This window comes from Ischnura elegans, chromosome 7 (genome assembly GCF_921293095.1).
Source record: "Ischnura elegans chromosome 7, ioIscEleg1.1, whole genome shotgun sequence".
NCBI lineage: Eukaryota > Metazoa > Arthropoda > Insecta > Odonata > Coenagrionidae > Ischnura > Ischnura elegans.
Window position 1 is genome coordinate 104,289,742 of NC_060252.1, and position 72,089 is coordinate 104,361,830.

Consider the following 72,089-nt stretch of genomic DNA (forward strand, 5'->3'; position numbering starts at 1 on the left):
TTTTAGCATCCTTACAATCTCCCTAAGGACATAAAGGCATGAGCTCTTGGCAACACCAATCTGTCATCTACTACCAAAAAACTCTCCTGTTTAGCCAAGATCCACACTGTCACCATAACTTTCTTCGGCAATTCAATTAGCATATTTCTGTTTCCGTTCATGACATTGCCGATTACATTCACCAATTCCTTAAATATAATATTTCAAATCATTCTCATAATACTGATATGAAACACGACTGTTGTATAAAGCAGGCTTCTTATTGAGATTTAATAACCCGAAAAATCATCCATGAATTATAAAAGAGCATTAAAATCATTATAATTTAAAAAACATTTACTAATTTACCTGAAAACTTGCCCTAGACATACGGAAATGCTCTTGTAACAGATCGTCCTGAAAACGAGGGACCATCCTTTCATAGTAATTTTCATTCCGCGGCCTATTTCTTCTGAGGCCTAGGGCTAAGGTATTTCTCCTTAAGAATCCCGCCTCACGTTGAATTAAGCCGAACAAATTGTTCATAATATCATCGTCTCCTGCAATTATAATCGCCAGCGCTTCTACTGGAATCGCATTACCGCCCATTTTGAATTGTTTCTGCTATTTGGTCACGTGACTGACCACTGCTCAGCAACCGTTCAGCAGATCGCAACGACCGGTCGCTCACCGGTGAGTGCGGTCCGTGGAACGCTACCAATGCTTCGTAGCGCCACAGACGAGCTCCCAGGCGGTCCGTTATTCGCTACGGAGCGCTACAGGTTAAGGTGTGACGTCACGGAAAACGTCACACACCCGTTTCCCGCCTCGCTCCGGACGCTCCCCTGAAAATTTGGGTCGCGGAGGAGCGAGTCATTTTTTGGCGGAAATTCGAAGGGAATTCACTGAGGCAATGGAGAGCTTACTAACGCTGCAGCTGTTGGACGCTGAATGTGGACGCCTTCTTTCTGTAAAGGTGACTACGAAGTAACGGAGTAGGCTCTCATAGTAAATAGATGTAAATTTAATAGTGATTTAAATAAATATATAGCAAGCACTGTATCTCCGTAGACATTCTCGTATCTCCCCCAAAATGAACTCAAATGTCTCTGGAAGCAACCTTTACATTCAAAAGGCAACAAAAAATTATTAAAAGGACATGTACTATAAGAAAGGATTGTAAGAACATATATCGACACATCAACTCATGCCATAAATTAAAATCTGAAGAGAAATGGGATAAAAATGGAATGGATTAATGTTTTATAATAGTTGTTATCCATAATAAGTTAATGTTTCAAGTGACAAAACTGTAGAGTACCTAATTTTTCCTTTACTGGGGTAATGAGTTTCAATTAGAAGGGGTAGGCGAGGTTAGGTGTGAGAAATACGGTCCAAAGTTTCTTGCTTTACTTTGTGGAACCTCGATACTGGAAAATAAAATTCATTTAAATGATATTCGAACATATTTATTAATATACAATGACCATAATCGCCTCAATTCGCATTTAAAACCATCTCTTCGATTTCATAATCCCAGTTTGCCCACCCTCGTTCATTTCCGCCATTTTGACTTCGCTCCTGACCGGTCCGAAAAGAAATTCTCGTAGCGAACGTAGCGCCTATGGACCGGAGCACTTCCGTCAGTAGCGTCTGGTAGCGAAAGTAGCATTCATTGGACCGCACCCTTAATCCCGGTGTGTGTCTGCTGAACGCGACCAATAACTCATTTTTCATAAATCTCATCCGTTGCCAAGATACAGAGGACCAAATACAACCAAAGGGTCTAGCAGGTTAAGATGGTGAAAAGTGCCCCCCGAGATATCGAAAAATAAAAAAATATGGGCTTAAAGGACATTAGAAATAATGTGTTTTCCCAAAGTTTTAGGCCTCAACAATTTAAATTAACGCCAAAAAAAATGAAGTACGATTTTTCGTTTTTTAGCCATATCTCCAGTTTATATACGAGGGCCATCCAGAAAGTAAGTTACGTTTTTCTTTTTTAAATCGAGTTTTTATTTTAAAAAATTCAAACTTGCAGGAAATGTTTTTGACAATATGTATTATTTTTCCACATAATCTTCAGAGACCTCAATACACTTCGTATACCGAGAAATCAGCTTTGAAATCCCCTCCTCATAGAAGCTTCCCGCCACCACCTTGGTCCAGTTGGTGATTGCTTCTTTCACTTCCTCGTCACTTGTGAAACGTTCTCCAGCTAATCCCTCCTTCATTTTGGTGAACAGATGAAAGTCTGAAGGGGCCAAGTCGGGACTGTAAGGTGGATGGGTCAGAACATCACAACCGAACTGATCCAAAAGTTCCGTAGTGGATCGAGCGACGTGAGGCCTTGCGTTGTCGTGGAGAAGTCACACGCCAGAGGTCAGCATTCCTCTTCTCTTGTTTTGGATTGCCCGACGAAGCTTCTTCAGAGTCTCACAATACCGGGAGGCGTTAATGGTTTCTCCTTGAGGCAAGAAATCAATCAGGAGGATCCCTTTTTGGTCCCAGAAAACAGAGGCCATGATCTTCCTGGTGGACTTGACAACTTTGAATTTTTTCGCACTTGGGGAGGTGGTGTGTTTCCACTGCATGGATTGTCTTTTTTTCTCTGGGGTATAGTGCGACACCCAGGTTTCATCTCCAGTGACTATGGACTTGAGAAAAGGATCCCCTTCCATTCTGTAGCGGCCCAAAAATTCACGAGCTACAGCCACTCGTTGTGACTTGTGTTCGGGCGTCAGCTCTCTCGGAACCCGTCGGGCGCAAACTTTTCGAAAATAGAGTTTTTCCGAGACAATCTCATGAATGATGGATCGTGAAATCTCAGGGAAACAGTCATGGAGTTCGTCCACAGTGGAACGGCGATATTCGCGTACAGCACTGTCAACTTTTGCCACAAGTTCGTCCGTGACTACTGAGGGTCTGCCTCTTCCACTTTCGGCCTCAAGTGAATGTCTTCCCGCCTTAAATTCACGAACCCATCTCCTCACCATTGATCCACTCATTACACCATCTCCATACACAGAAACAAGCTGTTGATGAATTTCAACCGATTTGAAACCACGGGCATGAAGAAATTGAATCACTCCGCGCACAACAACTCGAGACGGAACAGGCACCGAGGTGGCGGGACGCGACGTCGAGGACTCCATTTCAACGAGTTACTGTGACTCTGTTTTCAAGGCTACTGAGCCTATCTCCCTCTCATTCTATTCAGAAGATTCCCTTCTTTTGTACAATGTTGCCACATTTGTCAAAAAGTGCCTCTAGCGATCTACACACCAAAACGTAACTTACTTTCTGGATGGCCCTCGTATATGTATAAACGTTTTCTTTTTTTAATGTTTATTCTACTACGTTCTACTATTCTAATTTTTATGGAAATCTAAAATTTTACTAAAATTTGAACATTTCAAAGTTAAATAAAAAATTTTAGGAGACAATAGGCATGCCGAAAAAAATATATGTTGTTGCCCTTACATCATAGTATATTCATAATTTTTTTCAGATTTTTAAAATTGATGGAACACAGTCAAAAACACGAAAAACTGCATTACGCCATTTTCACCTGGGTATTCCACAAGGATATTTGATTTGATTGTTGAGTGCTACGATTACTGATCATTTTGTAATATTATTAATTGAGAATGAATATTAACAAAAACAACGCCTATCGCACTGAGAATAATCCTTAATTAATGCTTATAATCATACTGTTAATTTCTTCAAGCTTTGAGCAATATAACACCTCCCGAAAATGATTTTTTCATTCCTGCTGACTCTAATTAACCATGAGGTTTTCCCCAGCGTTTGAGTTAAATTCCTAATTTGCGCGAGAATATGACAGGATATACTGATTGTGAGAACAGTTTTCGACGAAGCGATGACAATTCATCGTTGTTGATGCCAACAATAAGCTTTCTCTGATTCTTAATTTCTCAATCGGTGCATGTTCAACAATACAGACGAGCCGCGTGTGGCACAGAGAGAGATAATGAATTCCTTGAACATGAGTATATTTAAAAATGAAAGAATAGGAATCAGGAAAAGTTTCCTTCGCCTTTATTTCTCATTTATAATAATAAATTATAAAATTTTCGTCAAAGCAAATAATACATATCTAACCATTAAATGGTTTATACACCTTTGGAGTATGAGATTGCAAATAAAAGTTTCAATTTAGATAAACATTAATTTTTTCAAAACATTATATCAATAAAACTAAAGAATGATTTAGTCTTCATCACTGTCTTCATTTATCACAGCCTGAATTTGTTTTCTTTCAAATATGCGGGTTAATGATTCAGCAGGATTTACAATTTTCAACAAATATCTTTAATGTGAAAGATAATATATTATTGCTGCAACATGAGAGCAGCAGCCAATGGTTAGCATGCCATTTGCGCATTCGCAAAAATGTCGTTAAATACCGTTATATCCCTTGAAATTGGATCTGTAGTCTATGTAACAGTTGTACGTTTTACTAGAAATATGGCGAGATCTGACCTGAATTTTTACAATATTAGCGTTTAGCTTCAAATATTGAATCTCAAAATTGTCTTCTACCATTATTTCAGCTAAATAAGAAATAGCTTGTTGCTTTTGATATGTGCCAGTGAAAAATACTTTCAAATCATATTCTGTAAATTCAGGAAAATCCAGAACTTCGTTGGCTGTTAATTCAGTAAACAATGATCTCTTTCGTGCCCATCTCCCCAGTTCAGCCTCAGCAGCCAAGCTTTTCTCTTTAATATTTTGGGAAATAATCCGTTTCAACACTTCTTCTGATGTTGGTGCGAAGGACTTCTTCTGATGCTGAAGTTTTTGACACTAGCCTTTTTCCGAAGTGGTTTATCATAAAGCAAACAATTTTACAAAAAATTGCAGCATTAGGGAATAACCGATTATCAAGCTGATGGTGTAATAGCTTATATCGCTGCCCGATAATTCCATGCACTGCTTCGACACCCCAACGAATCAGAGTAACGCAGCGGGATGCGTTAGACTCGGCAGCTGTTAGTTGCTTGCGTTTTCCTTTCAATGCAGGCATTAACACACGATAACCATCCTTTTTCAGCTGTTGAACGACGTCTCGGAACCCTCTATCTAAAACAAAGACATCATTTTTCTTCAGTAATCTACAAATGTCTGAGTTATTATCTAAAATATCTTTTAAAATTTTTGCATCATTGTCAGAAGCGTAATAAGGACCCATGACATCGACACATGAGGACACTCATTCTCCTAAAAACCTGTTTACGCGCTTCAAACGGAACATTGATAATATTAGAAGTCTTTCTACAAATAAATCAACACTTGTGAGTAGATACGGGTCTTCTGAAGGGAAGTTCAACTAATTCAATTTCCGACTCAGAATATGAATGTAATTTAAAGGACACGTCACTTCCAGAAGACTGTGACGAAGACAGTTCTTGAGATTGGGAAGATGAAGATACGTCTTCTTGAACTGAAGTGGTGACAATTGGTGTATCCTCTTCTCTTCGTCTTTTTGACCATATATAAGTCATACCGGTATAGCATTTACGGCACAAAATGTCATTGACGAAGACTACGTCACTAATTTCCTTAGAAATTCTCTCTCAGGTGTGTCAATCAACTTCTTGTGCCCGGTTATTTTCTTGCAGTGAATGCTACAGCTAACACATTTTTTAAATCTATTTTCTGTTCCTTTGTAGACATTATTGAACCTAAGAACAGAAATATTAGCTTTAACGTAATGATCTAGCGATGAAGTTCAAGACAGAGCATATTGGAGAAACAAAGAAATTGAAAGAGCAAGCATTTAAAATTAATTCAGAAGTTAATGGATTCCCCTTTCACTCACCTACGAGTGGGGTAGGGCAGCTGCCTGGTTTCTTTTGAACACCAGTATTCCTTATTTCTCAATCCCCAATTCCAGCAACGCTCCTCCTGAATGTGGTGTCCTTGGTACCTTCTCTGTCTCAGCGAATACGAGATGTCAACATGCGAGATCTTTCGGCAGCACACTTATTTCCACTCAATTGGACTAACCATTTCTATTATACGCATGTCGATTCATATATATAGAGCGCTACATTCATGGAGATCAGCCCCTCATTAAGCAGTTAATGGGAGTTAATTATCTCTCTCTGTATTTCATGTTGTTTGGAACTTAAATAGTTAATAATCAATATTGCAATCAACTTAATGAATATCATCAGCTGCATTCAATTGAAATAATATATGAATTAATGAATCTATAAGGAGGTGAAATTATAACCGGAGACAAAAGAGCATTTATTTAGAGAGACAATTTATTTTTTTATCACATATTTTCTTAATATGTTACATTTTGCTGGATGTGGTATTATCAGTCGTGCAAGGTGGTAAACCACACTCTGACCTCCTTTTTTCCCGGATAGCCTGAGAGGAAACATTCATAACAAAAGGCGATTTCCTTGTGTCTGTCAAATGTTTCCGCTTCTAATTAATTTTAACTAGGTATCCCACCTGATTTAGAGCATACTCCTCCATTTTATCTCTTAATTCAATTTCCTGTACTTTTTCCTGGTGATTCAATTTTTTATTTGCTTTTTCAAGTTCTATTTTCCTAATTTTTATTTCCAGTAGGGCTGCCTCTTTTCTTATCTTCAATATTTCCTCTTCACCTTCACATATAATTTTGCATCTTTTTGTCCTGGCATCATATTCAGCATTAACTATGGCTCTTTTTGTGGGTGGTGTTCAGAGTTTATAGCATTGGCTTGTGACTGAGGTGAAGTACAGGGTGGCAGCGGTGCTGGTGAGGGTATGGATGTGTTATTGTGTCGGTATTTTTGCAAGAACTGGATGATGTTGATGGATGGATGGATGGTGGTGGTGGCATTTGAGAGGGATGGAGCTCCATCTTCGTTGATTCCAGCCATTGTATAGAAGACGAGAAATAAGTGAAGGTAATGCAAAATATTAATTAAATTTTAAAAATGTAATAGAAATAAAAAAAATTCTGAGAAAAGAACTTAAAGACTAAAAATATAGAAATGCAATTTGTATATTGTATCTCACCAGCTGCCTGGCCTCACCTGGCCTAAATTTCGTGCATGTTCTCCATTGTGTCACACATGCACATGGACACCCCCTGACTCATTATTCGCACCGAGTTTCAAATCAAGGAGAGAAATATCACCTGAAATATCATGTAGTTGAAAAATTATGTCGCATAACCTTTTTGGAGAATTGTGCGAAAAAAAATGTTATTAATAATTCAAACTTCGTCAGCTATTTGATCGCAGATCCGAGTAGTAATTCTATGCAGTAGTGAGGGCTCTCCCTATTCGCTCGAAACTTCCTCAGGGTGGTGTAAGGGACCAAAAGGTGATCCGGCAATTGAAGTCCCATAACCATGGTCATTTGGTAATTAGGTACCAGGTCCAACATTCCATTGAGGGAGCTATAATCAAGAAACAATACCTCAGGATGGTCTCCGAAGACTATCTTGTCTGTCCAGGGGTATGCCATAATGAGTAACTGTTCACAGACATCCACACATGCCACTGACAACTCCTCCACCCCAAGGTATTCCATAATCCATTTTGTGGCTTGATTAACCACTAGGTGATGTGGGGCACTTAGAAGTATTGTCATGGTTGGTTCTGCATATATCTGGCAAGGTATAATGGATAGTAACATAGAGTGAATTTCTGTCGTCACGTCCATCAATGCATTGCCCACAGTATGTGGCAGTTGACCAACAATAATGCGACACCTCTTGATAACTCCTTCTACTTCTATCGATGACCATTGCTTGTCATCAGATAAGATGTACCCTAGCCTCTGGAGGACCAATCTAAACTGCCTCTTCGAAACTACCTCATCTTCGATGGTTGTTAAAAGAGCAACCAGTTGGAGAGGAACACCAGCTACTGCGTGTCGAATCTGCTGTGATGAAGTCTGTAGGGTTTTCCACACATTCAGCTTCAGGATTAGCCACAGTGGTAACAGTTCTGCTTTCAAGCTTTCCAATACTGTTTTTGAGATGGAGGTGTCTGATTCCAATGCCATGGAAACTGGTTTGACATACCTAAACGCCTTCCCGGAAAATTCCATCAATGTGGATAAAAGTGTCTTCAGGAAGGATAATAGAACTCCTGTTAGATTGGATGTTGACTTAGGGTCTTGATCGGATACATAATTAAAGAATTTCCGACACCAAGGTATTTTGCTTTCCCATTGCACCAAACCCACTGCAGTTTCCAGGACCTCTTGCTCGGAGAATCGAATGCATAAATGGTCATGAAGTCGTGCTGTTAGTAAGCGAGACAGTGGATCCGTCACTTGATGCTGAGGAAGTGGGTCGAAACATACCATATATAATTCACGAGAATAGAAGTTCGATGTTCTAGGTTTGATATAGTATCCCTTCTGGTACACTTTAGTTATGTTGTCCAAGGCACCCCCATTCAGGTTTGGGAGATCATCAGAGAACACCTTTATGATCACCCCCAGTGGTCTATAAGATTGGATGAAGCCTGCCAAGTATTCTAAGGATTGTGGTCTCTTCCTCACGTTATATTCCATATCCCATGTCAGCATCTCATAAGGGCCACTATTTTTTTCCTTGGCCATCACGATTTCCTTCCATGTTTGCAGCTCACCAAGATCATTCCATTTCTCACCTGGCGTATTGAGTCCTCTTAATCTTGTATGCACCGCACAAGAACACACACATTCAGCGGGAACCGACAATCTTGATTAGGCGTGTCGGTTGATCCTCGGGCACCACAACGGAGAAGTAATCAATGGTGCATGATGGAGCCAAGTGGAGCAGCAACGATGAAAAGCCCCCTGGATCCTCTGCCAAACAAATAGCAGTTTTAATATTGTCTAGATGGATATCCCCAAAAGTCAGAATATCCATCAATTTGCTCCTGGATGATGATGAAACAGCATTGAACCTGCTGATCCTATGGTAGAAATTGTTTGGACAGCTGTGGACATGTGGTGACTGAAGGTACCTGACCGAGTGAGCAATAGTGTCACTGGTTGGCCCTGGGTCTCTTCTCTCAGACACTAGCCAGGGAGAGCCAGCAGGAGGGGGCCGCACCATGGGCTGGATGGACATGCTACAGCCGGACGGCGGTGGATTGGCAAGTCCGGTAATGGCCTCCAGTTTGTTTCTGCCCCATGTCAGAGCATCAGTTACATCATTCACCACAATGATATTAATCCGGGAATCAGGAGCAAGAGAATAGTCACGTATGTCCTTCATTGTTGATTCAGCAGTCATATTGTGCTTAGCAGCTGCTTTTGGGTCCCACCTCCTAACCATAATTGCGGCTTTAAAGAACTTCATGTGCGATGATTTACTGACACATAACAGAGGAATCTTGGAGCCTCTCCGAGCCATTAGGGTGAATTGATGGGATACTGCTGATAGCACTACTTTTAGGGTATGAGTAGAGAATCCAGCTGAGGGACCTCCCCATGGGACTCGGGATATAGCTGCCAGTTTTGGAATAAGTGCGGCTGTTATGAATGCTTCAATCATAGGTTGAAATCCCCTAATGTCCAATATGGTTGAATCAGTGGCGATTATTGTATTTAGTAGTTGTATAAACCGAAACCTTGTGGTTGGTCTACCGAACAGTCCATAATAATTCATTGTGATTCCTATAGATGACAATAGCAAATCCAATGGAAGTTGTCGCAGGACAGACAAATTGATATAGCCCTGCTGGCCAGGGCTACAATACAAAGGGCCAGGGCCAGTTGCCCTTACATCATAGTATATTCATAATTTTTTTCAGATTTTTAAAATTGATGGAACACAGTCAAAAACACGAAAAACTGCTTTACGCCATTTTCACCTGTGTATTCCACAAGGATATTTGTTTTGATTGTTGAGTGCTACGATTACTGATCATTTTGTAATATTATTAATCGAGAATGAATATTAACAAAAACAACGCCTATCGCACTGAGAATAATCCTTAATTAATGCTTATAATCATACTGTTAATTTCTTCAAGCTTTGAGCAATATAACACCTCCCGAAAATGATTTTTTCATTCCTGCTGACTCTAATTAACCATGAGATTTTCCCCAGCGTTTGAGTTAAATTCCTAATTTGCGCGAGAATATGACAGGATATACTGATTGTGAGAACAGTTTTCGACGAAGCGATGACAATTCATCGTTGTTGATGCCAACAATAAGCTTTCTCTGATTCTTAAATCGGTGCATGTTCAACAATACAGACGAGCCGCGTGTGGCACAGAGAGAGATAATGAATTCCTTGAACATGAGTATATTTAAAAATGAAAGAATAGGAATCAGGAAAAGTTTCCTTCGCCTTTATTTCTCATTTATAATAATAAATTATAAAATTTTCGTCAAAGCAAATAATACATATCTAACCATTAAATGGTTTATACACCTTTGGAGTATGAGATTGCAAATAAAAGTTTCAATTTAGATAAACATTAATTTTTTCAAAACATTATATCAATAAAACTAAAGAATGATTTAGTCTTCATCACTGTCTTCATTTATCACAGCCTGAATTTGTTTTCTTTCAAATATGCGGGTTAATGATTCAGCAGGATTTACAATTTTCAACAAATATCTTTAATGTGAAAGATAATATATTATTGCTGCAACATGAGAGCAGCAGCCAATGGTTAGCATGCCATTTGCGCATTCGCAAAAATGTCGTTAAATACCGTTATATCCCTTGAAATTGGATCTGTAGTCTATGTAACAGTTGTACGTTTTACTAGAAATATGGCGAGATCTGACCTGAATTTTTACAATATTAGCGTTTAGCTTCAAATATTGAATCTCAAAATTGTCTTCTACCATTATTTCAGCTAAATAAGAAATAGCTTGTTGCTTTTGATATGTGCCAGTGAAAAATACTTTCAAATCATATTCTGTAAATTCAGGAAAATCCAGAACTTCGTTGGCTGTTAATTCAGTAAACAATGATCTCTTTCGTGCCCATCTCCCCAGTTCAGCCTCAGCAGCCAAGCTTTTCTCTTTAATATTTTGGGAAATAATCCGTTTCAACACTTCTTCTGATGTTGGTGCGAAGGACTTCTTCTGATGCTGAAGTTTTTGACACTAGCCTTTTTCCGAAGTGGTTTATCATAAAGCAAACAATTTTACAAAAAATTGCAGCATTAGGGAATAACCGATTATCAAGCTGATGGTGTAATAGCTTATATCGCTGCCCGATAATTCCATGCACTGCTTCGACACCCCAACGAATCAGAGTAACGCAGCGGGATGCGTTAGACTCGGCAGCTGTTAGTTGCTTGCGTTTTCCTTTCAATGCAGGCATTAACACACGATAACCATCCTTTTTCAGCTGTTGAACGACGTCTCGGAACCCTCTATCTAAAACAAAGACATCATTTTTCTTCAGTAATCTACAAATGTCTGAGTTATTATCTAAAATATCTTTTAAAATTTTTGCATCATTGTCAGAAGCGTAATAAGGACCCATGACATCGACACATGAGGACACTCATTCTCCTAAAAACCTGTTTACGCGCTTCAAACGGAACATTGATAATATTAGAAGTCTTTCTACAAATAAAACAACACTTGTGAGTAGATACGGGTCTTCTGAAGGGAAGTTCAACTAATTCAATTTCCGACTCAGAATATGAATGTAATTTAAAGGACACGTCACTTCCAGAAGACTGTGACGAAGACAGTTCTTGAGATTGGGAAGATGAAGATACTTCTTCTTGAACTGAAGTGGTGACAATTGGTGTATCCTCTTCTCTTCGTCTTTTTGACCATATATAAGTTATACCGGTATAGCATTTACGGCACAAAATGTCATTGACGAAGACTACGTCACTAATTTCCTTAGAAATTCTCTCTCAGGTGTGTCAATCAACTTCTTGTGCCCGGTTATTTTCTTGCAGTGAATGCTACAGCTAACACATTTTTAAAATCTATTTTCTGTTCCTTTGTAGACATTATTGAACCTAAGAACAGAAATATTAGCTTTAACGTAATGATCTAGCGATGAAGTTCAAGACAGAGCATATTGGAGAAACAAAGAAATTGAAAGAGCAAGCATTTAAAATTAATTCAGAAGTTAATGGATTCCCCTTTCACTCACCTACGAGTGGCGTAGGGCAGCTGCCTGGCTTCTTTTGAACACCAGTATTCCTTATTTCTCAATCCCCAATTCCAGCAACGCTCCTCCTGAATGTGGTGTCCTTGGTACCTTCTCTGTCTCAGCGAATACGAGATGTCAACATGCGAGATCTTTCGGCAGCACACTTATTTCCACTCAATTGGACTAACCATTTCTATTATACGCATGTCGATTCATAGATATAGAGCGCTACATTCATGGAGATCAGCCCCTCATTAAGCAGTTAATGGGAGTTAATTATCTCTCTGTATTTCATGTTGTTTGGAACTTAAATAGTTAAAAATCAATATTGCAATCAACTTAATGAATATCATCAGCTGCATTCAATTGAAATAATATATAAATTAATGAATCTATAAGGAGGTGAAATTATAACCGGAGACAAAAGAGCTTTTATTTAGAGAGACAATTTATTTTTTTATCACATATTTTCTTAATATGTTACATTTTGCTGGATGTGATATTATCAGTCGTGCAAGGTGGTAAACCACACTCTGACCTCCTTTTTTCCCGGATAGCCTGAGAGGAAACATTCATAACAAAAGGCGATTTCCTTGTGTCTGTCAAATGTTTCCGCTTCTAATTAATTTTAACTAGGTATCCCACCTGATTTAGAGCATACTCCTCCATTTTATCTCTTAATTCAATTTCCTGTACTTTTTCCTGGTGATTCAATTTTTTATTTGCTTTTTCAAGTTCTATTTTCCTAATTTTTATTTCCAGTAGGGCTGCCTCTTTTCTTATCTTCAATATTTCCTCTTCACCTTCACATATAATTTTGCATCTTTTTGGCCTGGCATCATATTCAGCATTAACTATGGCTCTTTTTGTGGGTGGTGATCAGAGTTTATAGCATTGGCTTGTGACTGAGGTGAAGTACAGGGTGGCAGCGGTGCTGGTGAGGGTATGGATGTGTTATTGTGTCGGTATTTTTGCAAGAACTGGATTATGTTGATGGATAGATGGATGGTGGTGGTGGCATTTGAGAGGGATGGAGCTCCATCTTCGTTGATTCCAGCCATTGTATAGAAGTCGAGACATAAGTGAAGGTAATGCAAAATATTAATTAAATTTTAAAAATGTAATAGAAATAAAAAAAATTCTGAGAAAAGAACTTAAAGACTAAAAATATAGAAATGCAATTTGTACATTGTATCTCACCACTACTATCATTATCTATATTGTCACTATCCCCTGTGTTTGTGATGTGGTAGGAAATGCATGGCACTGCCATCTCCAGCAAGGGATCGGTATTGGGGGCGTGGTGTAAGGCCCTCCACCAGTGCCTATTCTCTCCTGCGCCTCCTTAGCTAAGGTGGCCTTCTTTCGGGCTTTAATATTCTCCCATGCTTTTTTGAGCTGGGAGACTTCACGCTGAGGCAAAAACGAAAATTAATCCAATGGACATTCTTGTTATTCGCGCGCTAGGCTTAGATTGCTTGAACAATTGAGAATGGACATCTTTAAGAGCGACACAGAGAACATAATATTAGGCCCACACTATATTTCCAGGTCCGATAGAAGCGATAAATACGTTTTTCCCCCGAACCATAAAGGACTTTAATAAATGCTAGTCCCAACTTCGTAGAGTACTTCATTTTTTATGCGTAGACGGCTGGTGTCCTAACACCCCCTGCTACACGCCTTTTATGCGGCTTGCCCTGTATTTTGTAATTGTAGATGTAAATGAAACGCGAAGTGAATGATTCACTTTTACTTTTCATTTCACCCGAAGAAAAGAAATGTCCCCTTGCCTATTTAAGAAAGATAATTGTAATGGCAGTTAGGGCTCTTGAGCGACCTCTAAATGTAAAACAAACGATCTGATTCTTTTAGCATTTTGATTCTACCCCCCACAGCACATCCAAAGATGCTGAAATCAACATTCCGAGAAAAAAGAATAAATAAGCTCACTCTATCCTATCATGATTAGATATTAATTCGTTATCAGAATGGGGTCATTCACTCAGACAGGAAAATGCCATTTCATAAGATAATTCCGATGATGATAGGAGAGATAAGTTACCACGAAGTAAAGTCTTCCATCTTCATCTATTGTCTCATAACTTGAAAATGAATAAAAGGCGATTTTTCATAGGTTACTGACGTCATTAAAGTTCAGATCATTGAGTTGTTCAAAGAAACCCGATACTTGATGAGGAAAATCTATCAGTGGAGTGTTGTTAATGAGGACGAACCACGCGTGGTGGATGCGAGAGACCGAGAAGCAGCGGAGAAGCAATGAGCTGCGCGGCACGTCATTGACGTCATGATGTTTTCAGCGAAAAGCGTAAACCCGTCGATATTTCGCCGCGGATTGCACGAGAAGTATAGAAAGAAAATGGAGAACGAGCCCTATTTTGGGATCTGAGCGCATTGGCGAATGCAAACTACGTTACATACTTAATGCGTGCCGAAAGCCATCTCCATGCTCAGGAGAAGTTATAACAGCTCTTTGATTTGGACTCGGTAGTTGTACGAAATTTTCAATGTGCTCCTCCGTACATGATTCGTAAATACTTGAAGCAGTGGCGGCTTGCCCATAAGGACTCTCGGACGCCGCCCCTCCCAAATATTTGAAAAATAAAAAAAAAAAAAATTTCCATTAATTTATTATCATACATCTAATTAATCAGAGTGTTTTTTCAGTCGCATACATCGAAAGTGTGGGAAAAACACGAAAAGAAATAGCGCGAGAAGTTCGTATTTGTAGTCGTGGGGCGCTGGCCAGAACGTCCCAATCCATCCCCATGCTGTTATATGGAGAGCGGTAGTGGTGGGGGCTGCTGGTGCTATGACGCGTCTAAGCCTGCTCCTTATGGGAGTCTTGGGACGTCGTCCGAGAATGCGCAGAGCGACGTGTGAGTTGACATCTCTGCGCCGGCCGGCGGGCGTATGATCTGGCGTCTACTTGGTGTTGCCACAGAATAGTGACCTACGGAATCAGAATGGTCACTGCTATGGGTGTAGTTATACGATTTAATTTTAAATTTCTGGTAGGTATTGCTACAGAAAATAAATTATAGCATTATGCGTGCATTTTCGGGTGTTTGAATCCCGTAACACATAAAATCCAACCAGTTAAAGGCCATGGTGACGCAGGAAAACTATTCTTTAGTATTTGACACAGTTCTGTTATGATTACGAATTTCAAGAACCTTGGGGAAACTAATATTATAATATTTAGGCCTTTACAATGTAGTCCTATTTTCTAAATGATTAAAAATGTTGTACCTATTCTTCAGATAAATTAAACAAAAGTCCTGCAGGATTGAGAAAAATCAGATAACATTCCCCACTTACTGATAATTTACGAAATAGGTGCGTGCGTGAATGGGTGAAGGATTGAACATGATGTAACCCGTAAAACGTGGCTTTAAATAGAGGAATTCAATGAAAGTCAAGAAGTGCCGCGTGCAATGCACCCTTTGTGCACAGATTCCTGATTTTCCTAGCCGTCCTTGTTCTATTAGTTCATGTTTACCCAATTCCTCAGCGGCAGAGCGGTTGCTGTCTGACGGAAAATGTCCACTTGGGTCTGACTTAAGTGGCTTCGAAGAGTTCATATTAGTGCGGAGATCTTTACAGCTACCATCTGTGGCTTAGAGTCGCTTTCTTTTACGATCTAGAATTTATTTTCTATTTCATCATGGCAATGAGTTCGAAGACATGGTTATTCCAAGTGCGACCCGTAAACGTTTCTTGTGTTTACCACATATGAATCTTAGACTCAAGGAGATGGTACGTGACATCCTTTGTTTACTTGAATGCCTTTGCTGACCTTAAATTCGTCCCTCAGCTGAATCAGCATTAGTGGACCACGGAGCTTCTATCTCCCTTGAGTCGTCCTTACAGTAACAGCAAGTCTCTCGGAAAGAACGGAGTGAAATGAGTTCAGACATCATTTTCGTGGAGTTGACTGTGCGTAATTGCCGATTAAGAAGTTTCTTAGTGCTATGTGTACATTCAAGAAGACAATTTTGAAGTAATCAACAGTTTTTGTTTTCATTGAAAGTGTAGTTTAATAGGGAAAAATTGTCCCAATTCTGTGTCCAGTAGTACCTCCTCACTTAGGGAAAAAGTAGGTCCCTATTCTGTGGTGTTGCAATGTTGCTGTATACCTTGTTTTGGTGACCAGTTGATTAATTGTGTGTGAATTGTTTTATCGAATTAGTGATTGGTATGTAAATAGGCCTGGTTGCAGTTGAGTTAAACGAGTTAGTGATTGATGGTGTTTAAGTGTTAGTGATTGTTTAGTGCATCAGTGATTCATAATGGCCTCGTCGGTTTCCAACGATGTGAATTTTATTATTAGTAATGGAATTAAGGACCTGGAACATAGGATCGAGCTCAAGAATTTAGGCCCCCCTAGGCCTGTACTTAACATATATCAACAACAAAAGGCCTCTAAAGCACGAAATAGTTTCGTTCGGAAATTTTCCAATAATTTGTACAACTATGCTGATTGGTTGTGTGGGTGCAAAGTTAAACATTCTTTTTTTTGCTATCCTTGTTTGGTAATGGGAGTTGCAGACCGTGCATGGACGGTGGATGGTGTCTCGGATTTAAAACATTTAAATGATAAAGTCAAAAAACATAAATTGAGTGAAAAACATATTAATGCTTGCATTGAGTATGCTGTGTTAGGCAAAGTTGACATAAGAGTCCAATTAGATAGTGCGTACAGATTAAGAATTCAGAAACTAAATGAAGAAGTGTCAAAAAACCGTTACGTATTAAGTAAATTGATAGATGCAGTTAAGTTTTGTGGGGCATTTGAATTGGCTTTAAGGGGACATGACGAAAGGGAAACTTCTGACAATCCTGGCATTTTTCGTGGCTTAGTTAATCTTATGGCTGAATTGGATTCAACATTGAAACAGCACATTGACAGGACGAATAACAGAGTTTATTTGGGCATTTCCAAAACCATTCAAAACGAGCTTCTTGAATCCATATATGCCGTATGTCTAGAGATCATTCGTGATGAGCTTGCTCAAACACAGTTCATCGCGATTGAATCAGACGAAACTACAGATTGTGCTACATTATCGCAGCTTGTTTTTGTAGTTCGCTATGAACTATATGGGTCAATAAATGAGCGATTTATTAGTTTTGTAATACCAAAAGGTCATGATGCAGCGTCGGTGAGTGAGGCTATTTTTGGTGAACTTAAAAAGCTGAAAGTAAATGAAACGCCTGAAAAAGTGATCGCTCAAAGTTATGACGGTACTTCCGTTATGAGTGGTCAGCACACAGGGGTACAGGCAAGAGTTAAAGCCGTATACAAAAATGCATTATATGTGCATTATGCCCACCAATTAAATTTGATTATTGAACGAAGTGCAACTCAAAACAAGCAAGTCAAAATATTTTTTAGTAATATTGAGGGTTTTTCTTCATTCTTTTCTCAATCTACTAAAAGAACAGCAGTGCTCGATGATGTAGTAAAGAAATGAATACCTGAAAGCTCAAGCACTCGTTGGAACTTTAAATCAAGAATTGTAAGCACAATATTCAATTATAAAAATGAAATAGAAGAGTGCTTAAACAAAATAATTGATGATGACAGCAATTATTACTCCACTGTAAATAAAGCAGTTGGTTTGCATCACTTTATCAAAGACAACGATTTCAATTTTTGGTTAAATTTTTTCAATAAAATTACGCCTCATTGTGACATTTTGTACAATGAACTACAACACAAGACAATTGATTGCATAAAGGCCTTGAAGTATGTTGACGAATTTAAGTTTGCTATCCAAACTATTAGAAACTCTTCAGAACTTGACTCCCTAAATACCCATAATACGACTTCAGAGGCCGAGCCGAGTTCGAAACGTAGTCGATTTAAAGATAGAAGAAATGTGTTGGCTAAGGAAGTTTGCGATGTAATTATGACGGGAATTGACGATCGCTTTAATAATTTGGACTATTTGTCTGTAGCAAAATTATTCCAGCCTATTTTGTTTCAAGAATTTACCAAAAGTTTTCCAGAACATGAACTTGAAACCGCAGCTAAACTATTTAAGCTAAACAAAGTAGAACTGAAACAAGAACTTCTAGTTATATACAGCAGAAGGGATTTTTCAAAGGCAACCGGTTCATTGCGGCTTCTTAATTTTATTTATGACAACAACCTAAAAGAAGTTCTCCCAGAATCAGTTAAACTACTTCAGATCATCTGCACCATACCAATGACAACTGCAGAAAGTGAAAGGTGTTTTTCAACATTGAAACGAATAAAGACATTTACTAGAAGCACGATGAAAGAAGATAGACTCAGTGCCCTTGCAATTTGTTCAATCGAAAAGAAATTGTTGTCCAGCGCTGATTTCAACGAACGTGTAATTAATCACTTTGCTGGACGAAAGGAAAGAAGGATGGACTTCTGCTACAAGCAATATAACTAAAGGAATGTAAGTAGATTATTTCATATTTTATTTAAAATGTGTGATAAATGTTTAATTATTGATTTAAATCATACTGTAGTCAAGAAGCAACGCCTACACGGCAATCAATGGTTACATCTACAATAACAAAGCGCGCGCATCCTGGTGGAGGTCAGTGGCACTCCTCTCCCTCCTCAGGTGTTTCAAGTGTCATTGCAACCTATACCATCGGAAATATTGCATAGATTTTACAAATAACGCATTATGATTGCAAAACTAACAACAGTAGAGTATTGCGGGCATCTCCGCGCGAAAAATGTAGACGGTAAAACGTAAAATTACGTATTCCCGTTTGTATTTGCAAAATATCGCAACAATTTTTTTTTTATTTTTCAAGATCATCGATCCGTACAATCGAGAGTACGGACTAAGCCGATCCGTATGATCGAAAGTCTACTGCATTTAGCATCAAGCTTTATTAGGAAAACTAGGTATTTTTTTGAAAAAACGGAACATATGGCATCAAAAATTTGATACCTAGTTTGCCTGAAAGACTCACTAAAATACACAAAATATTTTTTTTTTAATTTGACCCCCGTTGGGGTGCGCCCCCCCCAGCATTTGACTCACGAGCCGCCACTGACTTGAAGGCGTGCTAGTATAGCTATAGCTCTCAGATTTGTCACGTTTTTAAGCGTCAACTTGTTAAATTTGCGTATGGAGTAGCTCCACGGCGGCGTTATTATGGATACGGTGGATTATTCAGACATTTATCTTTCAATTTTGGTCAACCACAATCAGTCATTCGATTGGTACAACTGGATTCTCGCATTAAAATTGGTTCACTGCTCTCAATTTTACAGAGATTAATTTTTACAAAATTGTTTTTATTGTATTACATAATTTCGCAGAGTCTATTTAACTTCCGAGACATTTAACTTTGTTTCACTGATGATCAACCGTAATCTTACTTCCCATTATTTCCACTGTATTTTCGCTTCGAAAATAATTCACAATTTTATCGAGATTGGCCATCAAAAAATTATTTCCGATATGAAATTGTTCCACAGTGTTAATACGGGTACAGCGGGTGACTTTTACCTGTTTTCAACTTTAGATAAACCAAAATCTTACCTTTAATTGGTTCCACTTGAAACTCGCTCACAAATTAATGCAAAACTTCGAATTTTATTGGGATTTATTATCACAAAATTATTTCCATTGTCAAGTAATTCCACCCAGTCAATATGGAAAATAGTGTCTTTTCATTTGTTCCACTGGATTTTCACTTAAAATATTATTCACAATTTAGAATTTGACCGAGTATGGTTTAATACAAGACACGAGCGGTATTTTCACTTTGTTTGGAGCTACTGAATTTTTCTTATAGTCACCAGGGCGAAATATGTCAGATGACTGCTCCAAAAGTGTGAGGTGGGACCTTGCAAAAGAGGTGGGACTCTAATAACTAAGCCTCTTCACCACCTCATCCAATGAGATCTCTTTACTCTCTTAATCGAGTTTACTGTCCTTGCATACCTTTGAGTAAACAAGGCCTTCACTGCGTTCTTTCGCGCTCTTTTTGCGTATCAGTGCTTCACCTCTTCGCTGTATAAGCTTGCAGTTGAAGAGTTCCTTTTCCTCAGTGTAGTACAGTGAGTGTTGCGTGAGACGTGTTCGTGGTGCGAAGGGGATTTGGGTTGGCGCTTTCACATGACGTAACATCAAATCCATTCCGAATTGCTTGCATTTGTCCGAAGGGAATGACAACTGAGGGTCTTTTCACCAGGAAGTGATGAGTGAAACATTAAGAAACTAGGCTAGTGAATCGGATTCCTCCCAGCATAAATGCCACAAGAACTGTTGGCGTGGATACAGCTCCTTATCATACATCCAAGTATAAGTTAATTTCAAAATGTGTGCTGCGCATATACTATTCGAGGAAAAATTACTTGCTTAATCAGAAGAATCTGTGCGTTGTGCTTATTTCTTTGGGACTGAAGTGGCTATTGCTATGCAATGGTTTCTGATGTAATAAGCAGTATCCTCGGATTTTCTTCGAAGCACACAATTTGTTTACGTCTCACTGAAATGTCTATTTCAGCGTACTAGTATGACTGAAACTTCCAAAAGCAAAACTCTGTAATTTTCTTGCGCGCGCCTGGTTGTCTATATCCGGTTCAGAATATGTTTTTAGCTTTGCGGGTTTGGAAAGAGCCAGTGGGGGTGACCGGAGTTTCTCAGCACGTCACCTTCCTTTTGCCAATTATAATACATAAAGCGTGGCCTAGCGCCTCGAAAATCAGTCGCTCTCAGAAATCCGTCGTGAATCTTTTAGCAGTGTTGCCAAACCTGGTACCTGAATTTTTTCCTGGGACTCTGTGAAGAGGTGGTCCTCAATCCCCTCCGAATTAGTGATTTTATTGTCTCGGTACCGGGCTCAAAATATATGTGGTCACCCATTACTCACGCGTTTTTTTTAGTAACAAGTGCGGCTCTGTACATTTGGAAACGTTTATTTCGCTCCGGCTCTCTCCGCCTCCCCTAGCAACAAAGAAAACTGACAGTGCTCGTGCTCCCAGGAAAAATATACCCGCTGAGCATCAAACTGAATCGAATTTAGGGTGGATCCATTAATTACGTGAGGCGTTTGGAGGGGGGAGGGGATCAAGCCGATTCTCACCCCACCTCACGTGAGGGGAGGAGAAGGTCCTGGCAAGTATCATGTAATTCTTTTTTCCGAAAGAATCAGGGTATAATATGACTCTAGATTAGGATCTTAGCAATCTTAAATACTAGTCTTAACTAATCTTAAATGAAAATAATTTTTAAAATGTTTTAATTAATAAATCAAACGTAATGAAACTTAGATTTACGTATTTACTCTGAAAATACGCTTTTTGAACAATCTGACGAGAGATTATCGGGAGTGGGTCGAGCCAAATATCACGATATCTCACCAAGGGGATTGGGGATGGTCCATAAATCGCCAAAATCACCTCACGTAATCAATGAACGCCCCCTTATGGTCTGGCAACTATTAAGGCCGTTTTACACGGTACTCGGAATCGCGCAATCTGACGTACGTGCGAAGGCGCAATCAAAATTGCGTCGTGTAAAGCGGTGAATTGCTAGAACACATGCGAGAATGCGTGGATGCGAGAATGCGTGGATGCGAGACGGCAAAATAGCCCCTGTTCTAATTTCGTTCATGCATTCGCGCAATTCCACGCCATTTTAGAAATTAATGCAGCTCTAACCTGCGCAATTCCGTGCCACGTGTAAAACGGCCTTTACCCTTCCTCCACCATGATAGCAATCATCCGACTTCTTCCGCCGTGCCTCTCCTTTACGACGCTGGCTTCGGGAGTAGCCCGCCGATGACCTTGCACGAAGGATGCGGGGGATTGAGCTCCTTGAAGACGGGCACCCCGTTCTCCAGGTAACTGTCGTACGGGATCTCCTTGACGACATGCATCCCTTGTCGCAGGATGATCGCCTGCGAGTAGATGCTGGTGTAGATGCCCATTGTGGCTCCGATGCCCACCTCCGCGGCCATCCTGTGTCTCGCCCGGATCAAGGCCTGCCCGATCCCCTTGCCCCTGTATTGCGGCGACACGGACAGCCCCATGGGCTCCAGAACGTGGTCCACCACCACTTTGGAAGAGCCCGAGTCGTAGGTGAAGACATCCAGACCCTCGTGGCAGTATTCCAGGAAGGACATGAGCCTGTTCATCGACGTCAGGGTCGAGTCGACTTTCTCGTGTTTGTGGGGCGCTGCCCTGGAAACCACCCTGAGGATCGTCACGCCAGCCTGTGAGAACGAGGAAGGAGAATTGTTTCTTTCTTTGTAGCATATAGTATAAAGGGTCTTAAAGAAATGGCATGAAGCAGTTATTCGTATTTTTGACCCTGTTCCACCAATTTTAAAAATCTGAAAAAATTAGGATTATATTTTAAGATAGGGGTAACAACATATTTTTTTTCGGCGTGTCTATTGTTTCCTAAAATTTTTAATTTAATTTTGAAAATTTCAAACTTATGTAAAAGTTAAGCTTTCGGTTCAAAAATTTTGAAAAAAATCAGAATGGTAGACCATAATTGTATACACAACTTAAAATCAAGAAAACGATTTTACAAAAATAAAAACTGGAGATATGGTTAAAAAAAAACTAAAAATCGTGTTTCAATTTTTTCTGGGGTTATTTTCGATTGTTGAGGCCTGAAACTTTGGGTAAACACATAATTTTGGATGAATTTAAGTGTATATTTTTTATTTCTCAAAATATCGGGGGCACTTTTCACCATCTTAATCTGCTAGACCATTTATTTAAATAAATTATTACGAACGCCAGCGGGGAACATGCACATTTTTTCAAAACTACTACAATGAGTATCTCCCTACTTCAAATGCTCTCGTCGAAAATTTCGCGGATGAATTATGTTTTTTAACTGAGCTATGAGTCTTTAAAAATAATTCTTCATCGGCTGCTTGAAAACACCACGTCATCGGAGACGCCCCCGCTTGACGTCACGGCCCGGTATTCACTGCTGGTAGAGAGAGGAAGATTCTAAGAGCTGAAATGCAAATTTGGCGAAAATAATTACTGTTATAACGTCAGAGAGGAGGTCAGGAGAGGGTTACCCAAAGTTTCAGGCCTCAACAATCGAAAATAACCCCAGAAAAAATTGTATGTTGGGTTGCAAAGGAGTAATTGAAACAAAGAAAGGGGATTGTTTGGGGAGATAAGGAAAGATTTACATGAAAATAAGTTGATTGCATTGAATAACAGACATTAATTGGTTTTGAAGAAGGAATATTGTGATGTACGTTACAGCATATCATTTGTCTAATGCGATAATTGTATTAGTATTCATCAAAGCAGCATGGATCTTTAAGAGAAAAACGTGCAAAAGCCGTTTATTACGTGTATAGTGCTCAAGTTACTCGATTACCTTTGAATAGACAAGTAGTAGTAGGATGAATAAATTTCGTGCATGTTCTCCATTGTGTCACACATGCACATGGACACCCCCTGACTCATTATTCGCACCGAGTTTCAAATCAAGGAGAGAAATATCACCTGAAATATCATGTAGTTGAAAAATTATGTCGCATAACCTTTCTGGAGAATTGTGCGAAAAAAATTGTTATTAATAATTCAAACTTCGTCAGCTATTTGATCGCAGATCCGAGTAGTAATTCTATGCAGTAGTGAGGGCTCTCCCTATTCGCTCGAAACTTCCTCAGGGTGGTGTAAGGGACCAAAAGGTGATCCGGCAATTGAAGTCCCATAACCATGGTCATTTGGTAATTAGGTACCAGGTCCAACATTCCATTGAGGGAGCTATAATCAAGAAACAATACCTCAGGATGGTCTCCGAAGACTATCTTGTCTGTCCAGGGTTATGCCATAATGAGTAACTGTTCACAGACATCCACACATGCCACTGACAACTCCTCCACCCCAAGGTATTCCATAATCCATTTTGTGGCTTGATTAACCACTAGGTGATGTGGGGCACTTAGAAGTATTGTCATGGTTGGTTCTGCATATATCTGGCAAGGTATAATGGATAGTAACATAGAGTGAATTTCTGTCATCACGTCCATCAATGCATTGCCCACAGTATGTGGCAGTTGACAAACAATAATGCGACACCTCTTGATAACTCCTTCTACTTCTATCGATGACCATTGCTTGTCATCAGATAAGATGTACCCTAGCCTCTGGAGGACCAATCTAAACTGCCTCTTCGAAACTACCTCATCTTCGATGGTTGTTAAAAGAGCAACCAGTTGGAGAGGAACACCAGCTACTGCGTGACGAATCTGCTGTGATGAAGTCTGTAGGGTTTTCCACACATTCAGCTTCAGGATTAGCCACAGTGGTAACAGTTCTGCTTTCAAGCTTTCCAATACTGTTTTTGAGATGGAGGTGTCTGATTCCAATGCCATGGAAACTGGTTTGACATACCTAAACGCCTTCCCGGAAAATTCCATCAATGTGGATAAAAGTGTCTTCAGGAAGGATAATAGAACTCCTGTTAGATTGGATGTTGACTTAGGGTCTTGATCGGATACATAATTAAAGAATTTCCGACACCAAGGTATTTTGCTTTCCCATTGCACCAAACCCACTGCAGTTTCCAGGACCTCTTGCTCGGAGAATCGAATGCATAAATGGTCATGAAGTCGTGCTGTTAGTAAGCGAGACAGTGGATCCGTCACTTGATGCTGAGGTAGTGGGTCGAAACATACCATATATAATTTATGTAAGCGTATTAACTTTCTATTAAAAAATCGGATAAGTGATACACAACACGGCTTTATAGCTAATAGGTCAGTAACGACCAACCTAGCTATCTTAACTGATTATGTTATGAATTCCATGGATAGCGGTTCTCAGGTGGATGCAGTCTACCTAGACTTTAAAAAAGCCTTTGATACTATACAACATAACATATTGCTAAGCAAACTGAAAAGTATTGGCATTGCAGGCTCTTTGTTAACTCTTTTGAGTTCATTTCTAAATGAAAGAAAACAATACGTAGTGTATCGAAACGTGGTGTCTGACAAATACTCTGTTGTGTCTGGTGTGCCTCAAGGCTCGAACCTGGGTCCACTTCTGTTTTTGATATTTGTTAATGACTTGCGACAATGTATCCATCATTCAAGATGTCTAATGTTTGCAGATGATGTTAAAATATATAGAAAGGTGAACAACTTACAACATTGTCTCCAGATACAGTCAGATTTAAACAGTCTGGTCACCTGGTCTCATGAAAATGGTTTATTTTTTAATGTTGATAAGTGTTTTGTTTTATCTTTTTCACGGAGAAAAAATGTAATCAAATGCAATTACCATATGGAAGAATCAAAATTGAATAGGACTAATGAATGGAAGGATCTAGGGGTCACCTTTGATAGCAAAATGTATTTCACCACACATATATTGAATATTAGCATAACTGTATGTAAACTTTTGGGCTTTATACACCGTATGTCAAAATATTTTGACTCTGAGATGGTACTTAAGACATTGTATTACTCTTATGTAAGAAGTAAGTTGGAATATGGGTCAGTTATTTGGAATCCCTATTTAAAGAAACATATTGTACTGCTAGAGCAAGTTCAAAAGAGATTTTTAAGATTTCTATATTTTGTATTATATCATGTGTATCCGCTTTTCGAGAATTATGTTTGTTATAGTGATTTGTTAAGAGTGTTTGGTCTCCATACCCTGCAAAATAGAAGAACCATAAACGACCTGCTATTTCTGCATGATGTCATTAATAAGGGCCTATGTTATGAATTGCTTAAGGAAATAAAAATAATAGTACCAAATGTTAATAGCCGGTTCAAAAGAACATTTTACATATCTAAGGTTAAAACAAATTATTGTTCCAATACGCCAATACGAAGGATCTGTGTACTATATAACAAAAACTTCAATGATTTAGACCTGTATCAAAAGAAAAACTGCTTTTTAAAAGATGTTAAGAATATGTTTCGCGACTGTGATAGTATTTAGTTAATATTTTTACCATTTGTTATCATGATTGTTACTTTTTTGTGGCTGTGACCAATTTATTTTCTATTTTTTGTAGTTATAATCATGTATTGTTCGCCCTATAATTATGTACATGTTGGGCGAACATTAAACATAATAAATAAATAAAAAATAAATAAATAAATAATTCACGAGAATAGAAGTTCGATGTTCTAGGTTTGATATAGTATCCCTTCTGGTACACTTTAGTTATGTTGTCCAAGGCACCCCCATTCAGGTTTAGGAGATCATCAGAGAACACCTTTATGATCACCCCCAGTGGTCTATAAGATTGGATGAAGCCTGTCAAGTATTCTAAGGATTGTGGTCTCTTCCTCACGTTATATTCCATATCCCATGTCAGCATCTCATAAGGGCCACTATTTTTGTCCTTGGCCATCACGATTTCCTTCCATGTTTGCAGCTCACCAAGATCATTCCATTTCTCACCTGGCGTATTGAGTCCTCTTAATCTTGTATGCACCGCACAAGAACACACACATTCAGCGGGAACCGACAATCCTGTTAGGCATGTCGGTTGATCCTCCGGCACCACAATGGAGAAGTAATCAATGGTGCATGATGGAGCCAAGTGGAGCAGCAACGATGAAAAGCCCCCTGGATCCTCTGCCAAACAAATAGCAGTTTTAATATTGTCTAGATGGATATCTCCAAAAGTCAGAATATCCATCAATTTGCTCCTGGATGATGATGAAACAGCATTGAACCTGCTGATCCTATGGTAGAAATTGTTTGGACAGCTGTGGACATGTGGTGACTGAAGGTACCTGACCGAGTGAGCAATAGTGTCACTGGTTGGCCCTGGGTCTCTTCTCTCAGACACTAGCCAGGGAGAGCCAGCAGGAGGGGGCCGCACCATGGGCTGGATGGACATGCTACAGCCGGACGGCGGTGGATTGGCAAGTCCGGTAATGGCCTCCAGTTTGTTTCTGCCCCATGTCAGAGCATCAGTTACATCATTCACCACAATGATATTAATCCGGGAATCAGGAGCAAGAGAATAGTCACGTATGTCCTTCATTGTTGATTCAGCAGTCATATTGTGCTTAGCAGCTGCTTTTGGGTCCCACCTCCTAACCATAATTGCGGCTTTAAAGAACTTCATGTGCGATGATTTACTGACACATAACAGAGGAATCTTGGAGCCTCTCCGAGCCATTAGGGTGAGTTGATGGGATACTGCTGATAGCACTACTTTTAGGGTATGAGTAGAGAATCCAGCTGAGGGACCTCCCCATGGGACTCGGGATATAGCTGCCAGTTTTGGAATAAGTGCGGCTGTTATGAATGCTTCAATCATAGGTTGAAATCCCCTAATGTCCAATATGGTTGAATCAGTGGCGATTATTGTATTTAGTAGTTGTATAAACCGAAACCTTGTGGTTGGTCTACCGAACAGTCCATAATAATTCATTGTGATTCCTATAGATGACAATAGCAAATCCAATGGAAGTTGTCGCAGGACAGACAAATTGATATAGCCCTGCTGGCCAGGGGTGAATGGCTCATCCGCAGACCCAGAGCCATGACGAAACCTGCTCACCCAACAGGAGTTAACGCAAACGTGAGCTAGCGCAGCACTAAGGACTTCTTGCGGTTGCAGCGTGCACATTATTGATTGCTGCTGTACAGATATATGATGGTTGCCTCTGTCATGATGATGCTTTAATTATTAATAATAATTATTGACATGTCACTGATTAATTTAGGATTTTTGGATAAAGTAAAAGGCTCTGAGTTACAACCTGGGTGGATGAAAAGGTAGTTCAGCGATTTTGACTTTCGAGAAATCTTTTCATTTCAATGTTAAGGACGGACTATCTCTTTTGAAGAGATAGGTTTTGATTGTACGAAAGTCTAAACGAAAATTTATAACGAAATTACTCTGAGGTTATGCATTTAAAAGCGGGAAAGATGTCAGCGAAAAACGATTTCTGGTGAATTTGACTGACTACGTTTTCAGCAGTGGGCTATTATCGCTGAGTAAGGACAGGCAGATAGGCCAAAAGGTGCTGTTACCTTTTATCAGTGAAGGGCGCCAGATAAGGGTTTATCAAGCTCCTGCAGTCCATTGCAATGCATTTACCCGTGGAAGAACATGGATTGAGAAATATTCGGATGGATGTACGAAATTAGAGCAAGGGCCACTTCTTAGACATTAACTTGCGTAATTTTAATTTTGATGGCTAATGTGTTTACGCATCTAACCGTGCGAGTAAATGCATCGTGTAAACTCGTGGCGTGAATGGTTTATCGCTATAATGCACCTTTATATCTGTTCTGTATTTTATCAGTTTAGAACGAATGGCAAATACATAATAGATAACCTAACTTCAAATTGACAGAAGCACTTACTATTTCGTCATTGTTATCTTCGTCCACAGCATAAAGTGATATGTTGTCATCCAAAGCAGCGTTGAGAAATTTTTTTCTGTCTTCATCCGAGAACGGTGCCGTTTTCTTCAGCACTGAAGTTGTGGGCTCGTCCTTGAAGAAATTGTCGATCATGTGCTGTATGGCCTCATCCCTTCTGTTGTCCGGTATGTCTTCGATGCGGAAAGAGCTGTAGCGATGCCACACTTTCTTGGGGACCGATGCCGGACGAACAAAGGTTCCACTTTCTCCCATTCTATGAATGCAATGGCTAGAATAAAAAACAAGGGCAGAAAATTATTTCTTATATTCCAATAACATTATCTCTGATAATATCGACTGCGTGTCCTGACCTGCAGACTGATTTACTCACTCACCAACGATCACCCCAAACTACTGTAGCCCAAAATAGCTATGACATTTTTCAGAATATATTCTTTCATATTTTTCAATAAAAATATGCCAGAAAAAAAATGAGCGTGAGCAAATTCCTAAGAAAAAGATTTTAGCAAATTAAAATCTACTGGAAAATTTCCACAAGTGCAATTATTTGTATCAGTGGAAAGTTGTAGGAAACTTTTAATTTACTAATATGTTAGGATTTCACCTTATCAGTCCTCAAACAACTCTCTCTATACACAGTAAGACAGAAAAATTATCCTCTAGACTTAGTTTTTTTGGTTTGGCCGAGACTGATTTATGGTGCAGATAGTGATATCTTATCATGTAGAGTTTTGGAATAGGAAAGACCTAACAGAAGGTTTCTCGCCGATACTGTTTGGAGGAGATCAAGTTTGTTGCTGCTGACACTCTTTAATTCTCACTCACTGCCTGTGGCGTTCTGAATAAGGAACTGCTGCAAGTTACGGCAGTAGATATTTTTTTAAAGTTACGAGTAGCACGCCTTTGGTTTGGCTGTGAACTCGTTGGATTTAAATAAAACTTTTTAAAGATTCAATTATCAATAAATTGAATTAAAATTCCCTATTCTTGTCTGCAATTTTTATTCCTGTCTGTCCATCAAATGCCTATATTCAAATGGCAAAATTTTTAACAGGAACATGCTCTAACTGTTGATTGATCCACTCATAAATATCCATTTTATACAGTCTTGTTATTCCAAGTTTTTTTTTCGAGAAAAAAATTGTTGAATTTTCACTTCATATCACTTTTTTGTAGAATAGAGTATCAAATTTAAAGGAATCATGCGTACACCTCAACAAATACTGAGTAAATTAGTGCATAAACTTTTTTTGCCAATGTGTACCGGTGTGTACAAAAGGATTAGACCCCTGTCATTTTTTGTTTAATTAAAAATCCATGTGGACGCTAGACGAGGTGGCTGCTGAATTGTGTTATTAGTTTCTTGATTGAAGCTTTCGTTGCTCATTGTGATTAAAAAAGAGTGACATAAGGGTGTATGCAGCGTGTCGTAATGGAGATTGCCCCGACGTTTCGTGACCGACTTCTGGTAACTTCATAAAAAAAAAGATGTGCCAATAGATTTAACGTTTTCAGAAATTACTGGTAACAAAATTAGTTATTATATCTTAGTTAAAGAAGAGAATGTCATATTTATACTGAATTTATTTTCGAACGACGCGTTTCGTTGTTATAATAACATTTACAAGTGCTGCCAAGTTCTTTCTTAAATACGTCCCACTGCTAGAGTAAAAGTATGGTTGTGTTTGGGAGTGGGAACACTGAAGGTTGTGGGAGAACGTTTTTCCTGGATATACACAATTACTTTCACCACTTATTTTTTTATAAGAGCGCGACCTGGGTTTCAATGAATTATCATCATCATCAGGCGCTAATTATGAACAGATAGAAATTTTAAAAATTAATGAAAGTCTAGACAGTACTCTTATAAATGAATATCTCTACCCATCCTTTTCCCCTATTCTGGCGTGCGTTTTAAAATTCATCAAGTAACTAGGTAACAATAAGATAAACAAATCATAATTAGCGCCTGATGATGATAATTTATTGAAACCCGGGTTCGCTCTGTAAAAAATAAGTGGTATAAGTAATTGTGTGATATCCAGGAAAACTTATAATGGAATCCCACAAAGTTAATCAAGAGTTAGTGAATTTTGTGGGAGAGCGGTTCGTTTTTTTAAGGGTGAGTGCCACCGCTTCCTCCCCCACTCCATAGAAGACCAATCGAAGACGGATAAGGGGTCACACAAGGAGAAGAAGATCATCCGGAACAAGAACTGCATCCTGACGACCGCAACGTTGAAGATGACATTTAAGAAGCACGTGGTACCCTCACACTGAAATCTTTCTCATACTCTTCCGATGTCCTACAAAACGATCCCCTCTCCCGTACCCTTCAATATCCCCGCCTCCCGACACCCAATCTACATCCTTCCGCTTTCCCCCTCCCCTCACACATTAGGACGCATCGAAGAAAAAACTTGGCTGCACATGATTCCCTTGAAAACGTTGTTGCAACAAAGAAACAAAATTCAGTGGAAATATTGCTAAGTCTTATTTGAATAATATCAATGACTTCCTCCAAATCGTGCCGTATATATCATCAGGGATGCCGACTCACAAAAAATATTTGGGGGGCCCAAACCGGGGACCTTGCTCCGGGAAATTTTATAAGCAGCGAGTTTGAAGTTTTTTAAGCATTTTAGAATAGTCACATGATCAACATTGGAACCCTGATAACTCGAATCTCGATATCTGGACACTCCGGGGAAAATCGACAAGCCTGGCACATTTTTTCCTCACACCCATAGCACGAATTTTTGGGGGGCTCGGGCCCCCTCAGGCTCCATAGAGTCGGCGCCACTGTATATCATACAACAGAATATCTTGTTGATCGCAAGGTTAAGGTTATGGATGAAACAATAGTGGTTGGAGGTCACGGAGGGGCAGTTTCTTTAAGAAAATCCAGCTTTCAAAGAGCGGAATGATTTGGATACAGTAGTCACTCAAGATAGGAGAGCTGTATCAGAACAATATAAGGACTTTTGACGTATAATGATGATAGAAATCCTACCTTTTTCACGTTGAACGATGGATTAATTCCAGAAGACGAGACTCGGTTGTGCCTCTTCTCCGGCGAGAGTGGATATTTTCGGCTGTAACACTCCACAAGCAAGCCAGCCTCTCCTCCCTGCCTAGCACTTGAAAGCGACGGCACGAGTATGCTCTGCTAGAGGCCTAGAAATGGAGAGTGGAATCGCTTACGATGGCAGTGATTGGAGGCAGGGGGGCGTGGAGGGGGGTAAGGGCAGGGAACTCCCTCCGAAGCCGCGTCCTTATCAGCCGTGAATTGACGGCGTCCGCTCAAAGTGTTTGCATCGCGGGTTCCGCTCTTATCGGAGGAGTGTATGGGGGGATGGGGAGGAGCAGAAGAGGAGATGACGTGCCCGCCTTTGTCTGGTGGCATACGTCCGTATTACATCCGCGGACTACTCCGCAAGTTGCCTCAATAGGCGAGTGAGAGGGGGTGTTGGAACACTTCAGTGGCGCAGCGAGGGGGGGGGGATAACCCCCCCTCCCCCGAGAGCTCAGACTTTTTTTTTTAAGTTTAATCCATTTTACTTAATTGGATTAATATTACTTACAAAATAGTGTAAATATTAAGAAAACATCCCTCTGAAAGCCGCAAAAATCACCATTTTGAACCATTAATCTCGAAAATTTTTTAAAGGAGTGCCCCCGCACCTCCCGCTTACCGTGGCGGGTATTCCACACCCCCAGACACCCCAGTATTAGTTGTGCCTAAAACCCTCCTAGACTTAACTCCTGGCTGCGCCCCTGGAACACTAAGCCGTTAACGATAAAAAGCAGATGCTTTTACGAAGTTACGCCTAGCATTTATGAAAGTCCCTTATGTTTCGGGGGAAAAACGAATTCCCATACCAATCCGTTCGGTAAAATATCTCTCTTAATTTGCCAGTTTTGTTGGACCTGGAAATTTATTCTAATATGACGTTATCCTTGTCCTCCTGCAAGATATCAATTCTCAATAGGGTGGTTTCCTATCATTTTTTTATTGCCTAAATCGAAAGATTTTTATTACTCCTGGAGTACGTATTTCACGCTTTTAGATTTTTAAATGACGATATCTATTTTTCGCCATGAAACGACAAGTGAAAATTTTCAAGCGCGCGAAAACGCGACGGCTAAGTAGGAATGATGGGAAAAGTCCGTGTGACGTCATTCTGGTTCCCGCTGCCGCCCTGTGAGGTGACCTTGAGGCGAGGCTTGAGCGCCTATACGACGCAGGCTGCTATAAGGTAGCAGAGTATCCAGCTAGCAGGTAGCGCTTGGCTTAAATATGTATTATTGCTACGTTATCAAACGAAGAAAACTTTCCGACCTTAGACAATTTTAATAAGTGATTATTGAGAGATGTTTCCCTGTGCTCTGTGCCTCATGCATGCATCAGACGATGTAAAACTCCTATCCTCTCGTGTAGAAACTGTTAGCACACGCAGGAAAAACCTTTTATTTATAAGAGGTTATAACGTACACATCCACTGCGAACAAGAGAAACAGTTACATCAACATAAACAATACCTTGGCAACGCCTATTCGAATTCCACCCAGGCGCTGCTTATTTTGTTAATAACGTATTCTAACACCTCCCCTCGGGATTGACAAAATAATAATTTGAAATATAAATCTCTTAGCACTCCTTAAGATTTAACATCGTACAAAATTCTTTTGTCTTAGTTCCTGACAGTGGCTTTGTCAACATATCAGCGACATTATCATTTGATCTGACATACTGGAATGAAACCTCCCCTGTTTTTACCATCTCCCTGATATAGTGATACTTGATACGTATGTGTTTGCTTCTGTCTTTGATTGGGTTTCCAGATGCTATACACATAGCCCCTTGATTGTCAAATTGGATAACACATGGAGTATCAATAAATTTACTTTGTCCAATTTCCTGCAAAAACTCTCTCAACCACACAAGTTCAGTCACAGATTCATATATAGCCAAATACTCAGAAAAAGTGGATGAAGTAGAAACACAACTTTGCTTTTTAGATCGCCATATGATGGGTCCTCCACCTAATGTGATTACATACCCTGTATATGACTTACTGTCATACTCATCATTACCAAAATCAGCATCACTGTAGACCTGAATGGTCTTACCTGCCTTACAAAAATGCAAAGAATAATTCTTGGTCTGCTTTAAATACCTGAGGACATGCTTCACATTTACCCAGTCATCCTGGATTGGAGCCTCACAAAATTGGCTTAACTTAGACACTGCACAGCTTATGTCTGGCCTTGTACTGGTGGATATGTATAACAAACACCCAACAGCCTTACGATACAGAGTTTTGTCAAACTTATTCTTATCTGTAACCTCCTCCCTAGGATTTTTCATGCTAATCAATGGCATACTCACACCTCTACATTCAGACATGCCAAATTCATTAAGAACAGTTTCCACATATTTTTCTTGACTCACAATTAGTTCTCGATTACTGGGTCTGATAAAATGTAAGGATAACATATTCGATAGCTCACCAAGGTCCTTCACTTCCACAAATTCCTTTAAGTTTATCTTAAACCTCATGACCTTTTCTTTCTCACCAATGACTAAAAAGTCATCCACATATACTCCCAAAATAATATCCCTCCCCACATACACACAAGGATCACTTTTACATTGATTGAAACCCAAGGTATTCAGGCATTCATTTAGGTAGTTATTCCAATTCCGCCCCGATTGCCTCAATCCATAAACACTCTTTAGTAACTTGTAAACATATCTGGAACGATTTTTACCCATTACCTTTGTGCAGGGAGCTTGCTCCATGTACACAGTCATTTCAAGTGGACTATTTAAATATGCTCCAACAACATCTAACTGTTCCATTTCCCATTCATTTTCCACGGCTACAGCAAGTAGGGCCGTATTTTAAGACGTTCCTAGAGGAACATCTCTTCCTGTATGACGCGTTACTAGGGGGAAATCAACCTCCAAGCGTTTTTTAAACGTACCTCCTTCTTTGTGGGATCAACTCCATCTACAAGCATACCGATTTTCTCTCTACTATTTTGAGCATGGATTATACCACCCTACTAAATTGTAGGAACTGTTTCAAGGCCTGATATGGCGGAATGCGTCGTTATCCTCCGGACTTTGGCATTTTTTTAAAGACTCATTTCGCAGTATGTGATCAAAATTTAGTTAAATTTACGCTTTTTTAATTTGATGATGTTTATTTATTCCATCGTATATGCCTGTTATAAGGACACGTATAAAAAGGATGAAAGAAGTTAAGTCCGTATTATAGTATTTTAATAATAATTTAATAATATTAATGTGGTAAATAGCAATGAGTAAACAACTTACAACAATTGCATGAAAATGGACGCTGAATTTGCCAGGTACGCGATGGAAGAGCCGTATATTTATGTTGGAAGAATGCACCTAAGGGATAGGCAGAATCCCATTGAGTTTTATTCAGAAGCGGAATTCCTCCAGAGGTATCGCTTCTCGAAGAGAACGGTATCAGACGTTTTATTACCTTATGTGAGGAGTGAGCGTTTAAGCAACCGTGGTTTACCGATTCCGGATATTTTGAAGCTGCTAATTGCCTTGAGGTTTTACGCCACCGGGTCATTCCAGGTATGTGGTATCTTTTACGTAAGATTTATAAATGTTTTTTGTCCCGTTGACCATGAAATACATTATTAAATCTCGTTTCCAGTTAGTTTGCGGCGATCTGGCCGGAGTTGCGCAGGGGACGGTGTCAAAAGTAATTAAGGTTTGTTTTCCCGTTAGTTTGGTATTTTTATGAACGTAAACTTTCCATTTGTAGGGGAAAACTTATTAAGTATTTTATGAAAAATATTTCGTAATCGTTACAGAGCTTCAGTAATGACCTGGTGGCATTATTACCTCGATACATGAAGTTGCCAAGTTCAGATGAAGATACTGCTAGATGTAAGAGAACGTTTTATGAGAAAGGTCAATTTCCTGGAGTTGTGGGTTGTATTGACTGCACCCATGTTCCCATTGTGAGTCCGGGGGGAGAGTTAGGCGAATTGTACAGAAACCGTAAGGGATGGTTTTCGCTAAATGTGCAGGTATGTATATGTGTATTTACTAATTTATCATCATTACGTTGCTGCAATATGATAGATTTCTCTATGTTACACTATTTATTTTTTCAAGTTTCTTCTGCACTATTATTTAGAATCCAATGATTTAATTTTATTGTTTTCAAGTTAACAAGTGCTGTAAGTCGTACCTTATTATTTCATTTTTACTTAGGTCGTTGCCGGTTCAAATATGGAAATAATGGATATAGTTTGCAGATGGCAAGGTTCAGCTCATGATGCTAGAATTTTCCATAACAGTCGACTCAAGTTAAGACTTGAAACCAATGAGGTGAAGGGCATCCTCCTAGGAGATAGTGGGTATCCTCTATTACCATATCTATTTACTCCAGTGTTAAGACCAGTGTCTGCTTCCGAGAGGAGGTAAAAAATTAGAGTATTTGTGATTAATGTCATAATTTTGACAAATATTACAGCATCTCAATACCTTGAATATGGTGTTTTAAGAAAACTATCCTTTCAGGTACAACATCTCCCACATTAGGACAAGGTGCACCGTGGAGCGTACATTTGGGGTGTGGAAACGTAGATTTCCATGCCTCAGTATGAAGCTCCGCGTGAAGTTATTTACTGCACAGAAGGTCATTTTGGCTTGTGCAGTTCTTCACAATGTGGCTATGCAGAATCATGATCCTATGCCTGATCGTATGCCAGCTATGCCCAGGTTGGAAGTCCCTGTACAAAGACTCCAACCTGTTCACGGTCGCCCAAATGCCATCCGGGCGGCATTCATAGAGAGGCATTTTGGTGATGAGGTAATTATATTTGAAAAAATTAATATGATATGGAAATAAACAGTTCCACTAGTATTTGTAGGTATTTGGCTTAGTTTATGTAACGAAGGAAATAATATTCAAAACTGGGAATGTGTATAAAATTGGTTATAAAGATTTTAATTTTAAGTTTCAAAAATTTTATTTACTATGAAAGAGATAGAATAAGATTCCATTTGATTTTTTATTATATTCAGAGTTCTGAATTCTTGTAAATACACCAATTTAATCTTCACATTTAACAGCAATGTTCCATTTACTTAGATTATTAAATATGTGGAGCCCTTAAAATTGTAATTGTAAGGTATGCATGATGTGCACCAATGAAGTCATACAATGTCATTTTCCTTTTAAATAGGTCAATGTTCTTGGACATTAGAGCGTGGCATAGGATATGATTCTGCATAAACACAATTGGAAGAACTTCATGACCCATGAATTCTTGTGGCATGTAAATAACTTCATGTGGTGTGGCACCTTGTCCAAGGAAGCAGACCAAAGGTATAGAGGATACTAACTAACTCCGAGGATGTCATTTGTCTCATTGGGGTTCGTAAGTCATTTACTTTTGAAAATTTGGCATCATGAGCTTTAATCTGCCATTTGTAAATATATTCATTATTTCTGTTATTTGTTAAAACATCTATGAACAATTCGCCTACTGAGGAGCATGGTTGCAGTACAATCCACATCTCCAGGACTGCTTGCATTGTGCAGTATCTTATGCTGAACTTGACAACTTCATCTCAAGGCCATTTTTGGTTTGAAAATATCCGGATGAGGCAAACTGCGGTTGCTGAGGAATTCTGCTTCTGAATAAATGGGATTCTACCTATCCCTTTAATGTATTCTTCCAACACAAATGTAAGGCTCTTCCATAACGTACCTTCATTGTATTCTTGAATTGAAATGGATGTTTATGTTATTAATAAAATTGTTATTCTGATATAAAACTATGTAGGTTGTTCCTTCATTTCCCTCTCTGCTTAAGAATACCCTCTAACTTTGCAATGGATAAATACAGATAGGAAAATACAGTGAATGACAACAGCTAGAATTATCTCTTTTCATGGATATAATCCTGATTTCAGACCTTTATCTGTTTGACAATTATTTTTTTATCATAATTTATTATACTGAAATTGATCTCACAGGCAAAACCAAGGACCATGTTATGCCCTTTAACATTTTCCATTTCATATATGCAAGGAAATACATTCAATGGAATGGAAAAATAGTCATGAATTACACAAGTGATCAGATTAATTATGAAAAAAATGGTATTGACAATTTAATTTCAGGAAGTTAATTAAATCCAATAGTTATGTCTTAAATTTAGCATCATTTAAAACAACCTTAGCAAAATTACTTTTCGTTAAAAATTGGAATGGTTGTCAGTCCCATTATGAATGTCTGATGTGTGACTGATCGAAGGGAAGATCTACAGAGAAAGGTGATGGAAGGTTTTCCAACTTTCCATAATTACATATTCTATGTAGGCAAACATGTTTTATAACATGGAGCAGGTAATCAATAATGTATATCAGGAACTGATGTCAGCAATAGAGCACTAGAACATTGGAGAATAGTCATGAGTTACATCAACCTTCATACTGAAACTACGTTGAATATTAAATGAAGTCTTTAAAAACTTTGATTCTACAACGATAGCAATGCCTTGATTAAGGATTGAAATTACTTAAAGTGGAGTTGTGTAAACATAGTATTTCATTAGTATTAAATGATGTTCATTCACGGATGGTATTATCAGACATAGTTTACGATTTCATGTGAAAGCAACTATATACTAGGGCAGCAATGGATAATCACTTGGCAGTAATGACTGAAATGACAACATAGATATTACTCACTTAATTTGCTATGCAAACTTTTTCCCAAACAATAGTTTGTGTTACCTTCAGTACCATGTTAAAATTATCCAAAAGAAATTGCTTCATATTGAACTGCATACTACACCTTTGATGTTGACCACTCATGGTATAAAAGGAATGCATAAAATTATGAATAATTTTTACATTACACCTTGCCCTTACCCATGCCTCCAAATTACCTGAACAGATAGAAAAAAGAGCAATTAAAGGAATGGGAAATGCAGTTAAATAACATTAGCCATGTTCAATTGAATTGTTTTATTGCAAGATAATTTATAATAATAAATTACAAAGGAAGGACGAAGTTGTTTGTTGACACACAAAAGATATTTCTGAGAGCAAGAAGACGATGCAAAATCTCATGCAAAGAAGGCAAAATTGCTGGTTGGGTGTGCAGAATTACATGAGGAAGAGTTGGGATATGGCTAATGAAAGGCAGGAGTCAAGCAGGATGGGAAATAGCCGTGCAGGTGCAGAGGATCTCTTTCCAGTTACAAAAAGGGCACCATTACCAGAGGAAATGGTCCATGAGAAGGTATGGAAGCAGGCGGGAGACATGGCATCTTTAATGAGACAGAGGTATCCAGCAGTCCAGGAGAGAGAAGCAGGAGGAGGAGCAAACCAATGCCAAGGTGGAGGAGGAATTCATAGAGGCGTATCTGAAAGCTTACAAAGAAATTGGCATATAAGCATATGATACATATAAACTCCAAAAAACAATACAGACATAATTAGGCCCCTCAAATCATGCATTAGACCTTCGCATCAAAATGAAAATGCAAGGTCATTCACATGCTTTTAATTATTTATAATTATTAATTTAAGGTAGCATTTCATGGATTAAATGTAGGCATACTGGGTTAAATAACAGCAAGACTTCATATACTAAACAGTTAGCTAGTGCTAGCATTTGAAAGTTTGAGATCCCATCACTAATTTGCCAACTCTGCAGACGTTCACACTGAAACGACCATGAAACTTAAAATACATGAATTTTGTTATCATTATTCTTAAAATTTGCTAATTTTAATGAATGTATTAGCCTGAACAACCTTTAGAATAGAAACATAGGCAAATAACTTAAAGATAACTTCAAGATAAGGGAGAATTTTAACATGAAATGCATTGGCAACACCATTCACTAGGTAAAAGAACAAACATTTTAGGGATAATGAATAACTAAGCACTCTAGTAAGAAATAACTTTTCCTTTTCCAGTAGTTGAATGATATTGAAGAAAAAAGAACTGTCAGTCCACAACAAAAACCTTTTTAGAGAAAATATAGAAATAAAAAAATGAAAGAAAGGATGTGACCTTGACATGCATTTTGTAAGAACCAATGAGAATGTACCTTTAGCTTCATTGTCAATTCCTGTGAATACTTACTTCAGTGAACTTTTAAATAATACCAAAATAGAGGAAGTACTCCATGCCTTAATGAATTTAATATTTTAATGTGGGATGATATAACAAGTTCAATAACAGGCAAAGGGAATGAGTGGAAACAGAAATGTGTTCATGAAGAACTGGATGCATAGCATTCCCTCCGACAACCGTCCATCACTGGTAAAGATATTACTTCATGCTGTAAACGTTACATTATTCATTATTGCAGGCATATCATCAAACAAACAAACAAAAAGATAAGGAAGAACGGATAGTCCTAAGAGGTGAAGGGAATGCTTTTCTTATTGAAAATTAGTTTGAAACATTTTGAACTCACGATATGAATGATTATTACCTCATTAGCTCATTTCAGATTCTACTCATGTATTCGGCTGTTACTAAACTAGTTTTATCATCAGAATAGTAATACATCATAACAAGTACCACACGCTTCAACTTCGCCTCCTCAGTTTGAAGCTGTATTTTTTGGATACGCCTCTTAAATTCCTCCTCCATCTGGATGATGTTTCCAGCAGCCTTGGCATTGGCTAGCTCCTGCTCCTTGATTGCACATGCAATCTCTGCTTCTCTCTTCCGGATCCGCTGGATGGCATCCTCCTTTTCATTATATGATGCCATGTGCTCCAGCCTAGCTTCCATCTCCTTCTCAATGGCCGCTTCCCTGGTAAATCGTGCCCTTTTTGAACTGGAAGAGGTCCCTGCACCTTGGATCCTCGGAGTGTATGCTTCCTCTATAGGTCTTCCTTCCAAATCTGAGGAAATATCAGAAAGTGCACCGTTGATAAATGAAAAATATCCGATAACTTTCCTGGAAATGGTATCAAGAAACTCAACTAAAGTCATTAAGATTAGATTTCATATGCAATTACAATTTTCAAATGTAGCACAAAAATAGCAACATAATACACAACGGCTAATATGATGCAAGTCAATTTCTCTTTGACGAAGTTGCATTCTCTTGTACATAATCATGACACTGTACAACATTAATAACTATTGACTGACAGATGTCATATAATACTCTTTTCATTCATAATAATCTCAGTATGACACTATGGAATTCCCTTCACTAATGATATGTAAATAACCACTATTTTTAATAAACTTACCTGATATTTCAGAAATATTGTGAGGAAGCAAACACTCCGGGGACCCATCCCTACCCACCGGAGAAACGCTAGGGACCGCGAACGCATCACAGTCCCCAGCATTCGGCGGTGAATAGGAGACTGACGGCACGGCTATTTCCATTTCGGGAGGGAAATCCTCCCTGCTGGTGGACGGCATTGGCCCGCCACCAGTCTTCATCCTCTCCTGCCTTTCATTAGCCAGCTCTTACCGCTTTCTCATCTTGAGATTATCCCAACTCTTCCTCAATTGCTTGGCGGTGCGCTGTGAGGTATAAAAGTTATCCATCACATTGAGGATTACGACATAAAATAAATCGCTGGACTTGTAAACAAGCAAAAAATGAATATCCATCACTACAGCCACAATTGATAATGCTTGATTGATTGATTGACAAATTCCCAAATTTACTTACTTTGCCCAGAAATAACAATGACAGCTACTCCGCCACCATTGCGGAGTCGTTGCAATTGTTACCGCGCTACCCCGCCCATGCCACGCCGAAACCAAAAGCTTCACAACAATAATTCCATTAACATTCCATAAACTTGGACTTGTTGTTGTGAAGCTTTTAATTTCGGCGCAGGAAAATAAGAGTTACTTGTATTGCATGGCGCAAATCACGTCTCATCTTGTATTGGAATCAAGAGAAATACGTTTCATGGAAAATGTCTGGCCACGACATAATCACGAAGGTTTTTTTTTGCAAATTCCCGCCAAAATGCACTTTGTGAGGATTTCCGCAAAGAATTAAAAAAAAACTTGCCGACTGATTTTAAACCCCAAAATCAATGAATGATTGCCAGAAACTTAAAATACGTACATGTTACCAACAGAGTTACACGAGTTATGTTAGATTTTTGTTGAAAGTGAGCAATCTGCCTCGCGAACCGCGGAGCATAGATAGTCGCACTCGCAGAATGCCCCTTCGTGAAAATGTCTCCGAATTTCTCGATAGTTTTAAAATAATGACTAAGTTAAATAGTTAACGATCAATCCGTAACCCTTTCCCATAATAAACCGTTCATTGAAACAAATATCTTTTCAACAATTAGACAACGCATTTATCACCATCATACTTCCAAACTTACTTACCTTCCGGACAAACTCATTCGAATTAAATTCGTCCTGCACATCCAACCAAGCTCTCGCCTTCTTTGCATTCGATAATGCATCCGTCTTCTTGCTCTCCAAAACCTCCCGACGCTTATTGATGATGTCAACCAACAACTTCGTCTCTTCCCTTGTAAGTCGGACCATCTTGCTGTCCTCCATTTTAATTAATGAAAGCGATCCTTCTTTTTGTTGATGCGTTCCTGCCGCAATGAACTGTGGGCAGCAAACGTCACACACAGCATGACGTAGATATGAGAATTTCAGCGATCAACTCAACACTCACTACTTCGAAGAGGAGGAGTTTGGTGTTGCTGTAGGAACGTTCTTGACTGCGAATAGTAGATGGAGATACAACTCTTTCTCATCCTACTCCGGCGATAGGAGTATTGTTTAAAAATACGGCCCGTAGTGTACGTAATGATTTCTTATGGATTACTGGGCTAAATGTTTCCACGTAATCAACCCCATACACTTGACTAAAGCCTCGTGCTACTAACCTTGCTTTATATTTCACGATAGTACCCACCTGATCCCTTTTAATAGCAAATACCCACTTACTCCCCACGACATTGACCTCAGTGGGACGTCTGACTATCTCCCATGTACACTGGCGTTGCATGTTCGCCAGCTCTTCCTCCATCGCAGCCTTCCACTTCTCCGCATCTGGTCCACTCAGTGCCTCCTCTGCATCCTCCGGGATGTTGCTATCTGGACCTCTGCAACAGGCGATGTTGCAGCAGGGACAGGTCTTGGGATTCCTCTGTCTCTGAGACCTATGTGGTACACCACCCTCCGCTCCTCCTTCATAGACAGGCTCATTTTCACAGGCGATGATTACCTCCCCTGGCCTCTGGATGGGTGTCACCTCCTCTGGCTCTCCTCCTCTCACCTCGAGTTCCTCCAAGTCATCGTCTTCTCCTGCTACGCAGTAGAATGGCAGGTCAACATCAACGGTTGGATTTGTGGATTTATGTTCACATGCAGACTTATAAGGAAATATGTGCTCCCTGAATCTCACATCTCTACTTATGATTATCTTTCGTTTTTCCATATCCCACAGACGATATCCTTTAACTCCTTCCTCATAACCTATCATGATACATTTTATCGCTCTCGGGCCTAATTTTCCATCCCTTATGCCTTCTGCTGCCCATGCCCATGCCTCACATCCAAAAATGCGCAAGTGGTCGAAATCCTGCCTCTTTAATCCTCGTCCCTCCCATACTTCCAATGGGGTCTTATACTCCAATGAAGATGACGGGCATCTGTTAATGATGTAGCAGGCTACAGCAACTGCCTCCCCCCAGAATGAAGTCGGTACTCCAGATTCCACCAGCATGCACCTGACAATATTTTGTAGTGTTTGATTAAATCGTTCTGACAAACCATTCTGCTGGGGTGTCCTAGGGACTGACTTGCGGTGAACTATACCCCGGCTGGATAAGAATCGTTGGAGTGATGCTCCTGTGTACTCTCCGCCTTGGTCACTCTGGATCTCCTTAATCTGTTTTCCCTTTTGTAGTTCAACTCTTGCGTGATACTTAATGAATTCTTGAGTTACATCACCTTTGTGTTTGATAGGAACTGCTGTGATGAACCTAGAATATTCGTCAATAAAAGTGACAACATATTTACATCTCCCAAGTGAATCAGGAGAGATGGGACCCATAACATCAGAGTGCACCCTTTGCAGCAGCTGGGTAGCCTTCCTCCCCTCACCCTTGGGGAAGGCATACCGTTTCATCTTCCCAATAATGCAACTGCTGCAATCATCCTTCTTCCAGCCTTCCATTGTAATCTCTTGCAGAATACTAATCTTCTTCATACTTTGCTCGTTCAGGTGCCCTAAACGACTGTGCCAAGTTTGAAAAGAAACTCTAGAGGCCTTCTTCCCCATTTTGTTAAATTCTTCACTAATCTCCTGTATACTGACGCCTCCCACAGTCGACACATAGTAAAGTCGAGCGACTCTTACTGCCCTGAGAATTAGTTTCTCCCTAAGATAGATATTTGCTACGCCGTTGAAGGTCTCTATCTTGCAACCTTTCTCCTCGATTTGCCCTAGCGAAATTAGGCTATCTTGTAGTGCTGGTATATAGAGAACTTCCTTAAGTTCCACATCTTTACCTCCGCATTCGTCCGATATGTTCAGCATCACACTTCCCTTGCCTTCAATTCTTAAAGGGGCGCCGTCACCAACCTCTACTTCTCCTTCCATTGGTTCAAGGTGGTGAAATAGTTCTCTTCGCGGGCACATGTGATCTGAAGCACCACAGTCCAATAACCACACTCCCTGGCCGTCAGGTACTTTCCTCTTCGCGCAGAGCGACACGAATTCCCTGGACACGATGGCTGTTGACGCCTTCTTCTGCTCGACTACGATTCTTTCCCCTTCATGCTCCTTCTTCCTAGGGCAATTCTTTGAAATATGTCCCTCCTTCCCACAGGCAAAGCACCAAAACCTTTTATCGTTCGAGTAACTTCTGAACCTGTTTGTTTCATCTCCCTTTCCATTCTTCACCTTACTTCCCTTCGTCTTCTGAACAGTTCGGAATGCGTGATGACTATTTTCTTCGATTTCTCCCATCAACTGCAACTTCTTCTCCGCCGTAATGAGCTTTGATTTTAGTGAAGTTGTGGACAGCTTACTTGAATCTATCTCCCAGGACTGAATAAAGCCTTTCTTCCGGTAAATTTCCGAGAATAATTCCCGCGACTTGTTTATCGGACAATTCAAACCCACCTTTTGCTGCTCTCTTCTGCAAATTGTGCATTTTTGCGAAGTATTCCTGAATGGGCATCTCAGGTGTTTTGGTGCAGTGTGTAAGCTCCTTCAGTACCATTGCGCCATTAACCAGTCCTTCACTATTGCACAAATCATTTAAAATCCTCCATGCTTCTCTTGCGGTCGTACAGTCAGCAATATCTCCCAAAAATTCATCGCCTACCGTTTTATAAAGAATGGATAGTGCGATGGTATTGTTTTTGGCTCGCCTCCGAACTTCGCCTTGAGTGAGTGATGCGTCCAATGCGTCTTCGTAACCGACGATAGCCTCCCATGCATCACGTAAAAGTAACTCCGCCTTTACTCTTAATGACCATGCGAAATGATTATTTGAGTTCAGCACTGGAACCTTCGTAGTTGCTTCGTCCTGATGGTATGATGATGCCATTTCGCCCGACAGCACCTACACACTTTTCATAAACTACGTGACCTCTTTTATAGGCTCGTAATACGCCCTGGGCCCATAACCTGTTAGCACACGCAGGAAAAACCTTTTATTTATAAGAGGTTATAACGTACACATCCACTGCGAACAAGAGAAACAGTTACATCAACATAAACAATACCTTGGCAACGCCTATTCGAATTCCACCCAGGCGCTGCTTATTTTGTTAATAACGTATTCTAACAGAAACTAGGTCCCTGTGACGTCACGTGGAGTGGAATCACATGGGCGCCAATCTGGTCTTTTTCAAATGAGGATAAAATTGACCATTCCCATTACTCTAGACTGGGATTTCTAAAACCAAATAATTTGTATATTATGAATACACTAATGGTGGGTAAGGAATCGCAATCAATGCCTTTCGTTTTCTTTGATGATGGAAACTACCCTATTGCGCAAATACTCTAAGCAAAGCGCGCAGCCTCCGAGTACCTTGTGTCTCCCAGCCTAATTCACTGAACATCTGAGTAACGATTTCCTTACGCTTTTTCAGTTTTTGAGGAATCGCGCAGCTTTACTTTATATTTTATTGGGTTCACGGATTAAGTCTTTCTGCGTCGGACAAGTGCGAAGTAGCCCCATCTTTTTACTTTTCATCCGAAAATCGCCACTCTACACGCGTGAGGAATCCTAGTACACTGAAAATGCATAAAAGTTACTTATTTCGTGCAGCGCTTTGGAAATTTGAACTTAATTTCATCACACCATGAGAATCAGGGGGAAAATTAAACTTAAACTTATCATCCGACTATTTTGATCTATAAGAGTGCTTGAATAAAAGTAAAACCGCGTTAGTTAAATGAAAACTGCGCTGGATTCGGCTAAAATTGCTGAAAATACGTAACATATAAATGTAAGGCTTGACTTATCTTCATAATTTTTCCGCCCTCATTTTGCTATTAATACTTCAATGGACGTCGTTTATATCGTCCTAGCCATTTTTTAAAAATAGCATGTGCGAAATGTATTTTATTTGAATCGTGTTATACAAACCAGCCAATGCTCTCTGAGTGTAAGAAACTCGAGCTTTTCTAGGGCGGGGTGGATTGCATATAGCACTGGCCCAGCGACAAAAGCGGGGAAGCTTTTGGGGGATAAGTGCCCCTCCAGAGCTCAGAGAAATTTTTTGGAAAAATATTTTAACAAGATAAATTTTGTACCGCAAAACGGCTTGACTTTGCCCCAAATATTTTGACTCCTCGCTTTATGTTTTGTTTAAATTCCTTGAAATATTTCTTTAAATTTTTTATTTCTTTCAGGTTAGATTATTGATTATTACAGTCACTGAAAATCACATTTTTAGATCAGTAAAGTATTCAAAATATTTTTTTTTGTTTTTCAATGACGTTGGATCAAAGTCAGGCGGGAATCGGGTGACTTTTCCCCAACATTTTGTTCCTGTTGTAACACACGGAAGAAAAGGTATTAGGAGAAATGAAACATCGTAGGTGTATTTTAAAGAGTTTATATTTTCATTCTAGCCCTGTAAAGCTTTGATTGAGCCGTCCGAAACTTATATCAACATATTAAATATCGTAAAAGGTTCACAATGTGATGAACTTTCGGTGAGTTTTTGGAAAAACTCTTAATATTAATGACATCATGAATGTAAATATTACATTGGTCATGGGATTTGATTTGATTTATTTCTTTTACCTGGCCCAGATGAGGCCACAATACGGCCCCCTCTTCCTCTGGACATCTACATAATACCCTGCGAACCACCTCTGGGGTGATTGGCAGGGGGTGATCAATCACCAGCATGTAGTATGCAATTGGACTCCCACATGCATACCACGCGGTACAAAAAACGTCACGCATACTAAAAAATTATACTACCACATGCTGTTAGAAATAATAATAAAATTAAGAAACATGCATTGAGTTTTACATAGGTTACTAGGCTACACTACAAGTCATGCAATCTATTTATAAGTTCTATCGCTGCCGTTATAATCCCTTATTGATCGTGGAAAAAATGACATTCTGAATCTGTCTGTTCTACATTCTATCTCTCTTATTTTACTTATATGATCTTATCTTCCGTAGTTTATCGGCGTCCGTAAGATATGGTATGGACCAGGGCTCTCTTTACAAGGTTATAGATACGGAAGTTAAGGAATACAGCCATCAGTAAAAAAATTAATATGATGATAGATAATTTATATTATTATGTTGCTAGGCCAAATTGTATTTTTTTGCCAGCTGTCTGATCACCTTCGTCCTTGACCAGTCGCGTCTCTGGTCATCCGACAGAGCGTTAAATGAGCGGTCAAAGGTGCATATGAATGATCCCGCCGTACGCGAGGACCTATGGATTGGGACCAGAAATTTCTTTCCTCCATGCCGCGTGTTCCACGTGTGGATATCGCTGAGCGGTGCCATGCTTTTGTGGATGAAGGATGGAACACGGTGCTTCCAAATTTTCCACCCGGTTTGCAGCACTGCGAGTGTTCGACGCTCCTTGATTTTCAGCCACCCTTTACGAACATAAATGGGGGTCAGATGGTAAACTTTTGAAACATGACAAAATGTGAAGAAAAATCTTGCAGTCACGATCATCATGAAATAAACATAGAATTATGCAGTCAAGTTAGGCTCTTTACATTTATCACTTCAACTGAAGACTGTCATGTATTAGAGGAACGTATCAACTTTAACACTAGGCCACTAATACTCATAAATTTTTTGCAGCTGCTACAAATGACAAAATATACCAATAACATAGTGAAACAGTTACGAAAGTTTGAGTTGTAATTATAAGTCAAATTTGAGTGAACAAATGTCAATAAAAAGAAGATTTAAGAGCTTCACTATCGGGGATGGTCATTGCCCCATTGAAAATGAAATAATTCAAATAACATTAACCCTTATACTGCCACAGGGCCGATATATCGGCCCTCGCTGGTTGAGCGAAAACTGCCAGGGGCCGATTTATCGGCCCGAATTATTTCACTTTTTTAAATTGATTGTGGCCATTTCAATGGCTGTAATTTATGTAAACCCCCATAATCTATCTATGGTTATAAGATGTAAATATATCTTAAGAATTGGGAAAATATATAGACGTATTAAATAAAATTAAGTAGTTGAAAAAATTTTAAATCTGAAATGTTGCCAATTCCGGAAAATAGCCTTGGCAGTCTTCATACATCCCACCTGAAATGGGCTGACAGTAAAAGGCTTAAAACTTAAATTATGCTCCCCATCCCCCTTCCAATTCCTTGACATTGAAGTAGCCCCTTCTATTGATGAGCTTTGGGGGATCAATAGCCCCAATCACCTTCTCCCACTTATATGCAATGGCATCAGGGCGGTATGGCCATTTCCACGCTTTAAGACCTTGTCATAAATAAAAATAGTGACATTGTCGAGACAATAACACTATTTTTATAAATCTTTTTTATTGCCCCTGGAAACAATGGCCCTTCAAAGTTCACCACAACGTGCTCCCCTGGAAGTTTTTGGAGTGGTTTGAATTTTTATTCTCTTTTTCTTATCCCTTTATAACCCAATGTTGCTTCTAAGCAACATCAAAAATGTTTAACCTTTCAGCTCTACCCAGGAGGTATCTTAGCTACCTATTATTTTGTAGAGTAAACTTCAATGACGAAATATTTAGCTGCCAGGATAATTATCGTTGAGTGTAAAATTTTCAAGATTTCAAAATGAAAAATCATGAAATTAGATTTTTCCCAGAATCAGCCTTGGGTTAGGAAGGGCTATTTGAGTCAATGACTCTCTCAAATTTTTCTTCTTTTCTCTCCCGTTCGTATGGTGCAGCCATCTGCATTGTCTCGTCTTCAGATCCTTCATGCATGAGCTCATCCTCTTCCTCACTCTCCAAATTTTGGGGGGCTTGACTGTACCTCGCCTCTGTCTTTTTGTTTGAGACGATTAGGTGCTTATGGTTCCGCTGTCGTCTTCCGTAAATAAATTATCACCAGCTAACCTTTGCCCTGGGATTAAATTAATCCTCTTTCTCTTCCTTGGTTTTGGAACTACAGCCCATTCAATTTTTTGTTGTTCGAGTGATTCTAAGAAAGAGCGGTGTTTCGAGTCATGATCAACCTCATCATGACTGAACAACGAATCTCTTGATTTTTTCTCTTGAGCATCCCGCAGCTTTCAAATTCCGACCGTAAGTTCTTACCAACCTGTGGTGTGATTGCTTCCCATAGTTTTTCCAGGGGATGGGGGAAGTATTGCTTCTCAATACAGTGGCGTAGCAAGGGGGGGGGGGGTTTGCGGGATAAAACCCCCCACCCCCCCAGAGCTCACAGAAATTTGTAAGTTAAATCTATTTTACTTAATTGGATTAATATTACTTATAGAATAGTGTAAGGATTAATAAAATATCCCTCAGAAGGCCGTAAAAATCACCATTTTGAACCATTTATTTTAATTTATTCCGGCGGAAGGCCTCCGCACCTCCCGCTTACCCTGGCGGGTATGCAATACCCCAAGCACCCCAGTATTATTATTATTATTAACATTGTTACAAGTAGGTCATTGGCCTGGTGGTAACATGTACATATCATGAAAGAAAAACAATAGAAAACATTGAAAAAACAATAGAAAACATTTGAAAAAACAATAGAAAACATTATAAAAAGCCCTTGGTCCCTACTTCTGCAACCGCTTCTTAAAACTGTGTAAATTTTTCGGGAAGGACTCAAATAGTATTGCTGGTAGATCGTTCCAGTCCCTTATGGTCCTATTCAAGACGGAGAAATGCTTCGCATTTGTCCTTTGTTGCGCTTGAAATCCCCCCTAGCCTTAATTCCTGGCTGCGCCCCTGTCTCAATACATGTTGATCGCGCGCCATTATTTGTTTTCTTCCATTGTTCCAAAAGGTGTCGTCTTACGTTTCACTGCTCGGAAAACTGATTTATCTAACGGCTAGAGTTAAATGAGTGCTGATTGGAGGTAAACGGACGAACTTAATGTTATTTTGCTTCAGCGACCCAAGGAAATTAATGGTAAAATGACTAGACAGGTTGTCTCCAATGAGGATTTTTATACCATGCTGTTTATTCAAATGTGGGATTCACAGATCTCTCACCCATGCAGTGAAGGTATGCCCATTAGGGTGGTCCGAAAAAAGGTTTTTTTTTTCCTGATTCAGCCAATGCTGAGAAAGAACAGAACCTGAACACCAAGCATTTCACTAAGTAGCTCTCTACTAGTTTCGTGAAGAAACTACCCAGAACTCAGCATGAGGAAGAGGCTACCATTGAGTTCCACCCGTGTCCCCCCAACCTACCTTCCAAAGTATTACGGGAGGATTGACTCAATAGTTAAAATAGAGGAAAAGCGTACCAGGTGTGGAGTGGAGTGTGTGATATTTGTTGCACCCGAAAAGTTCAGGAGTAATGATTTTCCCACTTATGAAGAGATGATGAAAATGCTTTTGTACTCTCGGTACATTGAAGTAGAAAGTTAAAATACCATTATTTCTGTGCCAGGAATCGCGGAGACAGTGGCTTATGCAATTTAAGACATTTGTCATAGATCCTCTATCCCATTGGTGGATATAGGCAAATTGTTAGCCGAATCATGCAATATCATGGAAACAATCGCAATATTCTTTGATCTGTCGACATGAATGCTTTCATTGATCTGAAAGTAGACTTTCTTCGTCACGCACGTCAGCTTTTTGATGTTGCGGCATGTAAATTGCTTTAGTGGGACTGATTGTGTTTGCGATATTCCTTCGAAAGTGCCTAGTTTAGAATGGGAATTCCTAAGGACAGAGAAGAGGCTGGAAAATAATTATAGGCGCCATCGATGTGCGGGAGACCAAAAATAGGAAGAGGAGGCTTTGCAGGTTAGAAGGAAAAAAGGAATACCCACCCTATTTTGTCATAACACTTCTGTTTGGAGGACTCAGGTGATGAAATGACATTGAACGAAGAGTTATGTGATGCAAGTGAAGGAGAGGATTTCATGGAAAAAAGGTTAGGGTAAGTAATTTGAAATTACCAAGATTTTCCTCGGCCTGTGAATAATTCTGCATATCAAACAGTGCCTCTGCAGCACTTGCATCTGCGCGCCTAATAGATATCGGGTTAGTTACTCAAGGAGTCGAAGTACTTGTTGTTGACAAGAACAAAGTTAGAAGGGAAAGGGGAAGATTGCGCACGTCTCTTCGGGGGAATGTGGGAACTATTAAACTGCAAGCGCTTTACTTCGACGAGAGGAAAGACTCTGCTTTCGTTTATAGTCAATCAAAGCGAAAAGCAATAGGTGAGGAGCAAGTAACTCTCGTTCAAGAGCCCGGTTCACGCTACTTAGGGCATGTCACCCCATGTGTTAGCAAAGCTATTGGCGTCTAAGATTCCATCATGAATTTTCTAGCGGAGGAAATGATCATTATCGATGGACTACAAGCAATTGTGTGCAAGATCATCTCTTTCCATATATTTCATAAGAACATAAGAGACATAGAGACTCTACTCTATAATTCAGGGAAATGTAATTTTGCTCTCCCAGAGAATATTCTGCTTGCAATGTCAGCCGATAAGCGCAGACAAATTCGTGCAATGGCCATCACAAATTCATTGAAATCGAGAGGAACTCAGCTCAAGTCAGGGAGGAATTGAGGAAATTCTAAATTCCAAAGCTAAACTTCGATGCTCAAAATTATATCGACTTGGTTGACTGGGAAGAAATTGGGATAAATCAACCACCAATAGTAGCTGGGATGACAAACAAAGATTTGGAAGACCTTGTTATGGAAAGATCTGTATTAGAAGTACCTTCTCCCTGCCACACACAAGCAGTTGAAAGGATGGTACAAATGATAACGTTGGCACAAAAATCCGTGTGCAGTACACAACGCAGGAATGGATGAGCATGTCGTGTACAAGAGACAGAGAAATTCAGCCGAAATTCGAAAAAAAATCACAATATAATTTTGTCGCAGTAATTGATGTGCTTACACAATCGCGTCCTTTGAAATGTTGGCTGGGGGGGGGGGGCACGGGTGGAACTCGATGGTAGCCTCTTCCTCATGCTGAGTTCTGGGTAGTTTCTTCACGAAACTAGCAGAGAGCTACTTAGGGAAATGCTTGGTGTTCAGGTTCTGTTCTTTCTCAGCCTTGGCTGAATTTCTTGTTGAAAATAGCTCCACAGGTACGTTATTCGTCATTATGATTGATGTTAATTTAAAATAATTGACCTAATTATTACTTTTTGTGGAATTATTTACTACCATATGATGACTTATTTGCTAAAACATTAAATTCAATCGAAATAATTATTATTTTACCTGCAATTTAGCCCCCAAAATGGAAATTTTAGAAACGTAGGCAAAAATGAGTGGTGTTTTGCGGGTGGTCTACACTCTAATTTTGTTGTCAATTCATAGACATTGTTTGAACCATAGATTTTCTCAAATAAACTTCAAATTTCATTTTTATGAACTAAGAACATGTATCCACTCTTTGATAATATCCATTATCCCATATTTCCATAAACTTTGTCTTCATAGCCGTTTGATTCTGAAATCAGCCTGATTTTTCGCAAAATTTTAAACTTTAGAGCACCGGGCGGCAGTGGTTAATATTATCCGATTTGAAAAAAAATTTGTGTACGAGATCCTCATATCATTTCGCAACTTTCCCGCATAGGGCAAATTTGATCAGGAAAAAAAAACTTTTCGGCCCACCCTAAAGCCCATCAAACCACCCAGAGGAGCTGTGGTTATACTTGGTGTTATGAGGTCCGCCTTGACACCAAGTGCTCCACATTTGGCTGGATTTATAAACCACATAAGGGGGCAGTAGCATTCCATCAGCGCTGCCGCAAAACATTATGGAAACTGATGACTTTGAGGAGTGACACACCTTCTAGGGATATTTCGTTCCACGTTTGGCGATGATCATCTTGAGCCCAGGGTCATCTGTCAATTTCGTCTCATCGTACATGAGATGGAGGAATACCCTCCAGCTCTCGTTCTAGGTGGGTAAAGTATTCATCAACAGCATCAGAGGTTAGGCTATTCCTATTCTTACTTAGATTTTCTGTTAACCTGAGAGACGGCGATTGAATTGAATTGAATATTTTATTATGCTCTAGGTAAAACCTATGAGAGCAAAAAATAGAAAATACAGGAAATGTTCTACTCTTAATTAAAGGCATTTTGACAAAAATGTGTCATTATGGAGATTATTGCTAGGCTAACAAGTAGTAGATATTTATACAAAAAATGTAAAATATTCAATACTAATATCACAAAAATATAAGTTTTAACACAGGCAATAATGAACACACACATACACATTTATGTAGAGAGTTTTGATAGCATCACAACTTTAAAATGATAACTTCAATGAGTTGAGGAGACTAAATTAAGCCCCAGACTTCAAATAGGAGTACAGCCTTCCTTTAAACGACTGAAGTGATTGTGACGTCTTTATATTTGGCGGTAAAGATTCCAGAATCTAGAAGCAGTTGGATGAAAAGATTTGAATTATATATTAGTGCGGGCTTGAGGAATTTGAGTGTCTTTCCTAAAAACCGCCAACCCAATGCTCTCCAGGATAAACCCCGCTCTTAAATTTGTTCACTTTTCGCCCTATCTTCATCAAATAATATGCGACAACGTGTATTAAGTCGCCCTTAGTCACTGGAAAACCACTGTCACACATGGAAATACAGCATGCTGCAAAGCACTGTTCCTCCTCAGAAGTAAAAACCATTTGTCCACCCACGTTTTTTATTAATCTATTTTTAAGTTTATTCAAGAGAGTCCTCCTTGATATGCCATAGATCTCCTCTGCCTTTCTATGGGTTATCTTCTTTGTCCTTATTTGTTCCAAACATTTATTTAAAGTTTCTTCGTCGTAATCCATATACCTCATAGCTCCTGGCTTTTTTATATTTAGAGGGTATATTACTACCTACACCAAAAATGAACGAAGATAAGGACATGGAAGGGCGAAAGGAAAACAGAAAACCCAAATTCAGCAGTAATATTACGAATAAACATTGATAATTCCCATGAAATGTGAAACTATGTGACTTTTCCCCAAGAATATGTCTACGGTAAAGTCATTCCGGATTTCTCTGAAAAGGTATGTTGTCCCAGAAACTTGCTAATATAATTTTCGCGATTGATGTGAACAAAAATTTGATTTATGAACCTACTCTATGGTAAATGTTTAGTAAAAATAAATAGCTCACCTTCTGGAAGCGTCTAGGAGGTCGACAATCAGCAACTTTTACATACAAATTTTAGTACCACAAAAACACCCTCCTCACAAAATCAACAGCACCTTTCACTAGCACATGCAAGACTACTGGAAAAACCTCTCAATGCCTTGCAGTGTTGCCGAAGAATTCAAGAAAAATATAAAAAACTCTCCCAGTCAACAACATAGTATCCGTTTCTATGAAATGAAACATTGTTGAAGGGGTGGGGATAAGTCAGGCCGTTTTACGGTAATTAATTGTAGGGGGGAGGATGGCTCAAAAACAAAAACATAAAACCATTATCACAACCATAAAGCTCACCATTTTAACCAATTATCTTAAAAAAATTCTGGGGGAGGTCCCCCGCACCTCCGGCTAACGCTGTCGGGTATTCCGTACTCTTTAGTCTAAAATATCTTCTCTCAGTATTTGTTGCGCCTAAAACACCCCTAGACTTAATTCCTAGCTGCGTCCCTGAGTGGCGGAATTGTAGCAGTTAGGAGAGCTGTTTCATGCCAATCTCAGGATTGTTGACTTATCATGTTGATGATAGAAATCTAACTTTTTTCATCTTAAAAAAATGGATTAATTCTAAACTCTAATAACTTTGCAAACCAACCTTCTTACGTAACTGGGTTTTACGCAATTATGTCCTCGAGCTGTCCATGCTTCTCATTTACTTCTTCCGCTCTATGATTGCTTGTGGGCACGTAAACTTGACCCACCACAATGTTGGTGGTTCGCGCCACCATTTCTACCTATAGAATCCTATAGCTTACCTGATATATACCTACCACCCGCTTACCCATCTTCCCATTTAATTCTTAAGCTATCCCTCTTTTACTTTCTTCCCCACCTCTATAATATAACCCTGTACCCTTCGCTCTAATATTCCCTACCACCCTTCCACCTCACTTCGCCCCAGTGGCGGATAGATAGAGCTATACTGGGGTTATAGCCCCCCTTGGGCATCCAATTTTCACTAGATAGAATGGTATTTTTTTCCGACCCCCACTACTGCTGGAATTTTTAACCCCACTTTAACCCCCCCCCCCCCCTTGTCCCTGTCCTGGATCCGCCACTGCTCCGCCCAAGAGATCAATCCTCCCTTTCTTCATTTCCTTTTCGATATTTTTCTAAGCTTCCCCGCCCTCATCATTGTCCTCACATTACATGTCCTTAAGTTCATTGCTGACTTCTTCTTCTTCTTCTCCATCTTATTGGTCATATTTTCTTCTCTCTTGTTTTTCTGCTGCTGATGGTGATAATTCTTTGCAAGGGTTTTTGCACGAATAGGACCTCGAGGATCTTCTTGACCTCGATACCGCCCAAGAAACCCGCCCTTTACGGATGTGTCCTATTGGATGAATTTTCGGTATTCATTTGTTCTACTCCATATTTTCATTGAGGAGATATTTTTTAGCGTTTCATTGCAATTGTGTCATTTACGTGGCATAATCACGTCGAATACTTTTCGTGTGGCTCCTAACCTTCGACATGTCTGGCATGGGTGCTCCTACTGGGAGTAATTGAGAATGGCTTCCTCCAGTACAGCTCTATGGATTAAAGTAACGCGCAAGTCTTTAAAAGGCGACAGGGCTGTAGCCCAAGCGAAAAGAAATAAATAATAGCTGTTTAAATCTTACCTTTCTCCTGTCCTGCAAATCATTTCGACCAACAATTACCCAAATTTGGTAGCATACAACGATAGAGAAATTCGAAATGTGTTCGCGAGAATGAGTAGTGCCGTATGATTTTATTGGAATTTTTTTGATTGGTGTGGAAAAAGCTGAGTCACCTTCGTAGCATGGTATCAGAGGCCCGGTTTAGAGATACAGCACGCAAGCTTCCTGGCATTATGCCTAAAATCTCGTGATATGAGTGTAATCTTGAGATATAAGAATAATCCTACGATGTAACAGTTATCTATCGATGTTGACGTACATGTTGGAGATAAAATATGAAGGGATGTCCAGAGGGCGTTTTTTTACCATTCAAGAGCGGTAACCTTGACGCTTGCAGTTACTAGCTGCTTAGAAAAAAATCTTTCATTTGAACTTTAAGAATGTATGTAAAAAATCTGTCTACGCCCTAGCATACGAGGTAATCATGTGCCCTTTCTAATTATAAAATTTAAAGTTAATGGAATGTTCCACAAATATCTTTAATTTCACTACGTGGCCGTTTTAATTCATATTGTATTATATGCAGGTGATTTTCTTGATGATGACATTTTTTAAAAAGCCTCTCCCGCTTTTGGTTTTCTGTTGCAGTTTTTTTAAAATTAAGCTTAGTTTATTGCTTACAAAATATTGCAAACAAGTTGATCCAAGAAAATTTTTTTTATATCACCTTGAGGGAAAATTGTGTGAAAGAAAGCATCCCCCGTTGACAAACGTAATGTATTGTCATTGATTCGTGGATTTTTATCTGTGGAGAGGACTATCTAATACGTAACGTAAAACTGTAACGTAATAGTTCCATAAATTGCATAAAAACAGCTGATCCGACACACAAATACAATCACCTCATGGTAACAGTGCGATGGGGTGGAGGTAGAATGATCGCGTAAAATATTTGGAAGAATTTCTCTTCGCCTCCTGGCCGTCGCTTAGACTACCTTAATCCAGTGACGTAGCCAGGAATTTCGTTCGGGGGGGGAGGGGTCCAAAACAATGACCCGGCTCAGTGGCAACCCGCACAGCAATGGGGTATATTCCGCTCGCCGCTCAAGGACAGGGCTGAATAGGGCTTTCCTTTATGATGACGCAAAGTACAAGTAATTATGTTTAATCCAAATAAACAGAAATGTAGTGTTGTAGTTATCCGGAGCTTCAAACTCTTTTAAATATGGAAGAAAGGCTAGAAAAATAAACACTGAAGAGCATTAGTTAAACTATATTTACAACATTTTATCATTATGTAAATGAATAATTAACAAAATTATGCTCTAAGTTACAGCAATAATCTCCTTGTATTTCCACTTCTGGCCATTTTATCGATTACTTCGTCACTGCTTATTGGGGCTGGGTAGTGAATAGATAGCAGATCAAGTCCTAACCTCATTTGAAAAAAGGCCAGATTGGCGCCTATGCGATGGTACTCCACGTGACATCACAGGGACCTAGATTCTATGCGAGTAGTCAGGAGTTTTACATAGTCTGAGATTACCAATGCATGCATGTGGTACAGAATTCAGGGAAACATTTCTTAATAATCACCTTTTAAAATTGCCTACATTAGAAATATTTCCTTCGTTTGATAGGGTAATAATAATCCTTAATAAAGCCAAGCGCTACCTGCTAGCAGGGTACTCCTCTACCTGCTAGCAGCCTGCATCGTATCGGCGCTCATAGCTTCCAACCAAGGTGGCCCTATGACTTCACTATGATTATCGATCCAATTAATATAATTTTTCTTAACTTAGGGTTATCAAAATGATTTCAAATAGAAATGTATCTGGTAATTAAATGAGAATTGTGATTACTATGAATAGGAATTTTACTCAACGCAGATTTGACAGTAATTAGCCAAAGGAGCACGAGGATACAACTACAGCCACCTTTCCTGCTTATTTTTTCCTCCGTGAATGGATCTGTTCAGAAATAAATGTGTAAATAGAGACATCATTTGAATGACTTTATTCTTTAAAAAAATTCAATATGAACTTTTTCTTTATTTATCTGCAAATACAATATTGAGAGTAAGAATGTCTCGTTTAAAAATGAAAGAGAGTGAGATTACTTCGGACTCGAAGCCTCTCTGATGTTCACCGCAAATACCGCACATAGACATGCTCGGCTAAGGAGCCACGTCTTTTTTTAATATAAACGGTGGCTCTTTATAAGAATCTACAGATGGGAAAAACCTCGTTATGGAGCCCGAAAGAAAACCATCCGAGTGCTCAACGTGTGCGTGGACGTGATTTTCCTCAGTTCTTTCTATTCACAAATCTTAATTCCGATCGGGCTTATGTTCCAAAAGTTTGACTACAACTGCGGTTGCTCAGTCGCGTTGTAGTACAATAGTCTTCGTCGGCTCTTGGTGCCGTGAGGGCAAAGGATGCAGGTGGTTTCATGTGCCAACCTTCCAAGTTTTTGCATGCTACTAAAACGGAAGTACCGACATAACTGTGGCGAAGAGGGATCGCGTTCGTGTCCACTGGTGTAGGCGGTCGCAGATACTGGAAGTCACTTTGGTGACACACCTGCTCACAGTGGGCTGGCTCACTGCCATTAAAAAGTCCTGCCCAACCCCTCTTTGGCACGATCCTTCCGCCAGAAATCGCAAGGTGACTAATACCTACACAAATGGATTTAAAATCTTTGCTGAAAATATTGCATGACAATCGAAGTTCACAGTTTGGTTAACCCACATCTAAAAAATTGTTAATAATTTCTAGTGAAAATGAACTTATAAATTCTATCTTCAAGTAGATTTAAAATCTTTTCATTTACTTGCGTGTGTGTTCTTAAGCCACTACGACGTCTTATTGACAGCTCCGGATGCAATTGCTGACACAAGTAAATCGCAATCTCCTTACTTACGCGAAAATATCGAGTGAAGTCCTCTTCTCTGACCTCAAAAGGGATTGGAGTGATCCCTGATCATTCTCATCTCCAAGCGAAGAAATCGCCTTTCCCTTAAATATATTTCACGAGCGATCTGTAACCACACTAATCGACGGGCCATATTTGTATCTTTCACAATCTATCTCGCCCTTCTCTAAAATAAATTTCGCGCGATGTGTGGAACCGACGATCTTCGCACTGAAACAATTGAGTGCGACGATCCGCGCATTAAAAATGCCCTGGTAGGGGGCCGCTATCGGAATAACGCAAGCCAAATGCTGGCGTTATTGTCGATGCTATAAAGCGACCCCAAATTCCGCTTAGGGGCCGCTATTTTCAGATAGTGAATCGGGGGGGCGTAATATTGCGCCAGAAATAGCATCTTCGTCGTGATAGCGGAGCCGCTATCTGTTACAGAATAGGCCTGCACATCATCTTCAGGCGCAAATTATGATTTGTTTATCTTATTCTTGTTACCTAGTTACGTGATGAATTTTATAACGGACGCAAGATTGGGGAAAAGGATGGGTAATTATATTCATTTATAAGAGTACTGTCCTGAATTTCAATAATTTTTAATATTTCTAACTACTCTGTGTAAAGTCCAATTCGCGGCGGTCATTGCAAAATTTTAAAATATTCATATTGAAATCGTTCCTATGGCAGTTTCAAATTAAATGTTTAGCAAAATTACTTTTTTCATCTTTGTTATTTTTGTAAGCACTGAAATGTTCTTTCTTCCTGATTTCAAAACTTATTCCTGTCTGCAACACGTATAAACCCTTACAAGCGCTGTTTTTCAATGAATACACTCCACAATATCTATCCAATTGGTCCATATGTTCCTTGCATTTAACATTAAATCATTCCCGGTTCGCGCTCCGTAAAAAAGAAGTGTTATTAGTATTTGCGTGATATCCAAGAGAACCAATAACACTTTTTATGGCAATTTTGAAAGTGGAAAGTTCGCCGTGGCGTAGCTAATAGTTAACTTTTACGGAGACTTTCGCGGTGATTAAATTGATGAAGGTTTTTTATGGTTAATATACTTAATCATTAAAAAGTTTTTTTCCTCCAAAAATGAGTCGACTCGGAATTATCGCGAAAAAAAATCGTCAATGAGTTTACGATTGAAATGGAGGCTATTGATGTTCGCAGGTGAAAATTTATTATTTCGGGATTTCTTTCGCAGAGTTTTTATTTTCTTACCATTCTTATTGTTTTTTTACGAAATCCTGAATGAAACTATCATTTTTACCACCCTATTCGAGGGACAGGTTAAAATGATCGCTCCAATGATCGCATAAGTTATAGTGGAAAAATGACCATTTTGCTTATATCACCATTTTCCGCCTATGCTCCATAGGGATGGCAATTCCATCCCTTATCCCTTCATTGGGCACGCCCCTTTTCCCATCGCTGGCACGGTCCTTCAGCCAATCAGAAAGCACGGCTGCTCACATCGATCGTAACGCCACGCTCGGATTTAAATTGAATTACAGGGCTATTTTTCAGAAACAGACGGAATAAGCGATTTGAAAAAAACTGCAGTCAATGTGAATGACCGAATGATGATACAGAAAGTGATAGGTCAATGAGCAATTACATTCAATGTCCCTGAAAACCTATCACAGGAGATATCAGTCAATACCGCTACATACTACCACGGAATTAGCCGCCACAAAAAGGCGTGTGGAAGGGGGTGTTAAGACAAGAGGCGATTACAGATGAAAAAGGGCAACACTCCAATGAAAATACGACTAGCATTAATCATAAATAACATTAAGTTATAGCATCATTAATTTTACTATACGCTTTGTTTATAGTTTTCTTTTAGTTCTGTTTGGTAAATTGAAACGCAGTTGCCATTGCGCAATGTTTTTGTATGTCAATTGATAGCACTTATTGTCAACACACGAATCACCCGTTGCTATGCTTTGTAGAGGAAAAACGAATTCCCATATATATCCGTTCAGCTAAATATCTTTCTTATATTATCGTTTCTTTCGGACATGTAAATATCCTACGGTTCTTTATGTCGCTATGAAAGATATCCATTCTCAATTGTTCAGGAAATCCAAGCATTTAATCATATAAAAAGGAAATGCTCGAGAAAAATGAATTACGACCAGCATTCATTAAAGTCTTTTATGGTTCGGGGTAAGAGCGAATTCCCACATGTATCCTCTATGACGAAATCTGTCAAAAAAATCTTGTTACTGTAATATCCGCGGTGGTTAAATTGATGAAGGTTTTTATGGTTAACGAATCGACCGATTGATAAATAATCATTCTCCCATGGGGATGTCTAACGCATGCAATCCCCTTTTAAAAACTATTTGGCAGTGCGTTCAATGGGAAATATTTCTCTGGATTCCGTACACGAAGACAACGTGAATAATCGCTAGCATTCACACGAGCGGTTATAACACGATGCATCACTGCAGTTCAACTCGCTACGTCCTCGCAGAAAAATCTTATCTTGTTGGATTTTCTCTGCGTGAAAGCGGCAGTATGCCTGGGATTTCGAATTTGTGTTTGTTTATGGGAAGCTTATAGGTGTGCAAATATGCCGGAGAGGTTCTAATGGGAGTGTCGAATGCTATTTATTCCATTATTTACTATTATTTCGAAGTTTTAAGCACGGATATTTCGAATCTTCACCAAACATGAGATAAATGTTAACCCTATTTGCTATACCACAATCCCTGAGGTGCGTAGATTAGCATTGCACATACCCAAAGAATCACTGTAGATCCCATACAAAGTCATCGTGAATGATCGCTAATGTTTTCACTCGCGCGGTTAACATGGCGAATAACTGCCGTTCGGCTGGCCGCATTTTCGTCAATGTTTGCTTAAAATGCAGTGAACTGTGGTCACGTACGAACCGTAGGAAGAGATCGTTTGTCTTTATGCCTTCGGCATGACGCAATTCAGAGTTGAGGGTGGAGAAAAAATATCGCATCGACTATGCGAAGCGACTCTGAATATCGTTCAGTTGCTCGGTAACCGTGTGACGAGAGTGTTGAGTTCTATTTCTGAGTGTGCCTTTTCTGTCTAGTGAAGATATTATTGTATAAAGTGTTTTGATAACATTAAGGAAGTGTTTTACAGTTTTATAAGATGTTAATCTTTCGTGGTGAAAAGTGAATGTGAATTAATAAAATAATCCGTATTTGGAAATCTCTGGATTAGCGCATGGTGCATATAGTGTCTAGTGTGTTCGATGGTGTACCTGTGGAAGCACCTTGTGGTGATTGTGTTGTATTGTGTAGCTTGTTGGGTAAACATTTAATAAGTTAAGGAAGTAAAGTATCAAACGATTATCGGAACTTACGAGATGGCTTCTTTCTTGTGGAAAGCGTCTTTAGCGTCTAGCAATAATTGTCAAAGCTGGCGGAGTGACCGGAAAAGATCAGAGGACTTTTTCGGAGGGGAGAAGAGGGTCTGGCGGGAGCAGACCCCCTACAACGAGAGAAAACGATTACAGATAAACGAATGATTTTAAAAATGACGTATTTTTCTGACAAGGAGACTTTGCGTAAGTAATGACGAGAAAGAAGATGAAAACTTTTTTTTTGAAAGAAGACGCTTAGATAAGGATACAGTTGAAGGGTTTGACCATGTACACCCTGGTTTGAGAGAAAAAAGCATTAAAATTTTTAATAATTAGTCTTTAATTGGATTTTGGCAGCAGCCCAGACGAACACTAATATCACATATGTGCAAATAGTAGGCCTATTGAAACACGAATTAAAAACTACGGAGGCGATTCGCATCTGTTTTATTGTTGTGGCAATAGTCGTGAGGTTTGGGAGGGCGATCAGTCGTCTTGGAGACATGGAGGGGATGGAACCCGTACAAAGATTGCAGTTTCACTTGTAACTACACGGAATCTAATTCTTTCACTTACGTAATCACGAATATTCCTATTAATTTCAGCAAATAGTGAAACATGCGAATGAAAAGAATTAACATGGAAGTGAAATATAAAAATTTCTGCTCCGCGGGCATTCACGTATACCAATAAGTACGCTTTTAATTTTAATAATGTGCAAAGAATGCTGTTAGAAATAATAATAATATTCAGAAGCATGTATTAAGGAGTACAATACGTTAGTAGTCTACAATATAAGTTAATTAAACCTATTTCTAAGTAAGTCCTAACGCTGCCTTTATAGTCTCGTCTTATCTATCGTGGAAAAACCGACATTCTGAATCAATGTGTCCCGCAGTCTATAACTCTTATTTTATTTTTATTATCTGATCTACCGTAGTATGTTGGCGTTCGTAATATAGCTAAGTAACTCCCTCTATACTCTCATTACTACTTTACAAGGATACAAAAATTGTGGGACCAATAAAAATAAATTGTTTTAGATAAATTTTGGGGGGTTATGACCCCTGTTACCGACACCCGTGGTTGGTCGCATCTGTTTTCGCAGGATTGCGTCGTCAGAGAGGGTGAGTTGTAGTACTGCTATGGGGTTGGGGGGGTTGGCACCCCTGTGTAGATTGCAATTTCAAATGAAAATTCCATTTTTTTACTCACGTGTTTACAATTATTTCCCGAGAATTTCTGCTCCGATGGCATACTCGTACCAAATGTGGACACCATGTTTTCTCCTTGCTTATTTCTCATATCCGTGATAGCAGCTAAGACGAACACCAGGATCAATGCCCAGGAATAACGATTGGTACAGCATCACTGTAAAATTACAACAAAGAATGAATACAGCATTAGAAACGTTTTTGGAAGTAGATATAAGTATTAGACCTTGCACGTAACCGACAGCTGGATTAAATTTTATAGAATTATCGTTATATACATCAATTGCTAGAAATATATTCATAAGATGATTAAACAAAGTAATGGTAATCTAAAATGTCAATAAGTGACCACATTTTTTACGTGGTCACTTACGTTTTTTACGTTTACAGGTAGTATATCCGAGAAATTGAATATAGTACTTGTAATATATTATGGGACTGAATTGTGAAAAACAATATCGATAATCTATCCAATGCAACTCGATAAGAGTATGGAATATTAACGAGGGATGACCATATACATAGCAGCTCACAGTGCGGCATTGAATTGTTGCGGAGGGGCATAGAACTGTATTTGAGGGGATTTACGCGAATATAATTATAATGTCAGCGATCTCTCAATGGCTGCCTCAAAGGGAATGTTGTTATGGATAGACGTAAACATGGAGAGGATATACCACTTCAACAGCTCATTCCGTACCCCCAATTCTCTGCAAGCAGTAAAGCAGATGAACCTTAGGATCATTTCCCGGAAAAATGGCGATGAAGAATTTATACCTGTAAAAATACACACAAGAGACCGACAATTACATCCTGTTTTCACGGAACATCAACTATTACGACTAAACGTCTTAATGTTTTTTAACGCCTGAATGAACACGAAAATGCACCGTGTAAAATACTTAACTTAAGCGAATGCAACTACAGAAAATAGAACCTGTCATAATTACGTTCACTCATTCGTAAATGTTCCGTTCATATCGACCAAATTCGTCCAAGCATTCACGCATTAACTCGTACGTGTTAATTTACCGTTTAAATATGCGTTAAAAAAGACAAACCGTTTGAACGGAAGCCGATTTTCCCGCTGATAAAACGCAGGGCGGCCAGATATTTGTGATGTGTTGTCAAGTCAAAAAGTTCAGCAAATTGAATCATAAGATACCAACAGTTGACCATATTATTGTATTTTGATGGATATTGGCCAAACAACGACGAATCAAGCAATGAAATGCATATTATACGATGGAAATTATAATGATCATACACATTAATAATAATATTTTACTCACGTTCAAATAATGCCAATCACGTTAATGTCGTCCCAGCAAGCCGCTGTTTGCACCAGGTTTTCTTCCAACTCTGACCTCTCATGCACACGTTATTTCACTGTTTTTAAATTTCTCCAGCAAACTCTGCGTGTAAGTGAAATAATCACGTTTCTGCATGCGTGTATCCATTGGGTCGTCATACAGACGCCAATGGAGTTAGAAACAGTTGTCCGTTGATGTAGAAAATATTACGCCATAGCAGTATGCAAGCAGTTTTAAATGACACGTAAGATAGCGAGTCATATGGTGTGATGACGGTTAAGAAGACCGTTGAGTTGTGGGTGGGGGAGGAAACTCAGGAGGTGGGGAGGATTCGAAAATGGGATGAGGAGACGCTTACAGTTGAATAGAGCATTTAAAAACCGTCGGAGAGTCGAAAGGGCCCAGACACTGAGACAGCCGAACCGCATCACAAGGAAAGCAGACGTGACGTCAGGAAAACAAAAGCCAATCGGTGTTCGAAAGAGTTGATAAAAAAGTGGCGTAATAATTTTTCAATTTATACTAAATAAATTTATTAAAAAATATTACATTTAAAAATTAATATAAATTTTTTAGTACTTATTATCTAAACACTGATACTCTTTTTTTATTTTTTTACGAAATAAATGAGACTCAAATTTTCGTGACGTCATAAACGTCCTTCACTCCTGTGACGAATCGCATCCACGGAGCTCCTATCCTTCTCAGTTTCCTGCTAACCGCCGTGTAGTTAAGACGTAAGTAAGCAAGCCATTCATAAGTTTTTAGTTTCCCCGTGTTTTGCATATGTCATTGCTATATCATTTTAGTGTTTAATATATCGGTGAATCTGCTTTTATAGGTGCTTATAATAATTCGCGAATTTCACTGCTATATTGTGATTTATCCCGCCTTTGATTGTTTTTATTACCCAATGCAAAGAACCTCAAAGGTTTGAAGGTAGCGTAATTGTGATATATTAGCCAGTGATTACTGTGTTTCCATTGTTCCTGCCAAACTATAGGACTTTACTGGGGATATATTTTCTTTTTTCGATTTCCAATTTTTCCCTTACATTCACCGTTTATTCGCTTTCATAAGTTCGATTGCTTTTTCGAAAGGAGATACGTCTAAATTGTTCATCAATTGAGTTCGATGTCTAGTGATCTAGTTTCAGTAATGTCGTCAGAATGTCTCACATATCAGATGTTCGTAAATTGTCCGTTGCAGCGATCCATTGGTCATATTGCGATCTTATTTTCTCTAAGGCGGATTCTGATTGATTAGACATGATTGCGATACTATGTGTATTGCTTAGGAAGTGCTTTCCCCTAAGGTCATACGAACTAACTCCTCCGGTGATTTCTTAAGAGGTTTTGAGAATAGCTTACATGAAGGAATTCGTCCCCCATCGTTTGATGGAAGCAATTGTTATTATCTAGCATTCTCGTCTTCGTAGATATTGCCGCAAGAATATTCCGAGTTTTATGGGGCTTGTCACCGAGGTGATGGAATTCTCGCAAGGCTGCCCCATTTGACCGCCGACTGCTACACTTAGATGCTTTCAATCGCGAGGGGTTATGAGGAGATCTCACTTGACTCATTACAAAATATATTTCGCGTTGATATTTAAAGTAGACGTCTTTCTCCTTTTTGTCTTCGGTAAGCAGTAGTGATCGATTAAATTTATCGTAGTTATTCGAATATTTCGTCTGAATGCAACCGACAAAAGACTTTTCATTTTTCTTCGCTAACTTTCTCTTCTTTACCGTTGAATCACACGACCGCTGCAATTTATAAGAATTGAATTGAATAATTAAGTGGATTAACTATCATTCTCACTAATTTTTAATTTCCAACGTAAACTTTTCCGTCTTCACAATAGCCTGTCGTTACTTCGATAATAGATAATTATTCAGCTTTTGTGCATACTGTACTCTTTTTCCGTGCGTTATGATAGCATTATTTTAATATGTGTCTATTTGTTATTATTTCCAGTAAATTGTTTCCGCGTGAAAATAGTGCTGGTCAGTTATACGAGTGGAATTTCTGGGAATTATATTACGTCGGAGAGAGATCCTGAGGGGAGAAATGGTAAGTACATTTCATTTTTTTCTACTATTAAACTATGTTTCATTATGTTATGTGCCAAAAAGTTGCCATTGGTATGTTAATATTTACTTGAAATTGAAGCAATTGTTTTTTTACATGGTCGGGATTATATGCTTTAGTCTACGAACTGAAGATTTTATTTTTCTTTGTCTTGTTCCTCCGTGAATGGAATTATTAGAAACAATTATAGGGAAAATTACTAAATGAGGTCGATAGAACTGTGTGCGTTTAGGTATTTTTGTAGATCTGAAGATGGAGGTGGCGGATTTTTTTAAACTTCCCTAGCTTATTCAACTAGTTTCAAAATAAATCATTTTAGACCATAGTGGCTTCTAAAACTTGATCAACACTCGAGTATTCGTCATGGATATTAGCGTCTTATGAATGGGCTTTTTGAGCGATCTTCTGGGTGTGTTTACACTTGGTGAAGGATTGACCATATTCATTTCGCTGTTGTTATTATTTGGGGACAGTGGATTGTTTCCTTGGTGACATTTAACACGTTTATGCCTCAATGCTACTTATTGATTCGCCTGCTGTTATTCGATAATATGTTAAATAGTGATTAAGTAATTTAAATAGTCTTGTCTGGTTGGCATTTACTGAAGAACTACTCATTAGCCTTTAATGAACTCCCTTCTTCGCAACGGATATACATTTTCATAGGATCTTGCGTCTATCTCTACTGAATGTTTGAAAGTATGGCGAAGGCTTCTAACATAACTTTTACTTCTTCCGAATGCATTTTGTTATTAAATAAGTTAAGGATGCTTTGTCATTCTTAAGTTAAGGATCCTTGCTATAGATATACAAGCTTAAATCCCAAACAACCTATTCATCTGTTTTCATTTGCACTGCGAGACACCTACCGTCACTTTATATTTTTACAAAGTCATTCTAACGGGCATTCTTCCGTCGCAAATTCCAGATTTAAGGTTAATTGCCTCCGCAATAAAAAAGTCAACATAATGTTCAGCAAAATAGATGGTTGAGAGTACGATGGAATGAAGATACCTTGTCTGCTTATTCCTATACGAAAGAGAGACGTTGACCTTCAAATTTATTGACGTGAATTTTAGTCTTTCGCAAAGCTTCGCCGATTGAAAACACTGCTTGGTTTAGGTTCTTCTTCTCTTGAAGGTCGACCTTGTTGCGGTAGACATGACTTCAAACTTAACTGCATTTTCAAATATTTCTTTTGTTTTTTGAATAATTGTAGGATTTCAATCTCATTTCTATCGCAGCCACTTTTACGTATGGAATTCTCAATCGTCATTTTTTTTATTTTTCTACGAATTATTTCTTCTTTTGTACTCTAAATGAAGAGATGGGGCCTGAGCAAGTGACAGATGAATTTTGCTTTCTCTAGAACTATTATTTTCTCTGTTTTTATGCTAAAATAGACTATTATTCTTTCTTTTGTTATAAAAAACGCGTGTGGCAGGGGGTGTTTGGACACCAACCGTTTACACAAACAAAGAAAATGCTGTAGCGAAATTACGACTAGCCTTAATTAAAATCCTTAATGGTTCGTGTGAAAAACGAATTCCCATATCTATCCGTTCGGCAAAACATCTCTCTTAATTTATCGATTCTATCGGAGCTGGAAATATAGTGTGGCTCTAATATTATGTGCTCCGTGTCGCTCTTAAAGATATCCATTCTCAATTGTTCAAGCAATCTAAGCTTAGTGCGCAGCCTCCGAGTCTCCAGCTGTTCCCAGCCTAATTCGCTTAACATCTGAATAACGCTGTCTGTACGCTCGTTGCAGTTTTCGACGAAACGCGCAGCCTTCCTTTGTATTTTATTCAGTTCGCGGATTAAGACTTTCAGCACAGGATCCCATATTATATCGCTGCATATTCAAGGTGCGGTTGGACGAGTGCGAAATAGCACCTTTCTTTTACTTTCTCATCCGAAAATATTCCCACAATACGCTTTACGAATCCTAATTTCGTCAGAGCTCTGCTTCAAGTATTCCTTTTATAAATTCCACACGACTTGCCCCTTTGATTGTCTGCGTAATAAGAAAAGAAAAAACAATGTTCTGCAAAATATGGTTGAAAATACGATTCAAATGATTCTAACTTGGTTGCTTACACCTCTGTGATAGAGAAACGCTGACCTTCACAGTTAATCGACTGGATTTTAGTCTTTCGCGAAGCTTTGCTGGTTCCAAAGACTTGTGAGTTTAGGTCTTTCTGTGTTCTTTTAAAGGTTGTTTTGGTGTAGATGCCATGACTACAAACATAACTTCATTTTCAAACATTTCTTCATATTTCCTTCTATAGTTCGTAGTGAAAATAAGTCAGACCGCAAAAACTTTTACGTATGAAGTTCACAATCGTCATTTGTTTTTTTAATGGTTTATTTCTTCTTTAATATTCTTGGTCATTATATATATTGCCTTGTGAGTGACAGATGAATTGTGCTTTCAGTTGGGATATGCGTATATACTCCCGTACATATCGTACATCAATGCTCTTTATTAATTTGTTTCGATATTTTTTTGTGGCCCATGGATACCTTTGCTTTGGTTAATATCGTAATGAAAACGGTTCTGTCATTTTTAGCTTCCTCCACTATTTATGCGGTGATTGCGTTAAATCAAATACATTCTAATTTTCATATTTTTTTATAAATCATTTTACAAATTGGACGTCATTTGGTATTTGCTCCGTTAGTTTTCTTTAGGTCCACCTTGTTGTTGTACTTATACTCCAAAATTAAATTCCTGCAAGTTTTAATTTGGTTACTTATGTCATCCATATCGTTCTTAGTGTCCACGATTATATCCATGCATCATCACACAACACACAAAACTATTCAGGAATTCCTTCATAGAAACAGGACTAATCATGATATGTTTTATTTGCGAGGAGATTAGTATTATATGTGCATAGATTATGCGTGGCACGTCAAAATTTATATAATTATTATGATGGAGGTTACGTTACTTAGAAATCTGGTTAATATTTCACCGTGAGCGTTTTCTATTTTTTTTAAATCCATACTTTATTATTGAAATTTATTTTTTATTCTCGACTTATTTCATGCGCGGGAATTTTGTATCAATAATGAGGTCATAAAATAATGATGCTAAGTTGCGTGTAAATTTATTACATTTACTTTTGTGATGTACATTTTGTGCCGTTTTAAGTTCGATAGACTTAGTTACGAACCAATATTTTACGCAATAAAAATGAGTAACGCTTTACATATATCTATATTTTGTGTCTTTTTGTGTGAATTTTGTGTCCTTTTAATTTCAAAAGACGTAGTTACGAATCACTATCTGGCGAATAAAAAATGAGTGACGTAATACGTAGTATATCTATCGGAGAATAGAATTTGTTATATTGTTTTGATCCGATGAATGATCTTCCGTGGCGGGTATTTATCTATTTTTTTTTAGTTTGAGTTTATAGTGATCCCAATCCAATGAAGAAGTTTGCTTTAATTTCTTAATTATCCTGTGAGTAGTGTTTATTGGAGTCTTTCCTATGCCTTTGCAGAAGAAAATCTATCCAGCAAGCCGCCGAATATATATACAACTAAAAAAGGTCGTCATATTAAGAGAATACTTGTCATACTATCCCTTCCAAGGCATTGCGTGCTATTGCACTTGCTGCTATTATTATATAAGTACTAATTTGGTCACCTGGCTTGAGTCTCGTGTACTTGGTACTTTAGTGGGCCTTTTGGAGGCCCACTAAAATACCTTGAAATTTACCACCACCACATCCTTGTCCCTTGTGGACATCACACCTTGTGGATTGGCGCAATCGAACGCCCTTCGTCAAAATGCCGCGTAATTCCTTCTGGATTACCCGTAGAACTTCGCATAGTGCCTCGCGTGGTGGACATTTGTATCCTTGGCCATGAAATCGATCAGCAGGACACACTTTCTGACCCAGAATACGTAAACCAATGATCTTTCCCGATGATATGAGAATTAGGCAGTTTCCTTTCATTCCTTCATGAAAGAAAACGAAAGGCATTGATTGCGATTCGTTACCCACCATTAGTGTATTCATAATATACAAATTATTTGGTTTTAGAAATCCCGGTTTTGACGAATATTAATTGTCAATTTTAACCTAATTTGAAAAAGGCCAGATAGGCACCCATGCGATGCCACTCCACGTGACGTCACATGGACCTAGTTTCTATACGAGTAGATAGGAGTTTTACATCGTCTGAGATTACCAATGCATGCATGAGGCACAGAGCTCTGGGAAACATCTCTTAATAATCACCATTTAAAACTGCCTATGGTCGGAAATTTTCCTTCTTCTGATAGGGTATTAATAATCTTTATTGAAGCCAAGCGCTACCTGCTATCAGGGTACTCTGCTACCTGCTAACAGCCTACATCGCAGCGGCGCACATATCCTCGCCCCAAGGTAACCTCACAATGCGGCATCGGGAACCGGAAATACGTCAACAGGAGCTTTACCCATTATTCATACTTAGCCGTCGCGTTTTTTCGCGCGCTTGAAAATTTTCACTTTTCATTTAATCACGAAAAATAGATGTCGTCATAAAAAAAACTTAAATGCGTGAAATGCGTATTCCAGGAGTAATAATCTTTCGATTTAGGCAGTGTAAAAAATAATAGGAAACCACCCTATTCCAATGAATTTCGTGAACGTTGAGACGGCGAGCATTAAATTTCCTGCACCGCTCCCGAACATTTTTCAAGCGTATGCACTTTGGGCAGTAAACTTCTTTCAAATTGATGATGAATTTCAATCAAGGGTAGCATTTTCGCTTGCAGAAACTTAATAACAGACGGCTGTTCACACCACAATCTGGACCCGCATCGCCAATGGATACCGTGCCGATTATGATCTTGCCAATGAGTAACTTAACCCATTAGTGCACAGCGTCCGACATATTGGATGCGCACATTTAATTTTTTTTCTGGGCTCTAATTGACATGCGCTACATTTTGATGCTATATTAAGTTCAAATGGATGTCTGTCTTCACCGCTCCGCTAATATTTTAGTTGACTCCTTGAACTTATCGACTTGAGAAGCATTTATGTATAGACATGGCATTGAAAGAATTTTCAGTCACCCGTACGGGGGTAAGTAAATTATTTTTTATTGCAGTATTTTGCTTAGTATGTTGATAACTTTCATCTCCTTTTTCTTCCATAGGTTGATCTTTTTATATTTTCCATATTATCAAGTTTTTCCGTACTATTTTGAAT

The 72,089-nt window shown here is 39.0% G+C and overlaps 3 protein-coding genes across 4 annotated transcripts; 1 reads left to right on the top strand and 2 right to left on the bottom strand.

Moving 5' to 3' along the window:
* Positions 1 to 21,751: 21,751 nt before the first annotated feature.
* Positions 21,752 to 31,736, bottom strand: LOC124162746. Its single transcript, XM_046539380.1, has 3 exons — positions 31,495 to 31,736; positions 28,461 to 28,749; positions 21,752 to 22,345 (listed from the first exon to the last, which is right to left on the bottom strand). The coding sequence occupies exons 2-3, from the start codon at positions 28,731 to 28,733 to the stop codon at positions 21,881 to 21,883; spliced, it is 738 nt and encodes a 245-aa protein (XP_046395336.1). The 5' UTR covers positions 28,734 to 28,749; positions 31,495 to 31,736; the 3' UTR covers positions 21,752 to 21,880.
* A 3,623-nt stretch (positions 31,737 to 35,359) lies between these two features.
* On the top strand, positions 35,360 to 37,138 carry LOC124162411 (putative nuclease HARBI1). Its single transcript, XM_046538940.1, has 3 exons — positions 35,360 to 35,960; positions 36,061 to 36,352; positions 36,729 to 37,138. The coding sequence occupies exons 1-3, from the start codon at positions 35,770 to 35,772 to the stop codon at positions 36,747 to 36,749; spliced, it is 504 nt and encodes a 167-aa protein (XP_046394896.1). The 5' UTR covers positions 35,360 to 35,769; the 3' UTR covers positions 36,750 to 37,138.
* A 1,444-nt stretch (positions 37,139 to 38,582) lies between these two features.
* On the bottom strand, positions 38,583 to 41,262 carry LOC124162201. Of its 2 annotated transcripts, XM_046538643.1 has the most exons (3): positions 40,779 to 41,262; positions 40,093 to 40,421; positions 38,583 to 38,928 (listed from the first exon to the last, which is right to left on the bottom strand). In XM_046538643.1, the coding sequence occupies exons 1-3, from the start codon at positions 40,975 to 40,977 to the stop codon at positions 38,908 to 38,910; spliced, it is 549 nt and encodes a 182-aa protein (XP_046394599.1). In that variant the 5' UTR covers positions 40,978 to 41,262; the 3' UTR covers positions 38,583 to 38,907. The 2 variants fall into 2 exon arrangements, with proteins under 2 accessions (XP_046394599.1, XP_046394597.1); XM_046538641.1 differs by having other exon boundaries at positions 38,584 to 40,421.
* Between the last annotated feature and the right edge of the window lie 30,827 nt (positions 41,263 to 72,089).

Excerpts from the sequence above, each read along its gene's own strand:
- LOC124162411 (XM_046538940.1), top strand. The coding sequence starts at position 35,770 with ATGGAAATAATGGATATAGTTTGCAGATGGCAAGGTTCAGCTCATGAT. Across the intron at positions 35,961-36,060 it reads GTGTCTGCTTCCGAGAGGAG|GTACAACATCTCCCACATTA; the intron begins GTAAAAAATTAG and ends CTATCCTTTCAG. Across the intron at positions 36,353-36,728 it reads AGAGGCATTTTGGTGATGAG|GTCAATGTTCTTGGACATTA; the intron begins GTAATTATATTT and ends CCTTTTAAATAG.
- LOC124162201 (XM_046538641.1), bottom strand. The coding sequence starts at position 40,977 with ATGAAGACTGGTGGCGGGCCAATGCCGTCCACCAGCAGGGAGGATTTC. Across the intron at positions 40,422-40,778 it reads CAATATTTCTGAAATATCAG|ATTTGGAAGGAAGACCTATA; the intron begins GTAAGTTTATTA and ends ATATTTCCTCAG.
- LOC124162746 (XM_046539380.1), bottom strand. The coding sequence starts at position 28,733 with ATGGGAGAAAGTGGAACCTTTGTTCGTCCGGCATCGGTCCCCAAGAAA. Across the intron at positions 22,346-28,460 it reads AAGATAACAATGACGAAATA|GCTGGCGTGACGATCCTCAG; the intron begins GTAAGTGCTTCT and ends TCGTTCTCACAG.